Source organism: Lupinus angustifolius, chromosome LG03 (assembly GCF_001865875.1).
Source record: "Lupinus angustifolius cultivar Tanjil chromosome LG03, LupAngTanjil_v1.0, whole genome shotgun sequence".
In the NCBI taxonomy this organism is placed as follows: Eukaryota; Viridiplantae; Streptophyta; class Magnoliopsida; order Fabales; family Fabaceae; genus Lupinus; species Lupinus angustifolius.
In genome coordinates, this window is record NC_032011.1 from 14,849,678 (window position 1) to 14,920,385 (window position 70,708).

The 70,708-nt window shown below is 33.1% G+C and overlaps 4 protein-coding genes and 1 non-coding gene across 5 annotated transcripts; 4 read left to right on the forward strand and 1 right to left on the reverse strand.

Annotated features, from left to right (window-relative positions):
- LOC109343486 lies at nt 32,499-33,081 on the reverse strand. Its single transcript, XM_019581805.1, has one exon. The coding sequence runs from the start codon at nt 32,923-32,925 to the stop codon at nt 32,671-32,673; it is 255 nt and encodes an 84-aa protein (XP_019437350.1). The 5' UTR covers nt 32,926-33,081; the 3' UTR covers nt 32,499-32,670.
- LOC109342363 (thylakoid lumenal 17.4 kDa protein, chloroplastic-like) lies at nt 34,013-35,905 on the forward strand. Its single transcript, XM_019580360.1, is given in 5 exon segments — nt 34,013-34,033; nt 34,234-34,350; nt 34,353-34,379; nt 34,753-34,939; nt 35,667-35,905. Coding segments are annotated over 5 exon segments (591 nt in total).
- On the forward strand, nt 36,400-36,470 carry TRNAG-CCC. Its single transcript has one exon. It is a non-coding gene; the product is annotated as a tRNA-Gly (tRNA).
- LOC109343487 (acyl-CoA-binding domain-containing protein 1-like) lies at nt 37,256-41,656 on the forward strand. Its single transcript, XM_019581806.1, has 6 exons — nt 37,256-37,871; nt 38,877-38,982; nt 39,152-39,255; nt 40,347-40,438; nt 40,942-41,039; nt 41,182-41,656. Exons 1-6 carry the CDS (start codon nt 37,372-37,374, stop codon nt 41,359-41,361), a joined length of 1,080 nt encoding a protein of 359 aa, XP_019437351.1. The 5' UTR covers nt 37,256-37,371; the 3' UTR covers nt 41,362-41,656.
- On the forward strand, nt 58,598-59,509 carry LOC109342584. The gene is made up of 3 exons (XM_019580540.1): nt 58,598-58,706; nt 58,798-58,859; nt 59,261-59,509. The coding sequence occupies exons 1-3, from the start codon at nt 58,643-58,645 to the stop codon at nt 59,369-59,371; spliced, it is 237 nt and encodes a 78-aa protein (XP_019436085.1). The 5' UTR covers nt 58,598-58,642; the 3' UTR covers nt 59,372-59,509.

The following is a 70,708-nucleotide window of genomic DNA, read 5'->3' on the forward strand; positions in this document are numbered from 1 at the left end:
ACCCTTGCCAAATCTTTGTCTATAGAATTCTGCCCAAGAATGAGGAGAAGAGAGCATTTCCCAAGCAAGCTTGAGCATTGCAGCCTTGTTTAGGCTATTGATGGACCTAATTCCTAAACCTCCAGCTTTGGTTGGCAAACAAACCTGCTTCCAGGCCACGGTTGTTAACTTTCTTTGAGTTGTATCACCTGACCATATGAAATTTCTTATATTTGTATCCAAGTTTTTGATCATTTGAGAGGGCTAGCTGTAAACATGAAAGCTATAAATCAGCATACTCTGAATAACAGACTTAACTAACTCAACTCTTCCCATAATTGATAGAGAGAAGCCTTTCCATTTAGTCATTTTAGAAACAATTTTGTCAGCAATTGGTTGGAGATGGATTCGCTTAGGCCTTCCTTTAAAGAGTGGAACCCCTAAATAGTTGAAAGGGAGACTCCCTACAGATAAACCTAAGAGAGCAGACAGATTGCCAATCTTCATAGGGGAAGCACCCGAAGTGTAGAATTTGCACTTATCATGATTAATTTTTTGCCCTGAAGCTAGAGAGTAATCATTGAAGAGATGCTTTAAGATGATTATTTCCATCTTAATTCCTTTGTAGAAGATCGATATATCATCTGCATACAAGACATGACTTGGAGTTTTGAGACCTTTAGGCCTTGCCATTGTGCTAATCTTGCCACCCAACACCAGCTTAGATATTACCTTAAAGTTCATACGATAGGACGAAAAGATAATTTGTTTGAGGTGGGTAGTATGAGATCCGTAGTAGGTGAAAAGTAAAAGGGGGTAAATTAACTTTGTGTTGATTGTTTTTGAAATTTAAGTTTTCTTCATCCGCATGCAAAAAAGGAATAAATAAATCAATCAAATTCCGGGAGGCAATCTTCTTTGTCACATGCATATTTATTTTATAAATTATCCCAAACCCAAGTTATTAAGGTATGCAAATATAACTTAAGATCTGGTAAACGAGTAATTGAACAAACATTGAATAAGATAGTACCCGAAGGTTCACAAGCGGCTGAATATTTATTCCATACCCATGAAGTAAATCATCGCACCTATGGTCCAACCAATTGTAATTTTTTATTATTTTTAAAACTACTTATTAAAAATAAAAAATTGTTGTTCGATCGAAACATATAAATAGTTCCTAATCTTACTAACATTGAACTTGGTAAAAAGAAAGGGGGTTTAATAACTGAAAAATGATGCCCCGTTCATCTTCGGCGCAAGAGCGCTCGATCAGTGAGCTATTACGCACTCTTTTACTCAGGACATCTTCAGCAAGCCCAAACAACAGAGGGGATAATGGATCACCTTGCCTTACTCCTCTAGCACAGTTGAAGAATCCCACCATCTGACCATTGACACTGATGGATAATTTTTCAGATTCCAGAATGGTTATGATCCAACTCTTAAATTTGCCATTGAAGCCAAAGGCTTTAATTGTATCCAAAAGGAAATTCCAATCCAAGGTATCAAAAGCTTTCTTGATGTCCACTTCTATTGCAAGATTATTACTAAAGACCTTATGATCAAGCAAGTTAATTACTTCAGATGCCAAGCATATGCAGTCTAGAATCTGCCTGTCTTTAATGAAACCCCTTTGTTGAGGGGATATGATCCTAGGAGCTATTATAGACAATCTATTCGCAATGACCTTATGATAATCTTGAAATGGAAATTGGCTAAGGCTATTTATCTGAAGTTTTCAATTCTGTCAGCACCAACAAATTTAGGAATTAACACTAGATTGTTGGAGTTGAGATTAGGCAACAACCAGTTATTGTTGAAAAACTGCTGAACAGAGTTACATATCTCTTTATGAATTATATCCCAGAAATTCTGGTAAAAAACTCCACCAAAACCATCTGGGCTAGGAGCACCCTCCCCATTCATATTGAAAACAACATCCTTGATCTCATTTGTGGAAGGCATAGCAGTTAACATTTCATTTTCCTCATCTGTGACCATGCTAGGGATGGCAGAGCTTATCAAACTGTTAGGAGTAGCATTATTATTGGATCCAAAAAGATCAGAAAAGTAGCCAAGAACATGGTTGGCAATCTCCTGATTATCACTGAGAATATTATCACCATCGTTTAACATTGACATAGACTTTGTTACTTGTTTGACTTTTGTGATCTTGTGGAAGAAATTTGTGTTTTTATCACCCTGCACATGCCAGTTAAGCCTAGCCTTCTCCCTCCAGAGTTCCTCCTCTATCTTGAGAGTCTGCAATAGATGATTCTGAGTTATTTCTTCCTGCTGCAGAAGCTCGATGGTAGGACCAGAATTAGCAATACAATTTTGAACTGTTGTCACATCATCAAAGGCCATTTTAACATTTTGGTGAATGTTTCCAAACACCTGAATGTTCCAGTTTTTCAGCTCTTTCTTTAAGTTCTTGAGCTTTTGGGCCATCATAAACATAGGGCACCCGACCACTTCCACCTGCCAGGATTCAGCTATGATTCTCTTGCAATCAGGGTGATGCACCCACATTTTATGGAACCTAAACTGAGATCTCCTAGCATTGCAGACCTTAGTAGCACAAAGAAGAATAGAATGATGATCAAAGGACACCTTAGGCAAGGTGCAACAATGGACTTGATCCCAGACTTCAAGCCATTGAGCATTGTAGAGGCTTCTATCCAACCTTCTTTCAGTTAGATCATGCCCCCTTCTTTTGTTGGACCAAGTAAACTCAGCACCTCTAGTGACTAAATGCACTAGGTTAGCATCATCTGAGAAGTTCCTAAAGTCATTAGAGGCAGTTCTATTAGGCAATCTACCCCCTCTGCATTCATGAGCTCCCAAGACAGCATTAAAGTCTCCAAGGCAGCACCAAGGACCATCTTGGTTGAGCATAATACTTTGGATTTCAGACCAAAGATTTCTTCTTTGAATCATATTGCTATTGGCATACACAGCACAGACATTCACCACCTGATGATTATCAATTGTAATAGACATGGAAATCTGCTGAGCAGAGTTAAATATTAATGTAGGGTCTAGATTAATTCTACAAATACCCTATAGCTTAGGTCTCAAAGACCCTCTGCTGTTAGTGGCAAACATCTTTAGGGTTAGAACACTCCAAAAGTTAGGATCAAAGTCATCTGCTGATATCATAGGCTCAGAGATGAAAATTAGGTCAGGTTTATTGAGAGAACAAAATTTTTTTAGGACAAGTTTAGTGTTTAGATTTCCTAAACTTCTATAGTTCCAATAAAGAACTTTCATTGAGCATTGATTGAGGATTTACCCTTTCGGGTGTAGTGAACCTTCTCATTCTTATTCTTTTTATGATACTTAGAAAGGACTTCTGTAAACTTTCCGTTTTCTTGTGTTTCATCCTCATCTGGATCATCATCTGCCCATAATCTCCCAATCAGTCTCATATCATCTGCTGCTTTTAAATTCACCATTTCCTCCATAAATTGGACAGAGCCTTCATTTCCCTGAGTAGGTTGAACTAACTCCTCAGCCAGATTGTCCCCCTCGACTTGATTTCTATTAGCAGAAGCAATAGGGGATATGATAGATTCCTCTACTCTTGTTTCTATGATGTCCTCATCAGAAGAAACATTGATATCTTTCTCAGAAGAGTCAGTTATGACCCTTGTAGCATTAGCAATCACTTTTTCTATACCCTCAGGGATATTGGCGTCTCTATCTATTTCAAGATGAATGTAGATTTCATTATCTTTTCCAGTCTGTGTTGGCTTTGAGGTAGAAGGGATCTTGATCTTAGAAACCTCTTGTGCACCATCTTTTTTAGCCATTTTCCTACACTTGGACACCAGGTGACCTATAGAATGACATCCAGTGCATAGATCTGGTAGATTCTCGTATTCAATTGAAACAAAAAAAAACAAAAATTTCCCGTTCTACCAAGATTTGTTCCGGTAAAGTTGCTTTGAGATTGATATCCACCAACACCTTAGCAAAGTGCCCGAAGCTTTTATTATTTGCCGCTTCATCCAATGAAATAGGAACTCGTATTCCACATACGACTGAGAATAGGATCATTGGGCTCCAGTATTCTTGAGGTAGACCTACCAGCTTAACCCAACATTGAGCATGAGAAAGTTTTTGATTACTTGGGGGTTAAAATCAGGGGTCCAAAGGAATAACCGAATCAAACTCGGTTTCAGGTTCCACGAGCCAACAACACAAACACTTCTCATATCATCAATGGATGAGAATGAAAACTCATAGAAGCCTCTACCAAGGGATATCATGTTCCATTTTCCCAGTTTACTCCACAGAGCAAAGAGTTTGGCTTTAAGCTCTGTGAAATTCATTGGTGTATCCCCTTTTGAGAGGATTAGCCTGCCATGGAGATGGGTCTTGCAACGTTGCAATCCAGCTTGATATTCATCCTCGGGAATCTTGATTGCGATGGCGTCCCCCTTTATACAGGGTTGAGGCAGTTGTGAGATAGAGATATCACAAGAATTCTTTAGAGCTTGTACAAAAGATTTTTTTCTGTTGTGTATGTTTCACCTTTTCTGCAGTGAGAGATGGTTCTACCAAAAATCCTCAAGGAATTGCAGGCACAGAACTAGCCATGATTTTGTCGTTCCAAGGAAGTGGGAGAGGATCTCCAAGAGTGTGGGAGAAATCCTAGCAGAGCTCAAACATCATATCAAAAGTATGTTATTAAAAAGAAGCAAAGAAATTGTATCAAAAGAATATAAGGGGGTGATAACCCAATCAAACGAAAAATTAATAAAAAATAAGAATACAAACATCCTTAATACATAATCTAGGATATACCAAGTAAGATAGGACACAATTTAAAGAGCGTTTATAAAAATATTTATTGATTATCCACAAACATATAATTATTATATTGACAATGGATTTTTAACATATGTCCTTCTGAAACATGAGTAAAATCTTTAGCAAGTACATAATCTTAGTTTATTGTGTTTATCTTAGAGAGAAATGAAGATTGGAAGGAATATGTAAACGTACATATATCAATCCTGCATGTTTTCAGCAATATATTTAGTAACAAAGAAAAATACAACCTTTGTTTTGTGTTATTAAATTGACAATTAATAAAATGATTAAATAAGTATATAAGTATATTATGCTTTCATTTATGACTTATATGCATCCTCTCAATTCTTAAAATAACACGTATATAAATTACTTGGGTCTTGATCTTATAGATTTATTTATTATTTAATACATTCTTATAAGAAAAAAATAATATATGCATTGTTACTTGTTAGAGTAAAAAAAATTACATTATCATGACATCGTTATTCTATTAGTCATTATTAACTTTTAAATAAAATGTATATAGATAAGTTGCAGATGTTATACTGCCCTGTATAAGCCCAGAAAGATATGAAAAATCAGAAGTTGAATGTTAAAAGGCAAATGATAATACTAATGTTCAAGTATCATGACTAATAAATCTGAAGATAGACTTATTAGGAAGATGATCTACCTTTACAGGAACCCACTATGTAGAGATAATGTCACCTCAATTAAAACAAAACCTTTCTTAATTAATAATAATAGATCTAGCCAGTTTGACAGTTTTTGCATTACAATGATATATATGATGAAAAATAAATAAATATATAAACTTATACTGAGATTTGTTTAAAATATATTATTATAATTTTTTACATGGTCTTGAATTAAAATAGAGAAGAGAAATTAATGATTTACTCAAGTTGGCCCTTGTTATAATAACTTGCACCAACTGAATGCATAAAATGAGTAAGTATATTAAAGATAATTTGTGATAATATATAATATATTTTGGTTTTAGTAAAATGTTTTAAAAGATATAAGTATAATTGATTGAATTTGGGCCACAAATTCTATTATTTTACTCACATCTATTTATCTTTTGTCTTTAATTAATTGTTTGTAACGAGTGAAACTTCTATATAATACTGAAGAGATATGCATTTTTTCTTTTAGTTTTGAGGATAAAAATATAATCTCAATATAGATATTAATAAATATTTTTTTTAATATTTTAAGTATTTCTCTCTCCTAGACAGGAGTCTAACTCGTGTTAGGTATCAATGGCGGAATACACATAGAATGGAGGTTGAATATGTGTGGCGGAGCTCAAGTTCCACTTTTTAGGTTTTTACACACTTGCTGAAAAATGCTCAGTTAGTCGATTAAACACTATTCATAATCAATTAACCAGTAATAGAACTAGAATGATCAGAAGAACAACTTGCACAATTATTAACCAACACACAAACAGATATACAACAGATACTTTTATGCAAGATGAACAAGAACATAGCAAGGAACAAGCATGCAAAATATCAGCTCCAAACTCGCATTAAAACATCTTGAAATATAAACGAGAAAATGATAGAAAAGATTGCGCATGGATTTTATCTTGGTTCGTTTTGCTGTCCACTACAAAACTACATCCAGTTCTCCCCTCTCATCTGGGAGATTTTCCTTTTTTACTATAGAACACAATGTACGTTACATACACGCTTCCAAATACAAGACTCAAACGCTCCTTTCTTGGAACCCAAAGAACTTCGTCACCCTTTCTTAAAAGCGCCTCCAAGAAAACCTTTCTTACCGCGATTCGACCCCAGCCAAGGTATTGCTCTTTATCCCAAGACCTCCAATCTTTGTGTGAAGAACACCTTACCTGACCGCAAGTAGGATTTTCCCGATCCTTGAATAACAATGCTTTGAGTTATGAATGAGTACTTAATACTCGGATGTTACAATAAAGATCAAAGCCTAAAACCTAAGCAAGAACTCACAAGACATCCTAGTCTAATATGAATGTTCATGCACGAGGTTTCTGAAAATATGCAATCATAAAGAACTATCTCTTTTTCTTTTCAAGAAACACAAGAATATGCAATAAATCTTTTCAAAGAATCATGCAATATGAATATGAAATCTAAAGCCTTAGCATGATCTAATCTTTCTCCTAATTTAACACTCTCTTAATAGATTCTAACAATGATGATTTATATCTTTTCTCTGTGTTTTTCACTCTTAGTCGTTTATGCAATTAGCCAGTATTTATATAAAACAGATTTTGCCTCTAAAAACGGTTTTTCAGTTATGTAGTTGAAACAACAGAAAAACACTCACGTTAATCGATTAAGTCATGGGGTTAATCGATTAACCAGTGTATTTTTAATACATGATTAAATGGTAAACTACTTATATGATATATGCTCATCAATACATGATTTCCAAAATATAATACCTTTAATACACAAAATCAATGTATTCAAATGCATGAACCTAATTATCATATATTTCTAGATGATGTCTCATTTTAGTGGATTAATTACTTTATTAAGTCTTGTGAGACTCACACCTAGGTTTACCTAACCTAGACTCAGTATCTATGGCAAGCATCTTAGACTTCTAAAAAGATAATAAAGAATTATAACTTAAGTCTAATAAATTACCACTTGAGCCCTAGGCATCTTCAAGCTTTAACTAATTCATTGTCTTCATCAAAATATAGGCAAACGTTGCTAATACAATCCTTGACATTTTGCACTCTCAACTCGTAGTTAATAAAGTGCACGATAGTATTCTCTTCTCATAAAAAACTTTTTCTATATTCTTCGGTAGGGGCGGATGATTAAAAGGATATAGGTGGGGGCAGTTGCCCCTGGATTTTTTAAATTAATTCTTTTACATTTTTATCTTCGAGAATATATTTGTTGTCCCATAAAATATATCGCTTTGTATGTCTCTTGTTGTGTTTGACCATAAAAGTAATTAATTATTAAACTTTTAAATTATAAAAAGTCGCGCATAGAGAATCGCACTTTTTGGAATAGCATATGTTCTCCCTTCTACTACACTCAAATGATGTCTTTATGAATATACTCGTTGGAGCTAATATATTTCTTTAATTTGTAGACTGACAAATAAACGTAATGCAACTTGTGTGGTTATTCTAAAAATTGTACATAATGAATCAAGTTCTCTTACACATATTGATGGTGTTGCTTATAATGATATGACTTTATTTGAGTTCGTAATAATTTTATACTTGATAAAGAGATTATGTATTATTGATAATATATACCCCAATGATACTTATATTTCATTTAATATTAATAATATATGTATTTTTCTACAAAAATTCTATCATATGAAAATTTATAAATCATAAGTCGTTAGTCATATATTTTTTTATCAAGTTATTTGTCTCACATTGGCCATTGTTGTTCAACTACTATATAAATATTATTTCGACAATGAAGACAACCAAACAAAATTACATAATAACATGTAAAATGAATTTCTTGTATATACAACATAATAATTTATTTTAGAAAGGAAATACCAGAAAAACTTTACCTATAATTCACTCATAAATGTTTCTTTATGTTATTAAATTAATTTTAGTTATAAATGATAATTAAATATTATTTACCCCGAAAATTTAGATCAATATAGGCAAATGTTCTCCGGCCCATTCCATATGTAGTTTTGTACTAAGCTTGAGCTAGCAGGTTCTTTACTCAGCCTTTCTTGCCCTGGTAGCTGTTTACCCATGTCTTTTCCTAAAACCAATCTATCACTGATTATTAATTGCAACACCAATTATAACAAAGCTTTGTGATTTAGGATGACCCAACCCCACTTAAATTTTATACTATATAAGACAGAAAGAAAGCACCTAAAGATACAAAGAATACAGTCATGACAAGTTATTAATGTATGCAATTTTATGTCTCCAACTCAATGTAAAGGCAAACTAGAAAAATGAAATCACTTTAGAAAAATGGCACAGTTAATTGTTTTGAACAAGTATTTGTTATCTTAAATTATGTCCCAAAACATGTTCTCAACTAATAAAAATATGTTATGTCAATTAAAAATAATAAATATTTATTATTTTCTCTGTTTTTATTTCAAGGACATAGTTTAGGACATCATTTAAAATAATAGATCATTGTCCCATTGTTTCGGTATTTAAGGAACTCAATCATCTAATAGTTGCAATGAGTTTTGTTGATTGTTTTTTTTAAATATTTAGATCACGTCTTGGAAGACCACACTAAGAACTAACTTCTAAGGCTTTTTTTATTTTTAGTATACATCAAAAGTGTCATTTCCTTTTAAAGTGTAGATAATATCAAAACATGTATTTTTTATTTCAACAAATTATTTTCATGAAAATGAAGAATCTTATTTTTGTCAACATGCTTAAAGACTGTATCTATCTACTAAGATAGGGTAAAGTTTATAGATGAGAAGTGGAAAGGGCTAGAAAGGGATAGATGGGGCTAAAAAACAAATGCTTCTCATTGTTTAATGGGAAAATTATCTTACAGTTATTGTTTTTGTAATATTCATCGCCAACTTAGCTTAGCCCCTAAAATACTTTAGTAATATTTTATAGCTAGATGGAGTGATAGAGCAAAACCTAGTTGCCAGTTTGAAAAACAGTAAGAGGCACATTCAAACGCAAAATAGCTTAATTAATTACTTAAAAATTGCACAGCCTCTCATCCACCCACAAGAAGCTCACAATGGCTGAGAGGCTTTGATTCGTCTTAAGCCTTGATTTTTGGATACAAGTCAGCAAAATAACATCAAAGATAATGAAAAATGATATATTCTCTTACTAAGTCTTCAAACTTATAAAAAATGATATATGTCTCAAAGTTAAAGTAATATTTTATTTATTAATGATTAGTTTACAAATTTTTTTTGATAAAGGAAAATTGTATTAAAACGAGCACAAGGGGTACCCACCCAATACAAAAGAGATCAAACAGTCAACTTTGTAGAGCAAAGTTGTATACAAATTTTTAGATTCATACACCAATTTGCAAAAGATAAAGCATTAATAGAAACAAAAAAAGTGAACCAAATCCAAGTTCTAGTTTGAATTAGATCAAATAGATGCACATAACTTGGAGTCTTGTCCAAAAAATCACTTCATTTCTCATAAGCCACACAGATCAAACTACCGCAAACCAAAGTATTCTCCATAGTTTTACACATCTTTCACCATGAAGGGACTCATGAAGCTTGAAGGAGTCTAGAGTTAAAGAATGATTTATTACAGAGATTTGTAACCAAGAATAAAAACCTCCCCAAATACTTGAAACAAAGTCACAAGATATAAATAGATGATCAATAGATTTGATATGATTATGACAGAAAGTGCAAACCAAATCATCCTCCCTCACAATAACATTCCTTTTAAATAATTCATCCTTAGTTGATATTCTTCTTTTTATGAGTTTCCAAACAAAGCAACAAATATCTGAGGGCACACAGTTAATCTAACAATTTTCTAACTCTTTATCTATAGGTAAATGGTGATGGTACAATTGAGCTAAGTAGGAAGTTTTAACCACATAATTACCTGAGTTATCAAGTCCCCATCTCCATGTATCAAGAATATTCCTTTTACAAGAATGATGAATCAAATCATATAAATTATGAGCAATAGATTCCTCTCTTACAAGTAACAAATGTCATTACACTAAAATGATTTTATATTTTATGATTAAGACACAATTTTTCAACAGGACACAAATATGCATGAGAACTCTGCCATTTTTTAAAGATTAATTTCCATGTTTGGCATACAGCTTTAACCCATTGAAACTAAATTAAAGGGGCCACAAGTATAATACATAGCAACAACAGTGGACCATTAATTATATATATATATATATATATATATTGTAGATTACATAGTGAAATAAATGTGCTGAATGGGAAAGGACATTTTTTCCTAACTAATTTCTTCAAAGGAAAACTAAGAGTAGGCATCATTGGAGTGCACATCCACTGAGATGTTTAAATTAGTCACTCACAAGTTGCAAACGTCAATGAACTTGTGTACTGCACTATAGTATGGAAATGGGTTCCCTGTATAAAAAGTGGGGCATAGAACGTGCATGCTAGAAAGTTGGCCATAACATCATACACCCATGTACTATTGTACATCTAGAATGCCTAATAATAACTACAGTTAAAAGAAATATCTTTACTTTTATTTTAACTAATATTGTCAAATTGGTCTCTATCCATATTCATGTAACATCTGCCTAAATTAGAATGAACATGAATATGTTCATTTAAACATTCTACCGAGTGTTCATTTTAACCCTAAAAAATTTAGGCTATATATCAGTTCTTCATTTTTAACCCATCAAACTGAGTTGTCTTAAATATTCTTAAAATTACAATTCATTTCCAGTAACTAACTCTCCAATATTAGAAATAAGAGGAGAAAGATAATCTTCATCTTTTAAGAGGATATTATTAAATGGGTCCTTTAATATCCCTCAATGTGTGTGGGTCAAATGGCAATGTGTATATCCAGCTTAATGAAAGATGTCAAATTCTAGCTTTGGGCATCCAACTATATAGGTTAAATACAAGAATAATTTCGTCATTCATAATGTACTAAGTTCGAACAAATCTGCCTCCTATATAAATACATGTGATCCTACAAAAACTGGCTCCTTTCGTTACATGAATGTCATTCCATAAGAAAATTATATCTCACAAGTTAATTGAAAAGGTAACTATCCTTTCCTTCACGTATTGGCCGAAAAGAAAAAAGTTAGACAATTTCTGCTGAGATATGCTTTAGATTAGACACACATAATATCATTAGATGTATCAATATCAAAGGTCCCAATCACATCTCTACCATTGATTTAGAAAAACCTAAAGGGAAAGTTCATAAAGCTCCCATAAACTTTATATTTTTTGTAAATAGGTACTATGAACTATTTTTTCTTCCTAATTAAGCTTTAAATTTTATCAATTATTGAAATTGGTCCATATATAAATATGTTGTTAAATTACACATAAATAACAATAAAATTGCTACAATTATATTCACCATAGTAGCAATGCTCACATTTTTTTCCTCATGTCTTAGTTATACTTCCTCAAAACTCTCCCTCTTTAATTAGAACCAAATACCATGTATTTTTCTTTCTCTGCTGCTAGAAACATATATCTTTACTAAAATTGCTTTAAGTATTCTTTCTTTGGCCAAGGTGGTGTTGTCAAACAAATCTGTTTGTAATATGTATAGTATGTTCTTTTCATATAAAAAATTATCTATAAAAGTATATTATTGAATAGTCATATAGGTATTATAAAATTATAAAATAAATTATGTTAAAAAAGTACATACTGTATGTATTATAAGAAAATTTCAAATTGACATTTTGACGAGTCCTAAATATAAGTATTGAAACTTGGAAGAATACTCATTTAGAAATTAATTTGTATCTAATATAAATATAATTACAACAATTTATTTGTTATTTATAAATAACGTTAACAATATATTTATTCAAAGACCAATTTCACTAATTGATAAAGTTGAATGACTAATTAGAAAGAAAAAATAGTTCATAATACCTACTTGTAAAAGACATAAAGTTTATGAGGTTTATACACTTTTCCCAATTTTAAATCATTAACACATCTCTTTTGAGAATTTATTTGGGATCATCTATTTTAACCCATGTAATAATTTCCGGTGGGGAAGAGGGTTTAGGTTCAATTTTTTATATCTTTTTGAAGGAAAAAATGATTTACCTTTACTATGACATTGACATAACTAAATTCCTAATGAACTGATAGCGTGCTCGAGTTCTTTAATATGTGCAAGGTACTGATAGGTTTAGATACCTTGATTACATCTCATACTTTTTTCATGAAAGATGGAATTTGATAAGAACCCCACCACTGGAGTATGAAAAATGAATATCGGCACATTTATCCAAATGTTGAACATAATTTAGAATTGGGAAAATTTTACTCCTCAAACTTTAATTATTAATAAAATTAGTCTTTACATATATACAATTTTAAATTACTAATAATAAAATTAAAATATATTAACACATTAGATAATGTAAAATTGACTGCTGCGAATTTACATGACTTTAGTACATCAATTCTTGGTTACATTTGATTCTATAATTTACATTTTTACTTAAGAATTATGATTATCAACATTCAAGTCTAACTTATACTTTAGCCTGAAGAGTATTATAAGTTGAAGAGCTTTTACGATTACCTTGAGATTAAATATCGTAATATTCCAAAGAAGTGGTATACAATGATTTGAGCTTGTTATAGAATACAGCCTCACAATGAAATAATTGCTTGATAAGTGATTTAGAAAATTCCTTAGGCTTATGGATGACACAAGTGATCTTAGGAATGGGATTATTTATGCTTTACCATGTGGGAGGTGAATGAATTAAATAATCAATTATATTGATTGCAATCATATACCTGTCTATAGCTTTAATAAGAAATGATAATACTTTTAGTATGTAAATTCATAAGGCTGACTTAATTCTAATTTCATTATTAATAATTTAAAAATTTATGTATGTAAAGACAAACTTCACCAATAGTTAAATTTTAAAGAGTAATTAAGAATAAAAAATAGTTTTTGGTGTCTACTTGCAAAAGACATAAAATTTAAGGAGATTTTGTGAACTTTTCCCTCTAGAATTTGATGACAATAGGTTATCATTAAGGGTGGAAACATATCAGACAAAGTTTTGTCTTAAATAGACTAAACATATACATCATATAGGAGTGTGGGTCTCGGTTGTTAGATTGTTTAAAAAAATTTCAATACCTGCATTTACTCTATTTAAAAGTCTGATCTGACCTATTAACCTATTTGAAGACCTGCTATACTATATAATTTTCAAATATGTCATCATGTCTATATTTAAATAGACTAATAGGCCTACTTTTATCTAGAAATTTTTAACCCCAACAATTAAATTATATTTTTATATTAAAATTACATGTATAATAACATTACTTATATTAAAATTGTATAATATGAACATTATTATATAATATAATTAAATAAGCTGATATTTTGGCTTAAAAAACCTTTTAATTAACCTAAAGTCGGATTTGTTTAGGGAAAAAGTTTGGCATAGTCTAGCCTGTTATAAGTCAGACAATAGACCCATGATAGATAGTCTATCATATTTCCACCCCTAGTTATCATGAACACTAAAATTTTCACTTCATATCTTTTATGGCTTCATATTCCTTACGGGGCCTCCTTTTGGTTGGAAAAATATCAAAGGAGATGATTTAATGCCAACAACAAAAGTCTTAGTTCACTGGTCAAGGTCAGCTACATAGACCGATCAAAGTCATGATACTCTATTATAAATCATGTCATCTGCGAAAAACATTGATCTTTAAATCTTTCATAATTGTTCATATTCCTTAAATGTCCCTGATAGTAACCCAATTATGGAGGAGACCAAGAGGTCCAGGCAGAAGCCCAAATGGCTTAGTGACTATGTGGAAGAATTCTAATTTTAATTATTGTTTGCAGTGTTTTTATTTCCCTTGGACTAAATGTTGTTAAACCCATTTTTACTACTTGTCTAAACCTAAAAATAATTGTTGAAGCTATATAAGAACTGTAGTTGCTAATGAAAAGGCATGAACAATATTATTCAGTAGGATTTATCTTCTTAGAATCTAATATTTCTGTTATTATCATTATCAACACAAATTATTCCCCATCAATTGGTGCTTTCATTCTTGATTTATGCCTCCCAAAGCCACCACCAAGGACATTGATGAAAACCTCCAGCAACTTTTTGCAGAAAAACTTCAAGAAAACAAAGAGCAACAAGATGCAAGGCATGAAGCTATTGCTCATGCTCTTCGTGCCATTATGGAAATATTGGCAGGTATGAATGTTCCCCCTTCTTTACCCCCTCAGTCTCCAGATCCACCTCATATAGCTTCTTCTTCTCACATCACCAACCCTAACCCTAACCCCATTTCCACAATTCTCCCATCCCACATAATTCTCCCTCACATACCCCTCCACACATACCTTCCTCATACCCACCCTTTTTCCAAACACCAGTACCTCCATTTTTTAACCTCCATCAACCATTCCCTGGGCCCCCCATTGCCTACCCAACCTACACCACCTAGACCCCCAAACTTCAACTCATGCCATTTGATGGAACTGAACCACTCGATTGTTTGTTCCAGGTAGAGCAATTTTTCCTACTCTTCCAAGTACCACCTGACCAGCGGCTACATATTGTTTCCTTTTACATGAAAGGTGAGGCACTAAGCTGGTTTAAATGGACTTTCTACAACTCCACTGTCACTGATTGGGAGAGCTTCACACAGACCTTGGAAATTCGTTTTGGCCCATCAACATACCAAAATCATCAAGCGGAATTGTTCAAACTCTGCCAAACAGGGACAGTCGCTGAGTACTAGAAACAATTTGAGAAAATTTGCAATCGAATCTGGGGTTTATCCCCGGAAGTTATTCTTAATTGTTTTTTGTCAGGGTTGTTACCAGAAGTCAGGCGTGAATTAGCTATTTTACGTCCAACATCGATTGCAGATGCATTGGGTTTGGCAAAACTGGTTGAAGCTAAGATCAAAATTTCTAAACCTTCCTACCCACGACCTATTCGGTTTAATAACAATTCCCCACCAGCCCAGCGCATTAACTCAAGTCTCACAAACAGTTCCAACAACACATTCTCCACTATGCCGATCAAACGTCTCACCAATGCACAAATGTAGAATTGGAGAGCCCAAGGGTTATGCTATAACTGTGACGAAAAATACTTGGCTGAACATAAATGCCAAGGACGACAGTTTTTGGTGCTACAAGTGGAGGACGGTTCAACCACAATGGAAGATTTGTTAATCTCTCTAGAACCAGTTGACGAGGAATCTATTCCTCATACTGATGAGCTTATCCATTTTCAGTTATCGGAACAGGCTCTTGAAGGGCAACCATCCCCAAAAACCCTTCGATTCACAGGGTCTATTGTTGGGCATACTGTTACTGTGTTGGTTGACATAGGAAGTTCCCATAATGTCATGCAACCAAGGATTGCACATTACTTACAGCTCAACATCTCACCCACACCTCAATTTCCAATAATGGTTGGTAACGGTGCTCACATCTACTGTGCTGGTTTGTGCCCTGAAACTCCTATTCTATTGCAAAACAGGCTTTTTCATATACCATTTTACTTATTACCAATTAAAGGTGTTGATGTAGTATTGGGGATTGAATGGTTAAGGACATTAGGGCCAGTCATATCTAATTTTGTTATTCCTTCCATGACATTTACTGTGGGGGACACTACTCTTACCTTAAAAGGGGATTCTACTTCTACTATCTAACCTTCTACTTTCCATCAATTATCTAGACTCCTACACATGGATGCAATCACATCTTTTCACATCATTGAGTTTTTAACCCTAGACCAAAACACTATAGCCCCCTCAACCCCAACTACACCACCCCACCCAAAAATCCAAAAACTCATAACTCAGTTTGACAAAATTTTCCAACCACCGGATGAACTGCCCCCACAGCGAGCTCATGACCACAACATTCCTCTTATTCCCAACTCAACACCAATATCCGGTAAACCTTACAGATATCCCCATTCCCAGAAGGAGATAATGTCCAGCATGCTCAAGGAGATGCGGCAAGAGGGCATTGTTACTCCCAGCACAAGCCCCTTTTCCTCCCCAGTATTTTTAGTAAAAAAACAAAATGGCAGTTGGCATTTTTGTGTTGATTATCGTGCTCTGAATGCAACCACAGTGCGTGACCGCTTCCCTATCCCAACAATTGATGAGTTGTTGGATGAATTAGGAGGCGCAACGATCTATTCTAAGATCGACCTCAGATCTAGATATCATCAGATCAGGGTTCATCCGGAAGATACTTTTAAAACAGACTTCCGAACATTTGATGGCATTATGAGTTTTTAGTTATGTCATCTGGGCTAACTAACGCCCCTTCAACATTTCAGGCAGCAATGAACGATCTGCTACAGCCTTACGTACGTCGTTTTGTGCTTGTATTTTTTGACGACATTCTGATTTATAGTTTTGGGTTGGATGATCATTTATTACATCTACAAATTGTTTTAGACCTATTGAGTTCTAATCAGTTTTATGCCAAGTTATCTAAATGCAATTTTGGCGTGGCAACTGTTTCTTACTTAGGCCACATTATATCACAAAATGGTGTCCAACCAGATCCAGAAAAAATAGTGGCAGTGGTAAATTGGCCACCACTTCGATCTCTCACGGCACTCAGAGGTTTTTTTGGGTCTCATCGGTTTCTACAGAAAATTTGTAAAGTCCTACGCCAAACTTGCTGCTCCTCTCACTGATTTACTAAAACAGCAGAGTTTTACATGGAATACTGATGCCGATACGGCTTTTACAAATTTAAAGCATGCTATGACTACCACCCTGGTCTTGCGTCTTCCAGATTTTTCCCTCGTCTTTGACATAGAAACTGATGCATCAGCCACTGCCATCGGGGCTGTACTCTCTCAAGGTGGTCATCCACTAGCCTTCTTCAGTAAGAAGATGTCTTCTCGAATGCAGCATGCTTCAGTATATGTCCGAGAAATGTTTGTTGTTACCGAGTCTGTTAAAAAGTGGCGTCAGTATCTTATTGACAAAAGATTTAACATATATACTGACCAACAAAGTTTGAAATATTTAATGACCCAAAGTTTTCATACCCCAAAACAACAGAAATGAGCTACAAAACTAATTGGTTTTGAATATGATATCAAATACAGAACTGGTACCTCAAACAGGGTGGCCGATACTCTCTCTCGGTGTGAACACACTGAGGAACCTCTGTTCGCAGCTATCTCCACTCCATGTCCCAAGATTCTGGACAGCCTCCGGCAATATTACACTCGACCAGAAGGGGTGGAACTCATGCACAAACATGAAACAGATCAACAATGGCATTCTGAATTTCGGTTTTCACATGGTTTGCTCTTTGTCAACAATAAGATTTTTATACCTGACATTGATGGCTTGCGATACAAATTGATGCATGAATTTCATGAAACACCTATTGCCGATCATTCAGGATGGAAGCTGACACTATGCCGACTTACAGCCTCCTTCTATTGGGTTTGGGTTGCAATACAACAAATACATGTCGAAAAAGTATCAAGGCTTACTACAACCATTAAAAATTCCAGACAAAGTATGGGAGGATTTATCAATGGACTTTATCACACACTTACCTCCGTCTCATGGACATACTGTAATCTGCATGATTGTGGACAGGTTGACGAAATATGCTCATTACATTGCCTTGCCGACACGGTTCACTGCTACGGACTTGGCTCACCGCTTCCTCGGTGACATCTACAAGTTGCATGACATTCCAAAAACCATTGTCTCGAACAGAGACCCGGTCTTCCTTAGCACTTTTTGGAAAGAAATTTTTAAACTTTTGGGTACAAATTATGTTACAGCACTGCTTACCATCCACAGTCAGATGGTCAAACAGGGGTGGTGAACCGCACACTCCAAACATATTTGCGCTGCTTCACGGGTAACCACCAAAAAAAATGGTTTCAGCACCTCCCTATGGCCGAATATTGGTACAACACAAGCTCCCATTCGGCCATTTCCATGTCCCCTTTTGAGGCATTGTATGGTCGAACTCCTCCATCCATCATTGATTTTGCCACTGGTTCACCAACTACTCCAAACATGGGTGTGTTCCTGCGGGATAGAGCATCATTATTAAGCACATTGAAACAGAACCTTCGACATGCCCAACAAAGAATGAAGGCTCAAGCAGATAGTGGGAAACAAGATATTACCTTTAAGGAGGACGATTGGGTTCTTTTGAGGCTTCATCCTTAGGCAGCAATCAGTATTCCGGCGGTTGTCTCACAAGCTCAGCCGCCGCTTTTACGGTCCGTTTAAGGTGGTCAGCCGTGTTGGGCCCGTGGCTTATGAGTTGGACCTCTCACCCACAAACCAGATTAATCCAGTGTTCCATGTCTCCCTCCTTAAGAGATTTTTTGGGGACCCCACAAGCAACATGACCCCAATACCACAAACATTATTGTCCGATGTAGACAGCATCCACACTCACGGTCAAGAAAATGTTGAAGTGGGAGGGATGAATGAGTTTGGAGACCCAAGGAGAGAAGAAGAGATGGAGCCACATGACACCACAAATAGAGAAAACCGAACTCAAAGTATTCAGCAGAGAAAAGGGCTTTTTGCTACAAAGTACAAAAATGAGAATCCAATGTCACTTAAGTCTCCTAATATTCAAATGGTTCAATCTCCACCATTGGATTTCACTCATGGATCTCAACCTTTGGATGGACTACTCTCCCCACCCAATAAAATATCTCTGACACGTGAAAAAGGGAAATTATTACCCTTGGAACAAAGCCCACCGTTACACCTCCATAAACCATCCAAGTGCAATGAATCCACTCCAAAGCCTCTCAACTTTAATGCACACACTGCCCCAAATCTGCTCCATCCTGCTGCAACACAACACAGCTTCAGGCAGAACCGTTGGATCTGGACGTGAAAAAGGCGCCATCCCTCATCCAGCCGTCGATGCCTATTCAAGTGGGAGACAGCTGTTCTCCACCTAAGAGGTCCAGGCAACTCGGGTGTAGCCCCACTGAACCGGGTGGCCCATATGATGCTCACACTAATAACCTTGAGGACAAGGTTAATCTTCAAGATAAGGGCAATGATAGTAACCCAATTATGGAGGAGACCAAGAGGTCCAGGCAGAAGCCCAAATGGCTTAGTGACTATGTGGAAGAATTCTAATTTTAATTATTGCTTGCAGTGTTTTTATTTCCCTTGGGCTAAATGTTGTTAAGCCCATTTTTACTACTTGTCTAAACCTAAAAATAGCTGTTGAAACTATATAAGAACTGTGGCTGCTAATGAAAAGGCATGAAAAGTATTATTCAGTAGGATTTATCTTCTTAGAATCTAATATTTCTGTTATTATCATTATCAACACAAATTATTCCCTATCAGTCCCCCTTATGGTTTCCATGATATCAGAAGAAACTATAATCCAAATTCATTAATCTTATATGGAGCTTATTTAGTATCCAAATTAATGATTGTCTCAAATGTCAGATTGTGGCCACCAGTTTCAGGAGAGTTAAGTTGGTATCATGTGTGATAAACATGTTGACCTTCTATTAACTAAAAAAAATTGGAGCTGAGTGTTGAATTCTTTTTCTTTATTGGTTTGAGTACAAACTTAGGATTAGGCGGTGGAGCTGGGTTTAATCTCATTTTATCTTCTAACAACTTCTTTTACAGTATTACAGCGCTTTATCTCAAGTAAGCATTGTTGTATTTTTGTTAAAATTGCAAGATTCAATGTCAGGAGTTTAATTGAGACGTGTTAATATTTCATGGGAAACAGAAATAGTACTTTGTCAATATATAACAAAGACATTATGCCGAGTCATGAATAGATATTGCCAGTTTCTTATGCTATCCTTGCTAGTTTAATATTTTTTGTATTTTCAGAAAGTTAAATAACCAAGTTGGATTTGCCTTTGCTCGTTATAGACATGTTCTATATGAAGTATGAAACAATAACTGTGGAGCCGTCATGTTATGCATTATATATCATTATGTGGTATTGAATAGGCTTGGAGTTCAGTACCATGAAGAGGTTTTTATATTGATTACTTCATATAATTACTTTCAGAAGTTAGTTTGGGTTCTGAGCATGTATACTTGGAACAGCACTATAGAATGAATTATAACACTTTCTAGTTTTGTTACCCATATCTATTAAAAAGAAGTAGTAAATTGCTTTCTTTGTATCAAATCTGTCGAACCCTGATTTTTTGCTGCACGACCTTATGAGAGTTGTTATTAAATTTTTTCTAGTAAAAATGTAGAATTTTTTTTTGGCTTAATCGCATTGAGCCTTGGACTTTGATATCCAGGTTTGAGAATCGATTACAGACTATGGAAGATATTAGCATCCTAATTGCCCGTTTGAAATGTACCATTACTATAAAGCATGAATTATTAATTATATTGTTACCATATTTAAACCCAAAAAAATACTTTATTTTTATTATTGCGTCTGGCAAGGCATGATCTTAAGGAAATTCTAATTTTTTTTGCTTTTTTATTTTTAAAAATATTTTTAGGATGTGGAAATATAATTAATCCTATTAGTTATAAGGAAGTGAAATATAATCATTAGTTCGACACCTCATCATACTAAAATTGTTGATATATGACAAGAGCAAAGCTAATATTACAATTATCAATTACCAACCGAGTTATATATATTTGTTGTAATTATAGTCAAATGTTACAATGATAATTATTACTAATGTGACTAATAACATAAATAAAATTATTATAAATGAAATAAGAAGACATAAAGTCGGGAGAATGACATACTTATTATATCTATTCCAAGAGAAATTGAATAATGTAATCTGTATGGATTCTCGCTAGTCAAATCACTAGTTGTGTGGAGAGTTTAGGCACTGATCACCAGACTTAGATGCAACTTGCGATTCTTTTATCTTTTGTTATTTTTGGTGTTTTTCATGAAATGTTGTTTTTTCTAGTATGTGGTTGTTTCAAGTATTAGTATTTGTGTTTGGTTAAAGAATAATATAGCAATGATAAACTAATTACTCCCATAAAAACTGTGAATGCTAAAAAGAAAAAGATTTGTAGAGGCTTCGCACGAATCTTAATGAAAAGAAAAGAAATATTTTTTTGTATATTTTCCTGGCTTTTGTGGTTTTCTTGGATTGTTTTTTGGTCGAAGAGGATTGTTTGTGTGTGAAAGATGATGTTTAGGGGGAAAATGATCGATGAAGGTATATTTGATTGAGAGAATTGTTGAGGATTATTTGAAATAGATGATGGATGAAAGACTTTTTTGGATGAAATTTTTATGGTTTTGTGGGCAAGTGAAAGGTGGATGAGAAAATGATGAGTGAGAGATTTTGAGGTTGTTGTGAATGGTATGGATTTTTTGTGTATGAAAATTTTGGGATTGTGGATCTCTTGCATTTTTGTTAGATGGTTATGTGTGAAAGATAATGTCTAGAGAAAGAAGAAAATGATTGAAGAATGAAATTTTTGATTGAGAGGGTTGTTGAAGATTCTTGGAAATAGATAATGGATAAAAGACTTTTTTGGATGAGATTTTATGGCTCCATCATCTCATATGTCATATGCCTATTTAAAGCTGGATTTTAACACATGTTTGAAAATCAAATTAAATATCATATTAACTTCCAAGAGAAAGTTAAGGAGATTGTTTTTTTTTTTAATTTAAATTCAAAACTTTAATTTGTGTTATTATGATGTTCAAGATTTAAAATTCAAATTTAATAAAAATCATAAATTAAAAATTCAAATTCAAATTATTGTAGTTATGGGACACCTAAAAAAAGTCATTTTTGATAGAAAGTACTGAAAAATATTTATCTTGTTTTTATTTGTTATTTTTTTGAAAATGTCTTTTAGGCCACACAAAATTGGGTGTTCACAGTTGTCCTTCTTTACTTGTTGCTTATTGAGTTGCATACAAACTGATGTTTGAGTGTGATCATGATAAGTAACTAGTAAAAAATGAACGTTAATTTTGTCGAGGCACCAAATACTTTTTTGTTGATGAGATAAAGAGCGAGGTACAAAAACTTTATGTTCAAGGTCGTCAAACACGGGGTCCTCGATGATACAATTTGAGGTTAACTTTAAAAGTCAGGCACGGAGCCCAAAAAGATTGACTTCGAGATCGTCAATCACGGTCTCCTCGAAGGCAAAATTTGAGGTCGCCAAGCATGTGACGCTAAAATTTAAAAGTCAGGCGCGGAGCCTGAAAAGATTGAATTTGAGGTCATCAAGCATGAGGTCCTCGAAGGCACAATTTGAGATCGTCAAGAACGGGCCCCTCAAACTTAAAAGTCAGACACGAAACTTGGAAATATTGACTTCGAGGTCGTCAAGCACAGGGTCCTCGAAGGCACAATTTGAGGTCGTTAAGCACATGGGCCCTCAAATTTAAAAAGTCAGGCAAGAGCATGGATAGATTGACTTCAAGGTCGTCAAGCATGGGGTCCTCGAAGGCACAATTTGATATCGTCAAGCACGAGCCCCTCAAATTTTAAAAGTCAAGCACGAAGCCTAAGAAGATTGACTTCGAGGTTGTCAAGCACAGGGTCCTCAAAGGCACAATTTGAGGTCGTCAAGCATGGGGCCCTCAAATTTTAAAAGTCAGGCACGAAGCCTGGAAAGATTGACTTGAAGGTTGTTAAGCATGAAGTCCTCGAAGACATAATTTGAGATCGTCAAGCATGGGGCCCTCAAATTTTAAAAGGTCGGGCACGAAGCCTGGAAAGATTAACTTCGAGGTTGTTTAGCATAGGGTCCTCGAAGGCACAATTTGAGATCGTCAAGCACAGAGCGCTAAAATTTTAAAAGGTAAGGCACAAAGCCTGGAAAGATTAACTTGGAAGTCGTCAAGAACGGGGTCCTCGAAGGCATAATTTGAGGTCGTTAAACACGGGCCCCTCAAAATTTAAAAGGTCATGCATGGAGCCTGTAAAGATTGACTTCGAGGACGTCAAGCACGGGGTCCTCGAAGGCACAGTTTGAGGTCGTCAAGCACGGGGCCCTCAAATTTTTAAATGTCGGGCACGAAGCCTAGAAAGATTGACATTGAGGTCATCATGCATGTGGTCCTCAAAGGTATAATTTGAGGTTGTTAAGCATGTGGCCCTCAAATTTTAAAAGGTTAGGCACAAAACCTAGAAAGATTGACTTTGAGGTCGTCAAGCACGGGGTCCACGAAGATACAATTTGAGGTCGTCAAGCACGGGGCCCTCAAATTTTAAAAGGTTAGGCACAGATCCTAGAAAGATTGACTTTGAGGTCGTCAAGCACGTGGTCCTCAAAAGTATAATTTGAAATGGTTCAGATGAATAGTATAATGGTATGATTGTTTGAGACATGTGGTGCATGAAGTTAATGTTGATGTTTATACTGTAATAGTTAATGTATGAATTTGACTATGCATTGATTGACATGAGTATGTATAATGATGTTTATGATGTTTAACATAAGAAAATTAGGGGTATAGGAGTGTCCTTGTTTGATTGCTTGTGTATGCATGAATTTCATGTTGATGTTTCTTTGATTAAAGTGAGTATGTATTAACTTGAATATTGATATGATTTAATATATCTATGTTTGTCTTGTATATGCATTGTTTGTATGTCATGTATATGCTTTGTTTGTTGTTATTATGTCATGTATATACATTGTTTGATTAATGAGAATATGCATTGACTAGAATATTGATGTGATTTAATGTATGTATGTCATGTATATGCATTGTTTGATGCTATTATTTTTTATGTATATCATGTATATGCATCGTTTGATGCTATTATGCATTGTTTGATTAATGTGAATATGCATTGTTTGATGCTATTATAAGAGTATTTGATTTATGTCATACATGATATGAGAACTATATGCTTGTTTGAATGTAATGGAATAAGAGGTAAGACTCATGCACAAATGTTCTAATGTATCATTCATGATTTATTTATATATTTTTTGGATGGAACTCATAAACTTTTGCAGACTCGACTGAAGCGACCCTTAATGCCTGATGTTGATTGGTACAATAACTTTTCACCCATCAAAATTTGTCTTAGTTTAGCTGAAGATACCTTTCTCTTAAGGTGATCCATAAAATCACCTTACTATAATATCAAGGATAATGACTAAACTCAGCCATACTGCCCTAGTGTAACTTGGCTGAGGAATTATTTCCAAAGCGTTGATATTTTTGTAACAACAAAAATCGCCCAGGTACGCCTATTTTGACATCTTATCTTCATTCAGGTGGTTATTATTCATAAACTGCCATAATTTGGATGATCGATGATGTGTAGTAGTAAGATTTCACCTTAAGAGTGTTCATTTAATTTTCCCTAATTTTTGTCCTGGATATCTTAGGTAGGCATTTTCCAAGAATTCTCTAATCTTATTATGATCACAAGTCACCTTTGGAGGTTTTTGACTTAGAATCATTCTCCTTTTTTCTAGGTTTGAACCATTCTCCTTTTCCTAGATTGTCCATATGAATTTTCAATCTAGCACTCTTTTTTTCCTTTTTTGTTCTCTCTTTGTTTTGTTTTTTTTTGTGATCACCCTCGAATATGGTGATTTGACTTGATAGGGAGCAAAAGACTTATATGAATCGTTCTTGAAGATGATAACTTAAGATCCTTCATCTTCTTGGTTGAGAGATTTTGGCTTCTTGTGATGGAATAGACTTACAGAGCCATAGGAAGCCTCTTCAGCATTGCCTTGGTTTTGAGTTTCTTATAATTCTCCAATAGCAAATGAGATCATCCAAAAAACTGCCACAACTTTGGGCTTCTTATAATATTTCATCAGACAATAGGATCAACTCAAAAACTGCCCAAGTGTGAAATATTAGCAGTCATCCTTCCATTTTAATTGTGCTGGTGGACTTGGACTAGAAAACCTTAGACCATGAAACATCTCAAAATTTACTCCAGTTTGAGAGGCTCCCACTTTTCCTTTTCACACTCTGTACTCATAAATAACACATTAAAAAAATACTAAAACAATTATTATACAAACTTTGGCAAGTGTTTGGGTTGTGAGTGGTGATGTGGTAGTGATGATAAAGTTTAATTTAGGTTTGGCTTGTGTAGATGTGGTAGTAGCGATGATAGTATTTAACTTGGGTTTGGGCTTCAGTAGATGTCGTGGTGATGATGATATGATATGATTTGTATTTTAGGCTGTGAGTGGTAATGAGGTGAGGTTAATATCGACAAAATGATTTTTTAACCCTATGCATTAAAGATGAGATATTTTTATCAAAATTTATGAGTTTTGTGGAGTCAGCGATTTTTTGTTATGATTCACATAATAAGCAAATAAGTCTTGAACAATGTATTTTCAGGCTTGTATCGTGGTTTGGCTAAGTGTTTTCAATAAAATGATATAAGGCTAAAAAATATGTGTTTCCCATATCCATTTTTCACCTTTATTCGTTATTCTATTTTCAACAGTTTTCTAACATGACATTCAACAACTAAAGGAATTTTTCACGTTGTGGTAAGAATAGCCTAAGATGTAGGCAAAAATTTGCTATGAAATGTTCCTTTTGTGATAACTAATATTGCACTTTTTCTCTAACTTTTGCTTGAGATATTAATTGCGGATTCTCAACGGGCTTTTTTCTCTACATATTTTTTAACTTTTTTGCACTTAAGGTTAAGAACATTCCTTATATTCTTTTATTGCTTAGTCACATGAGTAATTTAAAGAATGCATTATCTTCTTTAATAATCGAATGTTAAGGAAAACGATTAAAAAGCTACCCTCCCCGGGTTATTGATATATTGAGGGTTATTCAAAAATCATCTCATTTCATGATGTCTAGGCTCGAATGGGGTGACTAGGGATATCTTTTTAGTATTTAGGAGTTACCAAAAAAAATGCCTTGTGTCATCGAACACATCTGCCTAAAAATGCCCATAATTTTGCGTTTTATATTTGCATCATCCTCCATTTTATTTTTATATCTCATATTAATGCATGAGTTAATTTTATTCGGGTTTTGTTTTGTGGTGTTTTTTCCGATTGATGTGATTAGGTTAATATGGTTGGTAGGGTGAGGTATGAGATGTTAAAATTTGCATGATCAATAGATTAATATATATATGTCTTAAAAGGATATGCATTTGAAAATAAACTTTTACTTATGAAAAATGAAACATGGGCGAGTTAGGAGGGTTTGACATTGTCTTGTGTCTTAAGTGAAGAAAAAGTTTTCAAATCGTTATCCAATTTAGCTGGGGTAGGAGATATTGCATTATCTCTTTATCTTCTTGAATTTATTGTTTGACTCAGATCACTTTCAGTCAAGTCCAACAATAGTATTCTTAAGTCCAACTCTTCAATTGATGAGTGCCCTTAGCAATGTGATCATGAAATACATGTAGAAAAATGATTTTTATTGATGTAGAATATGCATGAAGTGAACATTTTTCTTTATTTTTCTCTCATGTTATATGGATTAAAATGCAATCTAATGCGAGTAATGCTGACCTTGAGCCTATACTACTAAAAATATAGAGTAAATTACACCGACACCCCTTGAGTTTTAGGGAAATTACACAAACCACCCCTAATTTTTATACTTTCATTACACTGACCACCACTGTATAAGAAATAAGTGTAATATTTTAAACAAAAAATGTGATAAATGCAATTAAGTTAAACAAAACATGATATATTGTGGAGACACGTCCAAATAATATATGACTTAATATTTCTTTATTATTTTTGGTTCGTTAAACTATATTATAAGAGCGATTTGAACAATATTTCTTTAGAAGTGTTGATGCATTTTGTAACATAAAATAATAAAGATACATTGATTTGTATATTATTTAGACTTGTCTACACAATATATCATGTTTTGTTTAACTTAATTGCATTTATCACATTTTTTGTTTAAAAGATTACATTTATTTCTTATGCAGGGGTAGTTAGTGTAATGAAAGTATAAAAAGTATGGGAGGTTTGTGTAGGTATAGAAAAGTGAGGGGTGGTTTGTGTAATTTCACTAAAACTCAGGGGGTGTCAGTGTAATTTACTCAAAAATATACATGACGTGTATGATGATGCATTTGATTTATGTTGGGATGTATGAATGATGTGAGACTAATACTTTTAAAGCATACGATGCATGAGATGTTGCCATGGAATGCATGAGATATTCTTTTTTTTAGTGCTTGAGACTCTTAGATAAAGAAATTTTTTATGTATATGATTTTAAATGCATGAAGGCTATAATATATGTGAAAATGTATGATGATTTTTTTAGGATATGAGAATTTATGATGATAAGATAATGGATTAGAATGCATGATATGATAATGATTAAAATGTAATGTTTGAATGATTTATTTTTATTTTTGATGAATTTATGAATAAACGAATAAGTGGGTGTATGTATGAATGATATGTTTATTTTTTTAAAGTGTATGAATGAATGCATAATTCACTGAATGAAAGAATTTTTCTTTTTGAATGCATGAATGAATGCATAAGTCAATCAATGAGAATCTTTGTTTTTGAATGCAGTGAATGAATGTAGAAGTCAATCAATGAAATTTTTTATTCTTGAATGCACTAATGAATGAGTGAATGCATAAGTGAATCAATAAAGATTTTTAATTGTGAATGTAATGAATAAATGCATGAATTAATTAATGAAGATTTTTATTTTTGAATACAATGAATGAATGCATAAGTCAATCAATGCAGATTTTTATTCTTGAATACACAAATGAATGATTGAATGTTTGAATAATATATATGTTTTCGGTGTCCTAGATAGGGTATACTTAATGGGTTTTGTGGGTTATCTAAGACCATAACCCTATGAGGAGGATATAAGACCTTTATATGATACATCTTATAGGTTTTGTTTATAAGGTGCCCAGATTGCGTCCAATCATAAAGAGAGAAAACTCAAATACCTTAGGGATTACAAGTAGGAACCGTAGTCCACACCGGTAAGGCCCATGATATTTGGTAACAACCTGAGTGGTTCATCATGCCAATGTACGTGAAGCTTAAAGTCCTCACTGGCAAGATAGATGTCCCTTCTAATCTAATGCTCGAATATAGGGCATATACTTATGTCAATATGATAATGTGTTGTAAATGATAATAATAAAATTAAAATAAAATAAACTAAAAATAAAAATAAAAATAATGCATTTAGTGTTTATGGGTTTGACTCTCTTAAAACAAGTCACTAGTAGAGTCGTCAATTGTCGCGCCCCGATTTTTTGCTGCACGACCTTATGAGAGTCGCCACTATATTTTTTCCAGTAAAAAATGTAGAAAAATCTTTTGGTTCAATCGCATTGAGACTTCGACTTTGATATCCATGTTCGGGAGTCGATTACAAACTAGAGAACATATTAGCATAATAGTTGTCCATTTGAACGATACCCTTACTATAATGCATGACTTATTAATTATGTTTTTACCAAAGAAAATATTTTATTTTTATTATTGCATCTGGCAAGACATGATCTTGGTCCTACGTATCCCATTTTTTGGAATCAAGACTACGTAGTTCATTGTGTAGGAAAAAAATTTGTTGGTTAGGTTGATTTTATTTCTTAAAAGAGGTAACGTTTAAAACTTTTTTTAAAATATAAGCGAAGCATAGCCCTTACATCCAATACTGTATCTCATATTAAAACTTGGTAAAAAAATTCTTTTTTTTTTTTTGCTTTTTTTAAAAAAAAAATTAGGATGTAGAAATATAATTAATCATATTAATGATAAGGAAGTGAAATGTAGCCCTTACGTCTGACACCGCATTATACCTTAAAATTGTTGAAATATGACAAGAGCAAAGCTAATATTACAATGATTTATATGTATTTGTTGTAATTATAGTCAAATGTTACAATGTTAATTATTACTAATGTGACTAATAACAGAAATAAAATTATTATAAATGAAATATGAAGAAATAAAGTCAGGAGAATGACATACTTATTATGCCTATTCCTAGAGAAATGAAATGATGTAATCTGTATGGATTCTTGCCAGTCAAATCACTAGTTGTGTGGAGAGTTTAGGCACGGATCACTAGACCTGAGATGCAACCCATGATTCTTTTATTTTTTGTTATTTTTGGTGTTTTCATGAAATGTTTTTTTTCCCTAGTATGTGGTTGTTTCTAGTATTAGTATTTGTGTTTGGTTAAGGAATAATATAGCAATGATAAACTAATTACTCCCATAAAAACTGTGAATGCTAAAAGAAAAAGATTTGTAGAGGTTTCACACGAATCTCAATGAACAGAAAAGAAAGGTTTCTTTTTGTATTTATTCTTGGCTTCTGTGGTTTTCTTGGATTGTTTTTTGGTTGAAGATGATTGTTTGTGTGTGAAAGATGATGTTTAGGGGAAATGATTGATGAAGGTATTTTTGATTGAGAGAATTGTTGATGATTATTGGAAATAGATGATGGATGAAAGACTTTTTTGGATGAATTTTTTATGGTTTTGTCGGCGAGTGAAAGGTGGATGAGAAAATGATGAGTGAGAGATTTTGAGGTTGTTGTGAATGATATTGATTTGTTGTGTATGAGACTTTTGGGATTGTGGATCTCTTGCGTTTTTGTTGAATGATTATGTGTGAAAGATAATGTCTAGAGAAGAAAGAAAATGATTAAAGAATGAAATTTTTGATTGAGAAAGTTGTTGATGATTCTCGAAAATAGATGATGGATGAAAGACTTTTTTGATAAGATTTTATGGCTCCATCAACTCATATGTCATATGCATATTTAAAACTGAATTTTAACACATGTTTGAAAATCAAATAAAAAACTATATTAAGTTCCAAGAGAAAGTCAAGGAGATTGCTTTTCTTTGCTTTTAATTTAAATTCAAAACTTTAATTTGTGTTATTATGGTTGTTCAAGATTTAAAATTTGAATTTAATAAAAATCATAAATTAAAATTAAAATTATTTTTGTTTTGGGACACCTAAACAAAGTCATTTTGATAGAAAGTACCAAAAATATTTATCTTATTTTTATTTGTTATTTTTTTAAATATCTTTTAAGCCGGACAAAATTGTGTATTCACACAATCATATTATTATTTCAAAGAATACTAGAGTGCATGTTGTTATACAATCCACTCATGGAAATCAAGATTTCTCAAACAAACAAAAAAACTAACATAAGATGAATTTCTTAACAAATGAATGCAAAGTTTATATGAGAACTAGATTAAACAATTTTGGTGTGCAGTCTTAACCGAAATTATGATATATATACAATTCTGGTGTGCAGTCTTAACCGAAATTAAATAAAATAATAAAATATATGATATATAATCTTAAAATAATAATAAAAAACTATGATATATATATTTAATTAAAAACTAAATTTATAAATTTGCGGTAGCCAATGAGCGAGTATCGTAAAACTCATTCTCACCTATAAACTATTATTATGAATATCCGTTATGGGTATTTCCACGGGTACTCATGAGTCAGGTTTTTTTGCCTTCCCTTTATATAATACTATTATCATCATCATCTGGTATTGAACATGCTTGGAGTTAAAGGAAATTCCCAGATTGATCACTTGTAGACTTACCACACTTACCTGACGTCAAGATTGAATGAATTTTAACATTATGTGCATAGTTGCATGTAAAAAATGCAGTCACAAACATAAATGGGGATACTCCTAAGGATTTATTTTACATTTTCACATACACTTGATAAAACTCATAACCTCATGCTTAAAAGGCTCAATAATACCCAAAAAAATACAATAATACCCAAAAAAACAAGTTTTAATAAGGAGATGATCTCTGTCCCAAGAAAATCCTGTCCTCATGTACTAAGCCAATAAAATCTCATAAAATAACGTACAAATATTAATTTATGTTATTATAAATTTTATAAATCAAATAAAATTTTCTGATTAGAATGGGACACCAAATAATACACCTAATAGGACAGGTGATCCCCATCCTTTTAATACAACAATACCCAAAAAAACAACCCAACATGTGGTGGGTTTCCTAAAACGTGAATTCACTAAACAGTCCTAAATATATCTATTCCATTAGACGAAGTCATCAAAGAATATTAACCAATCAACTTTGTATTCACCATTCTTCCTTCTATATTCTTCTATCACTTTGGTACCACTAAAGTGGGGTCACATCTGTTATCATAAATTGTGTTACTGTATGTACCATTATTTATTATTCGTTAAAAAATAATTAATTATTAATTTTTTAATTTAAAAACATTTTTCCAACCAGACTTGTGGTATCCAGTATCACAATTTATGGGATAGCATATGTGCTACCCTAAATTTTCCAATTCTTTCCTAATTACTGATGAGTTCAATGAACTGCTTAGCTAAGAATGAGGGAACGTGCAATTATGAAAGTGATGTTAATTCTCAAAACAGGATGGCTAGAAGAAGAATCTAATGGAGTAATAAAACCAGATACGGTTTCAGAATTATTTTTTCAGACATTAATGCCTGCTCCATTTTAAATTTTCATCTACATTTTCTTCAGTCCACCTATTAAAAACCTTACAGAGCTGAATCTTGGAGGAGAAAAAAAGGTACATGGAAGCCTTTTGGCATTCTGAAGCCTTCATTTTCATTTTCTTTTTTCCTCTCCAAGATATAACTGACAAAGAGACCTAATAGAAAACTAAAAAATAATAATTCTAACTCTGCTAACAAAACCCTCCGAACGAAAATGATATAGTAGAATTTTTCATTTCAAAATATCATCACCCCGGATCCAAAGATATAAAACAAGTAACTAAAAATATTAAGGCAATTCACCTTTATCTAAGTTTTTAAATTGCAGAAGACTGCATCCTCCAGAATACAAAAAAATGATGTTAATTGCTGTCATAGTTACGTTTATGTTGTTGTAAGACCCTAACCCTTAATAAACTAACATAAAAAAATTGAAACCGAAAAATAACATAACAAAATTGAAATTAAACAACATACTCATGTATATATAGTAATTAACAAATTGTCATTCAAATTTATATTCCATCATGTTTTCGAACACATAACCCGCAAGGGAACAAACAAAAAAATAAAATAAAATCCACAGGACAATCCAACCGAATTTCATTCAGAAATGAGAGAACAGAATAACATATCTTAGACCGGGAGGTTCGCTACATCGTTTGAATTGTTGATCGGAGGAGGAGGAAGAGAGGGATCGGAGACAGGGAGATGATCGGAGAAAGCGACGGAGGAAGAGCTAGCGGAGAAGATGAGAGGAGCGTCGTCGTTGTCGTCGGAGGTAGAGAGGTTGATGCAAGAACACCTTTCCAGGGAGGCGAAGAAGGCTGTCGCCAAATTCGTTCCGATCCAGCTTGCCATGCCGTTCCAACACGCGCCGTCGCTCTCCATTTCTGTTCTCACGCGCTACGAATTGCGAAAATGGAATCGATTAGGGTTGTTGTGGATGGTTATGGTCAGAGACAAATTCAATCGTAACAACAATGGTTAATATAAAAACAGAGACGCTTAAATGAAAGTTTGAGTTTTTCTCTCTCTGTCTGATGGTAAATGTTGAGATTTAAATAAGGAAAGAGATAAGAAGATAGGTCTAAAATAATAATTTTATATAAAAAATTAATTGTGAATTTATAACTTTCAATTAGTAAGATTTAACTTGTTGATATATCATTATATGATAATAAAGCTAACATCATCCTTTAACCAACTAATACATTAAATCGTCAAAATGTCAATTCCTATAAGCTAAATTTACTAAAGAGATATTCTAGTTATATAAAAAAACATAATGCTTCAAATAATACTAAGTATTTACTCATTAAAAATCATATTTATTTATGATTAATGCATCAACAATGTATTATTCTAATTGTGTAAAGTTTGATTATAAATGTTCAATTCTGAATGAACGACACTTGTTAAGAGGCTTAATAATATATATAAAAAATAATTATTTAAATAATACTAAATATTTACTCCATAAAATTATATTTATTTAGAATTAATGTACCAACAATACATTGGTCTAGTTATATAAAGATTTATTACAAATGTCTGATTCTATTGAGCAACATTTGTTGGAAAATATTGCACATCCCTAAAGTAATCAGTTCTTACCTATATGAATTGTGTAATTTGTTTTTATATTATTGGTGTTTTCTTATCTACTAGGTATGTAAATGTAGAATTTTTTTAATTGGATAATTTTAATGAATGCCATATCTATGGATTGCCAACGTAATTTTTTTACATAATCATTATATCATCTACTATTCATTTAGAGTACTTTTTTGAAGAGTGAATTATTAATATGAATGATAGATGATACACTAACAATATATATTCATACATTAGTAGTGCAAATTTAATATTACATACTAATATTTTGATAAAAAAAAAGGATATGGGTACAGCCATTCATTGTATCATCCACTATTGATATTTAATAATCTTTTATTCTTAAATAAAAGAAATATAAATGAATGTTAGAGATGTACTGGTTGGAACTTATCTTGGGGTCATTGTCCTTTCTTAGAAGCAACAACACATTGATAACATTTCCAACAAAATTCAAAAGTATCATTCGACATGAAGGGATCATTCAAAAGTATCATTCGACAAAATTCAAAAGTATCATTCAAAAGTATCATTGTAATGAATTTATTTGGATTGATAGATAATTTTCTATCCATCCATTAGGATCCAAATCCAAACTCATCCAAACCCATCCAATTGTCACCCCTACTTAACTTCAATCAAATCAAGGGCTTAGCCTGTGGTATTCTTGCAGCTTATGTTGTGAATTCTGTAGCATTCCCTGAATCCCTGTTACTGCTGCTCCTCAGGTAACATGAGTATGGAGTATTGACTTTTCTGTTGTTACACCTGATAGTGTGATTCTTTCTTTGGTTACTATAGGATATGTAGCTTGTTGTTTTGAGGAACATATGATATAATGGTTAACACATAGTTGGCAGCAACAAGTTCATTCACATTAGATCAATTAGGTTTTGACATGTAAGAAGACACCTAATGTAAACCACTACTGGTTTTTCTTTGGTTTTGTTCACAGTATATGTTCAATTTCTATGATGCATCATGCTATTAAAAAAATTTCTTATATAAGTTTAAATTTGTGGATGATAAATGTGTTTTAGGCTTCTCTTCAAAAGAAGCAGTTGATGAGAGGATTCAATATCGCATCTGTTTTCCTTGCAGAGGCTTCCCCCATTGTCAACTGATCCCGACTGCTGCGAGCGTGCATTCGTAGGCAACACAATTGGTCAGGCAAATGGTGTATATGATAAATCATTAGCTCTCCGGCTTTGTGATTTCATAAATGAGAAGTCCAACCTGTATGATGCTGACAAGTCCCAAGTTGTAATGTCAAAGGCTTATGCTGTTGGTGCCAGCTTTAAAAGGTAACATTTCTTTTACTTGTGCAAAATCAACCAATGGTTAGCATGCCAATTTGTCAGCCTGCATCGATGAAGGTTTGTTTGTTGTGAGACCTCTACTAAGCTTGAAGGGTAAAAAGATGCTCACATATTGCCACCAAATAATGACCTCGGAAATTATTCATCTTTCACAAAACCTGACTGTCTCTGCTTAATTAAGAGATGTATTACTAATAATCTTGAAGCTATCTCATGCCCTATTAGATATACACAATAATTTGTGTGACTTTACTTAACAACTTAAGTTTTTGGGAGAGCCTCAATGACCAAGTAGTCTCGAGTTCTATTTGTTGCTTCCATCCTTCTAGTAAAAAATTGATTTTCAGCACAAGATAGGTGATTCCGGGTATTATTCATGGCTCCGGCCCAAAGGGTTATTTTGTGAGGAGGGCATGTTAGATATATAAAATCATTTGTGTCTTAAACTAGCATAATGACTTACTGTGGAAATATGGTTTGGACCTAGAATCTCATGCAAACTAATCCAATCCCTCAGCAACAGTGGCTTATGCACATTCATTTTTTGAAAGTATTCTGCCACAAGCTAAACAGTTATGGGTAGCTTGTGGGACATTTTATACAATACAGTGCCAAAACCAAAAGTATAAGACTATATATATATCAACGTGTAAGTTATTATTTCATAGTATTTCCCATATGGACAAGAGACCCAAGGATTTTGTTTTGCAGGTGTGGACTTATCAAATGCAGTGTTGGACCGCGTTAACTTTGCGAAAACTGATCTTGAAGGAGCTGTATTCAGGAACACAGTATTGTCAGGATCAACCTTTGAGGATGCTAACTTGGAAGGTGCAGATTTTGAGGACACTATCATAGGATACATTGATCTTCAGAAGCTATGCACAAATAAGACTATAAGTGGTTTAACCAGAGATGAACTAGGATGTAGATGATGAATGAGCAAAGTCTTGTACTCAAAAAAGTTTCAATAATCATTTTTTTCTTATAAGCTGCTATGCCATTACAGATGACTGCTAAATCCAAAAGCAAATTGTATTGTTTGCTTTTCCTATATAAATGTTGTTGTAGTCTCCTGTTTGATTTTACTAAGAATTTTATTTAGTACTACCAATAGTATTCTTTCACCTTTTTTGATAAAGAACTAATATCTTTTAGGGTTTGTGATTGCCCCTTCTAACAAAGTTGCTCAGAGGAATCGAATCTTCGACATTGGGATCTAATGAGGCCTTACACTACTAAATCAATGCATTGTTGGTAAATTGTAAACATCGAATCTATCTCTTATTTCAATTTAATGTAATGTCGAGTTGATTCTTTTCAACATTGTTGAAATTTCAGTTTAAATTGTTAAAATTCACATCAGTAGTTGAAATTTTGGAATCATATAGGGAATGAATATTATAATATTCGTCTTCTATAACGTAAAGCGCATCTGGTGTAGTGGTATCATAGTACCCTCCCACGGTACTGACCAGGGTTCGATTCCCTGGATGCGCATTTTATTATTTTCTTGCGTTTTGTTTTTCACATTATTTGGGCCTACGCTACTACTTGTTTTTTTATTTATAAATTGTTGTCTTGTGAAATGCTACATGTTATATGATACAAAATGTTAATTAAATGATTAACTAACTTGAGAGTACTGTTAAATGTATGAAACTAAAAAGGTATGTATTTAAAAGGGTATATTCTAGTAAGAGGATCACATAGTCATAAATGATTGAGTGAATACTAGAAGGAAAAAATATCAAAGTATATGATAAATAAGATTACCTTAAAGTAAAACAATTTTTTTATGGTGCATCTTAAATATTTTTTTTACATAATACAAATTAATGATATATTGATTGTGTATAAATTTTTACACCAACCATACATTAATATTGTAGTATTTAATTATTGGGTTTGCAATTTTAATATTATGAAGATGAAAAAATAAAGTATTAGAAAAGATGATCTGTATTTTACATTAATAAGCAATAATTTGAGACAAAGTATGAAACAAATTTTAGAAAAATATTCCTATGTATATTAATTTGTTGATTGTATTGTAGGTGCATTATTGGTGTAAAAAATTATATATAATATTATTCATAATAAAAAATGAGCAGATATACGGTCGGTGTATCAATTTGAAGGTGCATATATTTTTTCTTAGTATAGTTTGTTTGTTTTTTGGGCTTTGGCCCCACCCCACTCTTACCATAATTTCCAACACGGGCATTTTTAAGCACATTCAATTATTCAGAAGTTCATTAAATTCATTCGTTAAAAACATTTGATTCGTCGGTAGTTATAATAACAAACTCTTCATTTTCTTCAACCCCCAAATCCTCGTAAAACCTAAACCAATTTTCCTTCATTCACATTTCTAGGGTTTCAATTTTCAACACTAAAAATGGTAGAGTGGCAACCTCTTCTTCAATCAATCTTCATAGGTCTCATCATCTCTTACCTCATCGCTAAGCTCATTTCCCTCGTCGTTTCATTCAATCACGAAAACGCCACCGTTTCATCCACCACAACCACCGATATCAAACCCAATCTACCCGATGCCGTCAAACGCGACGACGCCGTTTCAGAAATCAACCACCCTTTCGAGGCCGAATCGGTAATCGCCGAGCAAGGTAGTGTACGAAATGACAGCGATGCTGATCGTGATCAGTATGATGATGATGATGATGATGATGATGATTGGGAAGGGGTGGAAAGTACTGAGCTTGATGAAGTTTTCAGCGCCGCGACGGCTTTTGTAGCTGCCTCCGCCGCTGATCGGTTGTCACAGAAGGTTTCGAATGATATGCAGCTTCAGCTTTATGGTTTGTATAAGATTGCCACTGAAGGTCCTTGTAGTACGCCACAGCCTTCGCCTCTAAAAATGACGGCTCGAGCTAAATGGTATCCATTCTTTTCATTGATGTTTGAACTTATGTAGTGCTAAAATTGTTAATTGCATAGTTACCTGGTACATGGTAGAGTAAGTGTTTCAGTGCACGGTACAGTTACATGTTTCACTTGGATACACAGTTAGTTACTTTTTAAGGTTAGTTTTATGAGACCTTCTATATAACAAAGTTTAAGCAGTTCGTCACTTACACTTCAATTTTATAAGAAGTCGAGTATGTTTACACGGTATGCTGGATTTGGTATGCGCAGGGTAAATGAAAGAAGTCTGGTTAATTGTGTCACTGTAGGGGGAAAAGGAGGAGCTTTAGCAGTTGGCAATGTGTTTTTAGGAAAGGGAAATAATGTATGTAATTGGAATCTTTGATAATGTTCTTGTTTATGTGGGGATTGGCTGATTGTTGAGTGTAATGGGGGTGGGATGGATTGGATTTATTTGCATTTTGCACGAATGAAGTCGAGAATGATCCTAGACGGATTACAAAATAGAAATTTGTATCAGTGTGCGTTCAATACTTTGAAAATCCAAACTTTGCACTTTCCAATATGTGGTCCTTTCTTCTTCTTTTGTGTGTCTTTTTTCCTTACTTTGACGCATCAGAACATTGAAATATTGGTTTTGCTTTGTAGTGTCATTACAAGACGTGTTAAGTGATCGAAACTAGATAAAGGATCTTGCTAACCAATACTCCTTAGGATAGTGGTCAAGGAATGAAAGATAGAATGTCTTTAATGGAAAGAAATTTATTCAATATATTGTGAAGTCTAAAGTACCGCTTTCCAAAATAGGCTTTCCATTTTTCTGAAGAGCACTAGTTAGCATTTGCCCTAGATAAAAGCTTTACTTTTAATAATTTGAATTCCAAAATCGTGGAATGTTTAATTTAGGAGTTTGATAAATCCTCAGGAATATCTTATCTGCTATTACAGGCTATTGTATCAAGTCATTTTACCTATAACAGTGATATTGTTTTGTATAATAATCTCACTTTTTGACAGGCAAGCTTGGCAGAAACTGGGTGCTATGCCTCCTGAAGATGCGATGCAGAAGTACATTGATATTGTGTCAGAGTTATATCCTTCTTGGCTTGATGGTTCATCTTTGGTGAGCTAATAAGTTGTTTCTTGTGCTCTGGATGGATCAATCATACTTCTTTCACCAGAAGGAAGAAAATTGTATTTAAATTTTAGAATGGGAGTTGTATGTTCAGTTACGTTCTTTGTATGTTTATTTTTGTTTTGTCTCTACCTAACTCCATTTGTGTCTGCAACAGAAGAGCAAAAGTGGTGATGGTGGTGGCTCTAGTTCAGAAGCTAAGGGACCAATGGGACCAGTATTCAGTACTTTTGTTTATGAAGAGGACTATGGAAGTGACTTGTAAGATTTCTAAAGCTTCAAATTGTATGATTTTTAGTGGCAGTATTGTAGATGTCTAGGTGGCAATTGGTAAGCATCACTAATTTGTTATGTACGAGGTATTATTAAACGTAATTGCATTAATCTTTCCATGATACATCTTTCAAGTAATGAGACTATTCCACGCTCGGGATACTAAGGCTTTCACTCCTATTCTTTATTGTGTTTAAGTTGACATGACCTGTTCTTTAGGCTTTGATTTGTTCCTTGGCAGCTCCCACTTCTTATCTTGGGTCTTTTAATGTTATACCTTGGTGTCTATAATTTTCTGGAAAAAAACCAGGCTCCATTCTACTAATATTGATGTCAGTATGTACTCCTGTGGCAGCTGGTTCATAGGTTGCTTCTTTATTTTTTGTATTCTTTTCGACCAAAATATGTTAGCTGGTTCATAGGTCCTGTTTTTGATTGGCAATTGTTAGTTGTTAGTATGTTAGTATTTTTGTTGTGGGTGAGACTCCACCCTCAACCTCCTTCACCCTCACCATCAAACCACCTTATAACTTCTTCTTTTTTGTTGATGGTAAGTCTCGAACCCACAACCTCCTACACTCCATTCCTTACGTCCTCCCTCTTCATCATCAGACCACCTTATGACTCCCCTAAATATGTCCTGTTATATGCTAGGATACACTCAAAGTGATGAACGGCCTTGTCAATTTAAACTTTGACAAATTAAGTTGGTTATTTAAAAGAACTGGAAGAAAACATTGCTTTATTGGTTGGTAGTGTTGGAAATTGTCATCTTAGGTCGACTGCATTAAATGGTTATTTAAACCCTCCTACTTGTCAGGCCTCTTTCTTGTGTTAACATTAATCAGTAATCACCAATCCTCCCATATTTTACTGTGGTTCTTCCCTTAAGCTATTGACATTTAGGAGGATTTTAAGGCTGGTCCCAAGGTTGTTTCAGTTATAATTTAGCAAACTTCCTGATTTTTTACCAAGGACATCTTACGAATAACAGTTTACAGTATATCTTAATATCAGGGTGGTTCATCAAAAAGATATTAGTTTTGTAGATATTGATGTTTCCTTATCTTCCTCCATAGGAAAATGGACGCAATTCATGGATTTGCTAGGGAAGGAGATATGGCTAATCTGCTGAAGTGTATTGAAAATGGTGTTTCAGTGAATTTGAAGGGTGAGTTATTTGCAGCATTTTGTTTTTACAAGCTTATACATTATTCTCAAGTGTGTTGCAAGTTCTCATTATTTTTGTTGTCTGATTTTTAAATGGACTAAGCTCCTCACAAACAGCTTGTCCTCAGCATTAAGAATAAGTAGCACATATTTACCAAAAAAAGAATAAGCAGTGCAATCACTGATTAACACTGTACCTATATTTTAGCAGCATTGCTGGACAAGTCTCACATGAGGAAATGTATTATTGATTCCTAGAATTGTTTAAAAATTAACTTCACTTTTATGTTTTTTCTAAAAAAATGTCCAATTAATTTCTTGAAGGCCCATTTAACGATTCAAAGTTGATAATAAACGCGAAAGTGAATACTGGTTTATTTAGGGAAGTGAAGGCCCATCTATCTTGTGTCTTGTGTATGCTACTGTCTATGAAATTAATATTTGTTTTTTTACTACTTTTATTTATTTTTTGTTTCTCGACATGCATTTCTGTAATGGTTGCAGACAGTGAGGGCCGGACCCCATTACATTGGGCTGTAGATCGTGGCCACCTTGATGTCACAGAGCTGCTTGTTGGCAGGGATGCTGATGTAAATGCCAAGGTATTCAATTATATATGTTTAAGCATAACCCTTCAAGAACTTTAGCTTAGGCTTTTGAAGATGGTTTTATGCACCTTTTTGATTATTAACACTGTCAAATTTGGTATGCTTTGTTGATCTTTTTATGTTTTCTTTTTGGAAGGATAATGATGGGCAAACTCCATTGCATTATGCTGTTACTTGTGAGAGAGAAGCAATAGCTGAGTATTTAGTGAAGCATAATGCAGATACACAGTCGAAGGATAACGATGGCTGCTCCCCACGCGACGGCTCTGAATCGAAGTGGCCGTGTCTGCAGCAGCATGTGGGAAAAGTAAACTGATTGATTCTTTCCTTTATTGCTGCTTTTGGCTAATATAACCTTACCAAATCCCTTCACGATGTACGTGTCTATATAGCTCAATTTTTTTTATCCAACTCTTGGTATATAAACACCCTTTTCACTGTAGTGCGTGGCTGTGCACTGTTTTGGCAATGGTTAATCAAGTATGTTCTCTTTAATATTTCTTTTGCTTAACTCTTAATTTTGGGCCCTTATTTCTTTATATTTGTTGTTGGACATGAATATATACAGGAAAACTAGAATTAGTAACAAGGAAAGGGAATCATTAATGATATTTCCTCCTGGTATGAAACTTTTTGGTCGCCGAGTAAAGATTAAGTTTTATGTTAGGCTGCTTTCATAAGCACTTTTCAAACTACTAAATTGTACCTCTAACCGTACGGTTTCTTATAAGATTTTATGAAAATTAAAGACCATGCTATTGAAAGGAGTCGTCGTTGATGTATGAAAATTGGCCCCGTAACAAGCACTGCTTAAAATTAGTCACAATTTTGTCGGGAATGTGTAATACATTAGAAAGCAGTGAAATATAAAAATATATGTGTGTTGTGTTTTTTTAGTTTTAAGAAATATTTTTGTAAAAGGTGGTTAAATAGAACATATATTTTAATTTTAATGGTTGAATGAAATAATTTATCTTATATATTATGATGAAGAAATACTTTATTTTCATAAAATATTAAGCTTTGATGCATAATGTTGTTTGTTTTGTAACTTAATTTATGAGTTTAAATCTTGGAAATAGTGTATATATTTGAAGGATAAAGTTACATATATCTATATCTATAAGTGAGAGTGTGTATAAAAACAAGGCAGCCAAATCTCATTTGTTGCTTTTTTCATGATATGGTTTAGATTCCGTAAGTCCTAAATAGTTCAACAAGGAATTTATCAAGTGATGAATGAAATAATAATGGCAGGGTAACAAGTATATTGTCCCTGAAACCCCTGAAAAGACATATTTAGTCCTTTTAAGTATAAAGTGGCCATAATAAAGTTAGTTCAAAGAATAAACTGACTAGTTAGGTTCTCCGATATTATATATAATTTTTTGAGTTTTAATGGAGAAGGGACTGAACGTGGGTAACTTTCTTACTTTTAAATTAGTTCAGAGAAAGTGCTAGGGAGCTTTTTCCGGATCTGACTGCCACTTAAATGTGTGTATGTACACAGTAAACACATATATCATAGTGTTTTTTTATTTCTTTCATTTTTGGGGTAAGAAACTGATTTCTTCGAGGTTTATGGTTGTTCTTCTTAATAAATAAGTGTCGTTCTAAAAAATCGAACCATTGACTCTTCAGTCATTTTGAAGATCTAGCATGGTCTTATATTATTAGACCAATACATTTCCTATAATACCATTTTTATCTATTTTAATTTGTTTATTAATATTTCTGTCAATGCATATCCATGTGAATTAATTAAGTGGAGAGCCAAATCATGAGATTGAGAGGTAGCACTCCCAAATACTTATTCATAAAGCACACTCCTTATCACTTAACTAAAAGTTTCTAAAATATAAAATAAAAAAGTGATTGATTAGTGGATAGTATAAATCGACAATTTAGAATGCTAATAGTACTATCCCAAATTAGTCTCTCAAAACTTTGGAGCTAACATTTTGGTTCCAAAGAATTAATAAATGATGAATTGTCCTTCAAAATGAAAGAGACATTGGTTTCCAAACATTAAAAAAGTTCTCTATTGGGGGATTTGCCTCCTTCAAAGATTAATTTGTTATTTATCAATTTTCAGTAACTAAGTGATATCCGTCAAAAAAATTGAGGAATCAATTTTTGCTTTCACTCTTATTATTAAAATATGGAGTTAACTACTATATAATATATCATTCATCGAAGCTAACTGTTAGACAGTGTTTGGCATATAATAAATAAAAGAAAGAAAACAATAATAAATAATGTTCAATTTCTAAGGCGTGTAATAATATTAGGTTTTGGGTTCAATTTGATCCTACCAATCTATTTTGTAGATTGGATGCAACATGTATACAAACAAATCCCCAATAAGATACAATAGAGAAACCTGTTTTGGCTTGCACACTCTACCACAACAAGTGTATTGACAATGATATAGTTTATAGACTAATAGTCTCCTTAAGTCTATGCACAAAGTGAAGGAAAAAATGTGATTTGGACTTGAATAATGGTAGAGAGATTATGAGTTTTGTTGGTTACAAGGATATTTAGATTGATAGAAAATTATCATATCTAAAATTTAGTTAGTTTTATTTTATTTGAGTTTATCTATAGTTTATCTTTATTTAGTTAGTTATTATTTGAATTTATCTTCCTAGTATTTGTAACAACTTGTGCTTATATAATAAATGAGTGGGGATCCACTTACTCCAAAAGTAACTTTTTTAAACTTACTCATCGTCCTAGTCATCAATTTTATAGATATCTAATGATTTAGATCTACTCACTAATTCAAATCATTTGATTTCCCTAAAATTGATGACTAGAATGTGAAGTAAATTTAAAAAACTTACTCTTAGAGTAAGTAGATCCCTCCCTGTAATAAATTATTTGGAACTAACTCATATTGAGTTTGACCAATCTTTACTCTTCCTATAACTCAAGGGGTATCAGGGCAGTTTCATCATCTGTTACCTGTTTGGTCATCTGCAGTCAAGATACCAAAAATTCAGAACTCCAACTACCCATCTCCCTTTATTGTGTAACTTTGTGTTAGTTTTCATTTATTTTTTTCCCTCTATTATTTGTAATAACTTTTTTAATAAATTGTTTGAGACTATTCCTATTAAGTTTTACTAATTTTTACCATTTTTAAACCTCAATAGTGTCTCCACCACATGAAGATGGTTCTTTTTATATACCAACTCATATCATTGGTGAATTTTTTTTTTTTGGAAAAGGTTTATCACCAACCAAAAATTGATTAAACATCAATAACGAAGATAAACTGACTGACATAATATAACTTTGGCCTAGTGGCCAAGAGGTGTTCCTTGCATAAACATGCCTCATGTTCGAAACCAAACATTATGATGTTTATCATGCACCATTATTTATCTTTAATCGAACTCAAATGTACATACATTTCTCAAAAAGATTAAATAGTTTGGAATATATTGAGGATATCACAGTAAGCATCCAAAATGCACAGCATCTCCACTTTAAGCATCTTTGTAGTGACCCAAATGGGATAATCTCTGCTTGGCTCTTCATTTCTAGTTTTCAGAAAACAGTGTCATACTCATCATATGTATTCTCCTTTGTCATTGTGTAGATAAGAATTGGTCAACATATGCAATAGTAGACTTAAATATTGCACCCTTTTCTGTTTACTCCAACATAGAACTACGCATTTGTCGGTGGAGTAGTCTTTGAAGGGTAGAAGATGAAGATTAGAAAAAGAAGAGATTGTTGGAACACCACCAAGGAATCTCTAACCATCGGGGAGTTCCATTGTAATTGAGATATAAGAAGAGTGTAAATTTACAAGTGAAACATTATGTCTTGAACCAAGACTACGATGGAAAGCCTCCAACCAACGGGGAGTTCCATTGTTATCAGATATGAGAAAATTGTAGAATCACAAGTGAGACACCATATCTTGAACCAAAACCTAAGACATTAGTTTCATGAGTTTTTGTACTTATAAACTCTTTTACTCATCCCACATATCCAATATTGAACTTCACACTTGAAAAGACTCATTATATATATATATATATATATATATATATATATATATATATATATATATATAACAATTTGCCTACGTCCAAAGTTGAACAACAACAATGATTATTTCATTATGATAAAAGAGAACTACAAGTGTTTCACTCACTTCCCAAAACCCAAGCTCAATTTCACTCTCACTCAAGTATTTCTCACACACTTAGAACAAGAGAACAATAAGAGAAAATATGCACTAAGCTAAGTATTTGGTGTGTCTTACAATGACATGAAACACTGCTATTTATAGCCAAAGCTCTTGAAGATTATGTGGCCAAAAGAAAAGAGCATTAATATTGGTTTCACCTTAGTCACTTCTTTTTACTTGGCTAGAAATTCTCCATTTCTTCAAGGTGATCTTCAGCCACTTCTTTATTGCTTGGCTCAAGAAAGTCTTTTCATCATCTTTTTCTTTTAGCCAATATTCAATAAATCTTTACATTGACTAAAAGACTATCATAGTTATTCTCCTGCTACTCTTCTTCATGCTCACTAGAGATTCTGAACATTAATCAAGTCCAGACAATGTCTGAACTTGGTAGTTGGAACTGACTTCGTCATCATGTCCGCTGGATTATCTGCAGTGGGTATTTTCTCCACTCTAACAACTCATCTCTCCACTATGTCTCTGATAAATTGCATCCGAATATCAATATGCTTAGTTCTTTCAGGATACATTGGATTCTTTGTCAGATGTATAACACTTTGATTATCACAATAGATGGTTGTTTCTTCGAGTTGTATACCCAACTCTTCAATTAGACCTTTCTCCCAAATGACTTCCTTTATAACTTCTGTTACTGCGATGTACTCTGCCTCAGTTGTAGACAAAGTAACAATTGATTGTAGTGTTTCTTTCTAACTAATAGTACAACCACATATTGTAAAGGCATATCCGGTGAGTGATCTTCGCTTATCTAGATCTCCAACATAATTTGAGTCAACATATCTAGTGATCTTGTTTCCAACATTTTTGACTTTACCATACAAAAACCCTATATTTGTGGTACCTTTAAGATAACACATAATCCACTTCACAGCCTTCCAGTGAACTTTACCAAGATTTGCCATATATATGCTTACCACACTTACTGCATGAGCAATATCTGGTCTAGTGCACACCATAGCATACATGATACTACCAACCACACTAGCATAAGGTACACTTGACATCTTCTTTTTTTCATTCTCAGTTTGTTGACACAAGACCATTGAAAGTTTCAAATGAGTAGCCAATGGAGCAGTGACTGGTTTAGCATTTTGCATGCCAAAACGTTCTAACACTTTCTCAATGTACTTCTTTTGTGATAGAAAGAGTGTCCCCTCTTTTCTATCCCTCTGAATCTCCATTCCCATAATTTTCTTTCCAGCTCCTAAGTCCTTCATTTCAAACTCTGAGCTCAATTGAGCTTTCAAGTATCTAATTTCTGACATGTTCTTACATGTGATCAGCATGTCATCAACATATAAAAGCAAATCTATTAATGACTTATTTCCAAACTTCTTGTAGTAGATGCAACTATCATGTTCACTTATGGAATATCCATTTTCAAGCATGAAGGTGTCAAATTGTCGATACTATGGTCTGGAAGATTGCTTTAGGCCATATAAAGATTTCTTCAGCAAGCAAGCATGATCTTTCATCTCTTGAACTTCAAATCCTTCAGATTGTTTCATGTAGATTTGTTCCTCTAACTCACCATACAAGAATTCCGTTTTGACATCTAGTTGCTCAAGTTCTAAATCAAATTGAGCTACAATTGCAAGTAGGATGCGAATAGAGCTATGTTTTACCACATGAGAGAAAACTTCATTGAAATCAATGCCTTCTCTTTGTGTAAAACCTTTGGTCACTAATCGCACCTTGAATCTTACATCTTCAACCCCATGGATTCCTTCCTTCTTCTTAAAGACCCATTTGCATCCAACAATCTTTTGAGCCTTCGACCGCTTCACAAGAACCCAAGTATGATTCTTACAAAGAGACTCAATTTCCTCTGTCATTGCAGAAATCCATTTGGAAGCTTCTTTGTTGTTGATAGCTTCTTCATATGACTGTGATTCACAATTACTGATATCATCAGCAACATTTAGAGCGTATGATACCAGATCATCATAGTCATACTTTTCTGGAGGTTTTATATGTCTTCTTTGCCTATCCCTAGTCAACTGATAATGTTGTAATTGAAAGATATCAGTATCAGTACATACATCATGGACTTCTTCTTCTTGATCAAGTGTTTTTTCTTTTGTTGGCCTCCACCTCAAACTCCACCTTCTCCAAGATATTAGGATCTTCATTTTCACTTGATGACTCTGTATGAAGCTTTAGCATTTTAGCTTCATTAAAAGTAACATCTCTACTAATAATGCACTTTCTTTTCTCTGGCCACCATAACTTATATCCTTTCACACCATCAGGATATCCAAGAAAAATGCATTTCAATACTTTTACATCAAGTTTTCCTTCTTTGTTATGAGCATATGCAAGACAACCAAATATTCTCAAATTTTCATAATTTTCTAGAATACCCGACCATATCTCTTCTGGAGTTTTAAAAACAATGAGTCGTTGATGGACATCTATTGATCAAGTAACAAGCTGTACTGATAGCTTCCGCCCAAAATTCTTTTGGCAATCAAGCATTTGACAACATACATCTTGTCCTTTCAATTAAGGTTCTGTTCATTCATTCTGCAAGTCTATTTTGTTGTTGAGTGTGCCTCATAGTATAATGTCTCACAATACCGTGATCCTTGCAAAAATTTCCGAATTTTGTACTATAGAATTCTAGACCATTGTCAGTTCTCAGTCTCTTGATCTTTCTCCCGATTTGCTTTTTGATCAAGGTTTTCCACTGTATGAACTTGACAAATGATTTACTTTTGTGTTTCAAAATGAATATCCATACCTTCCTTGAATAGTCATCAATGAATGTTAACATGTATCTACTACTACCATGAGAAGGTACTTGGGAAGGACCCCACGAGTTAGAATGTACATAACCCAATGTGCCTCTCATTCGATGAACTACAACATTGAATTTTATCTCACATTGCTTTCCGAAAACACAATGTTCACAAAAGTCTACCTTCCTGACTTGTTGACCACATAATAATCCTTGTTTGGCAACTCAGCTAGACCTCTTTCACTAACATGGCCTATTCTTAGATGCCATAGTTTGGTGACATCAGAATCAGATGTTGAGGAGACAACAACAACACCCGTGATTGTGTTTCCTTGTAACATGTAGAGACTATTCTCTTTCTTTCCTTTCATTACAACCATAGCACCTTTAGATATTCTTATAGCTCCACCTTCCCCTTTGTAGCTATAACCTTTTGAATCTAGTGTTCCCAAGGAATTCAGATTTTTCTTCAATTCTGGAACATGCCTTACATCTGTCGACGTCCTTATGATTCCGCCAAATATCTTGATTATAATTGTGCCGATGCTGATGACCTTGCATGGAGCATTATTTCCCAAAAGGACCTTGCCCCCATCTAAGAGTTAGTAAGTGGAAAACCAATCCTTAAAGGGACACATATGACATGAGCATCCATAATCAAGTATCCATTCATCTTTTTAGTCGTGCTCTGAGACTATTAGTGCATCTGCTCTATCATAGCCATTTGCTACAACTGCATCTCCATATTCATAAATCTTTTCCTTGCCTTTGCACTATGGGCAATTCGTTCTTATATGCCCCTCCTTGTGACAATGAAAGCATTTATACTATCTAGGTTTTGCTTTAGACTTGGACCTAGATTTCCCTCTTTCACCAAATTGATTTCGCCTCTATATTCTTCCTCTAGCAAAAAGACTATCACATGAGCCTTCAGATCTCGAATCTGATACTCTTTTATTCATTTCTTTCGAGTGCAACGCCACCTTTACTTCATCCAAGGTTTGATCTTCTCGACCATACATCATGGTGTCAATGAAGTGCTCATAAGAAATTGGAAGGGAACATAGTAGAAGAATTGTTTGGTCTTCATCTTCAATTTTAACATCAATATTCATTAGATCAAGAATAATTTTGTTAAATTCATCTAGATGATCTTTTATGGGCTTTCCTTCCTGCATTTGAAGAATATATATTCTTTTCTTCAAATATAACCTGTTGGTGAGTGACTTCATCATGTACGGGCTCTCCAGCTTCAACCATAATGAAGCAGTTGTAGTTTCATCTGACACTTCTTGTAGAACTTCATCTCCCAAGCACAACAAAATTGCACTCTGTGCTTTTTCTAAGTTTACATCCTTCTCGTCCTCGGTCAGACTCTCTAGTAACTTGTTTCTACCTTTCAAGGCTTTACCCAAGCTTTGATGAACTAGTAGACCTTTCATCTTCAATCGCTAGAGGTTGAAATCATTTTCTCCATTAAATTTCTCCAAATCAAATTTAGCACTCGCCTTGATAATCGTATACCGAAACAATATCGTAGTCCATGAATATACACCAGGAAAGTTTTGAGGAAAGAGAGGTGGGTCTTAACAGACACACTTAAATATCAGGTATTTCCTAAGACAAAACTTTCCTAGACATGCACTTTAACACTATTATATCTTTCTAGTAACAAGAACAATTATTTTCTGATGTGTAAGATCAGGCAATGTTGCGAACACAAAGCATACTAAGAATTTTCTTTTAGATCGTACGACTTAGCATGCAAGAGCTCTACGAGCTCTGATACCAGTTTGTTGGAGTGGAAGACCCATGGAGAAAATGTAATAGAGAAAATGACACCAATAATTTAATGTGGTTCGGCAATTTGCCTATGTCCACAACTGAAGAGCAACAAGAATTATTCCACTGTGATAAAAGAGAACTACAAGTGTTTTACTCACTTCCCAAAACTTAAGTACACTCAATTTCACTCTCACTCAAGTATTTCTCACACAATTAGAACAAGAGAACAAGAAGAGAGAATATGCACTAAACTAAGTATTTGTTGTGTCTTACAATGACATGGAACACTCCTATTTATAGTCAAAACTCTTGAAGATTATGTGGCCAAAAGAAAAGAGCATTAATATTGGTTTCATCAAAGTCAATTCTTTTTACTTGGCTAGAAATTCTTCCTTTCTTCAAAGTGGTCTTTAGCCACTTCTTTTTTGCTTGACTCAATAAAGTTTTTTCATCATCTTTTTCTTTTAGTCAATATTCAATAATATATATATTATATATGAATAAGAAAGTTACTCATAATGATTATAAGGCATGAGTAACACTTTCTTTTGAACTTAATTTGTCAACAACTATTTTAATTTTTTAGTGCAATTCCTATTAGTGGTGGATTTCCTATAAGACACAATAAGCCTGAATATAATATGTATAACTCAAGACAAGACAATGATAGAGTTTACAAAATGATATCTTGCTTCTATCTTTAATGCACTTAATCAGAAAGGCAAATAAATAATTCCATGAACATTGAATGTCCTTAAAGATTATCTTTTACTCTTCTTTTCTGTTGTTGTAGATATTGTGATGTTTCATAAAAACTACTTTTTAAAAAAAAAAAGACATATCATTTAAAATATAAAAAAAGTGGGTTTATAAACCAACACAATTGTTAATCAATATAAAATTTCCACAATTCAACACACATATCCTTACACCAATAAAAAATAATTACTTCTTAGATTATTCAGATAAGTGTTAGATTTTTAAAAACTTTAATGATTCATAAGAACCCCTTAATTTCGGATTTTAACATCATGACATTCACATATGATAAGAGAATAGAATAAGGAATACATGGTTCCATTTTGTGTTTCCCTTTATGCACTTTCTGGTTGTCTTTGTTCTCATCTCTCTGCCTTCCCTTTATGCGTTCTTTGATGATTAGAAACTCAGTTTTCTTACTTCCCTATATGACACTATACTTTCCAACAGAAAAGCTGATATCCGTCTGAGTGCATGTCTGAGCATACATTAAACTCCCAACCATTGATGCATAAGGAATAGATTCCATTTCCTTACATTCCAAATCATTCCTTGGACATTGCTTTTCACTGAATTTGTCCCATTTCTGGATTAGAACTATCCATGCGGAGCACTTTTCCATTATGAATCTCTCTAATACCTTATTGATATATCCTTTCTGAGACAATCTCAATAATCCTTGTGATCTATCACGAAATATTTCTATTCTTATCACATAGGATTCTTCACCTATATCCTTCATTTCAAAATTATTAGAGAGAAACTTCTTTACATCATGTAACAATCCTTTATCATTTGAAATAAGTAGGATGTCATCAACAAATAGGACTAACATTATAAACTTGCTTCCACTAACTTTCATGTAGATACACTAGTCAACAATGTTTTCCACAAACCCATATGACATAATTGTATCATTGAACTTTATATACCATTATCTGGAAGCTTATTTCAGTCTATATATTGACTTATTTAATTTATACACTAGAATTTCCTTTCGTGTGGTCGCAAACCCTTCGAGTTAGTTCATATAAACTTACTTGTTTAAGTCACCATCCATAAAAGCGGTCTCTACGTCCATTTGGTGAAACTCTAAATCATAATAAGCCACCAAAGCCATTACAATTCTTAAAGATTCCTTCTTAGATACTAGAGAGAAAGTTTCTTTATAACCAGTGTCCTCTTTTGAGTGAAATCTTTAGCGACAAGTCTAGTTTTATATCTTTCAATGTTGACTTTATAATATTTGGTCTTAAAGACCCATTTACAACCAACTCGTTTTGAACACTCGGGCAACTCAACTAGATCCCAAACTTTATTATCGTCCATTGATTTCAGCTCTTCTTCAATAGCATTGAGCCACTTTTCAGAATTGTCACTTTCCATGGCTTGTATGAACGAGACTAGATCTTTATCAATGCTCAAGTCATGTTTATGATCAAGTGAACATACAATATAATAATCAGAAATAACTAGTCTTCTTTGCCTTTCAGACCTTCTTAATGTTATTTCTTGCGGTTCTTCCATCACTTGATCATTAATGACTTCATTAATCAGCTCATTAAATATTTGTTCATCCTGTGGGTTTTGGATATTATCTTGTTGTCTCTGTGTGTTATTTGACAGTAATATAACTAGAGGAACAACAACCTCATGAGACATCTTCAGTGAAGAAGATTTATCAAAAGTCTTCATAATATCCACCTTTCGAGATTTATCACTTCCACTGGTTTGACCATTCTCAATGAACCTAGCATTTCCAAATTCAACTATTCTCGTACTATGGTTAGGACAATGTAATTTGTACCCTTTTGATTTTTCCAGATAGCCGATAACGAAACCACAAATGATTCTTGCATCAAGCTTCTTTTCATGTGGGTTGTACACTTTCACTTCTGCTAGATAACCCAAAATATGGAGATGTCTCAAACTGGGTTTCCTATCGGTCCATAACTCAGGGAGTTTTAGGAACTGTCTTACTAGGAACCCTATTTAGTAGATATGCAGCGGTCCTTAATACATACATCCACAATGATAAAGGTACATCAAAATGACTTAACATTGACCTAATCATTTCCATTAGTGCTCGATTCCGCCTTTCAGCCACACCATTTTGTTGCAATGTGTAAGGCATAGTGTATTGAGCACACATGCCTCGATTTTGAGAAATTTTACAAATGGTCCTAGACATTGTTCATTCTCATTACACTTTTCATAATATTCACCACCTCTATCAGACCTTACAACCTTAACCTTCTTTTCAAGTTTCCTTTCAACCTCGTCAATGAATACATTTAGGACATCTAATGATTGAGATTTTTCATGCAACAAATATAGGCAACAATAACATGAGTAATCGTCTATAAAAGTGATGAAATACTTTTCACCACTCCAAGATGGAACATCAAAAGGACCACAAATATCTTTATGTATCAATTCAAGAAGTTTGTTACTTCTTGTGGTTGAGTTTTTTGATATGTGTTTAGTTTGTTTTCCTTTAATACAATCTAAACAAACGTGCCAATCGCCAAAATCCAAAAGAGGTTAAATCTCTTTTTTTTTGTTAACGTCATTATCCTTTCTTTGGATATATGGCCTAATCTTTCATGCCACAAGTAAACATAATTCTTATCAAAATCTTTAAGCTTGCTACCAACATCATGTTCAACATTAAATAAAGATTCCTTAAATTTAAAATCAAGATTGAAGCAATATAAACCATTTATTAATGTACCAGAACCGAAATAGTACGAATGTTTACATAATTTAAAACCACAATGCTCAATCTTAAAATTAAAACATATACAATCTAGCATAGCAACAAAAACCAAGTTTCTAGAACATTTAGGAACATAAAGACATTTCTCTAGATCTAAATAGTTTCCACTATCTATGATCAATCTGTATGTCCCAATTCCATGAACTCATGCCTTCATTTTGTTCCCCATGTAAAAAAACTTCTCAATTTCCTGGGTTCGGATTGAAAAGAATCCCTGCACAATATGTGACACATGAGTTGTTGCACCAAAGTCTAACCATCAATTATTATTAGGAATCTCAATTAGAAATGATTCATCTATAACGGAAACAAAATGTTTACCTTTCTTTTGTAACTATTTCTTCATTTTAGGACAATCCTTCTTATAGTGTCCATTCTTCTTACAAAAGAGGCACTTCATTTCTTTATGGATTTTCCCTTCTTTAATGTGGATCTTTTCCTTCCCATTTCCTTTGTTCCTATTGCTTGACCTGAATCTGTTAGTGTTACCTAGCTCCTGAATGGACAAGTGAATGAAGTCATTCTTAATTTTCTTTAACCTCCACTCCTCCTGAACGAGCATGACCTTTACTTCCTGAAAATTTCATTTCTCCTTTCTCCTTTATGGTGTTTTAGTTCACTTGGAATTGGCCAAACTCAACAGGAAAGGAGTTAATGATGAACTGTACCAAGAATGTTTCTGTCACTTCTATCCATATGCCTTTCATTTTCGCAGCTAGAATTGCAACTTCTTGGTCGTTAGTTCTGTCATGAGATTTCCCACCACAAACTTATTAGTATTGTCTGATTGGGAGTACTCCTTGATCATTCTCATAAATTCCCTTGCATTATCCGTCTTAGGCATAGACGGCTTGACATTGTCACAGATTGTCATTTTCATCAAGCTAAGACTCAACCTATTTGACTGCCCAAGCCTCATATAGAGTCTTGTCCGTCTCTGAGTTGGTCTCAGTTATGGTTGGTACATTATCCATACTAATGACCAAGTCCAGCTCCATAATACCTAGTGAGAACTGGATCTGTTCGGACCAATCAACATAGTTCAATTTGTTGAACTTGACACATTCGTTACCTAAAGTGAATGCATTGAATGAAGCTGAAATAAGACACGCTTACACTTTAATGCTTTGAATAAACCTTTATCGATTCAAACAAAATTTTATTCATGCACTTAATTTATCTTTGGATAAAATTTAAATGCATTAAATCTTTATTGATGATGCCTAATATTTTTCCTTAATGAGTATTTAATCATACTCTTTAAACATGCATGTTATCTTTGGATAAACGAGCACAAACAAGTATGCTTAAAACTTTAATGTCATTAAATACATGCAGTGATCCACCTTTGGGTGATCAAAATATGCATTATAATTAATGAACAAACCCAATTGATTATCATTATGACATCATAATCTTAATTACATACAATGATTCACCTTTGAGTGATCAAAATATGCATCATAATTAATAAATAAACACAATTAAAAATCCATCTTTATTTAGTGCAATACGACCAAAATTCAACACAAATATAGTATGGAATGTGATATTTTCATCCTTAAAAATTGGTCCCAGTTATAAACATGACACTCTTGCTTTGGAACACAAAATTCACTAATAAAAGAATGTGTTATAACTTTTATGTGATGAAGACACTAGTTTCAGTTAGTCATACAATTAAAACTTGATTCTCCACAATGTTGTTATGAAAATTATTCTCTATTTTTTTCTCATACAAGAGTGTTTTGTACTGTGTAAACATATATGTTAATGTACACATATATCATTTTCATAAATACAAGGAATGTCATAATGTCCTTAACCTGATGCTCTGATATCAATTGTTAAATTTTTAAAAACTTTTATGAGCCTTTAATGGTTTATAAGAATCCCTTAATTTAGGACCTTAACATTATGATATTCACATATGATAAAAGAATAGAATAAATAATATATGGTTCCATTTTGCGTTTTCCTTTATGCAATTTCTAGTTGCCTTTGTTCTCACCTCTCTGTCTTCCCTTTATGCGTTCCTTGATTATTAGGAACTCAATTTCCTTACTTCTCTATATAGCATTACACTTTCTTTACTCAGCTACTAGTGTTTCTATAATTCTCACTTTGTGTTTCTACTCATGAGATAGCAAAGAATAACATGAATAAAATATTTTTCCAATGTATGAGTGACTCTATTTATAGAAGAGTTTATGAGGACTTATTGGAGAAAATAATTCTTCCACTTTCACGGAAACTACCCATGAAGTGAGAGGGGATGGAGTTAACAACACCCCACTAGTTTGATCCATCAATTACCAACCATCATCACATTAAGTACTTTCATTTAAACTAGTAACTTTCAAGAATATGGACAACTAATTAGAATTAATCTAATAATAAGTAGCTAATTAATTTAGGAGTTCATTGGATAAAAGATATACCTCTTATTTTTTTAGAAATCTTATACTCAAGCCCCTTCAAAAATTTATAAACCAAATTATAAAGACAATCCTTAGTGTATGTCCAATATTGTTTATCTAATTGTTTTTGGGTTTTGCTTATTCGAACAATATTTAGTTGATTAGTATAAGTACTCCTGGAGAATACACAATATAAGGGAAAAGGATAGACATGGGATATGTTAGTAAAGATATAGAGAAATGAAGGATATGAGATATCCCATGAGAAAAATATGAGAAGTCTATTTTCTATATTAACCATAGCAAAAGTCTTTTTCAATATTTTAATAATATTAAAATCGATTTTTCATTAGGCTTTAGCTTGTTTGCTTTCTTTTGTTTACCGAAAGAAGACCTGGTTCTGACAAAATTGAGAAAATATAGCTTTAGGGTTTGGTTGAATCTTTTACTATACACTGATTTTTCTTATCAAAATTGATTTTAAAATAACATCCAAATTTCCAAACATAAATCACTTTACTTTAAACTCACTCAAAAACACACATTAATATCCTAGAGTTGATATTCAAATAAAATTATTGTTTCAAGTACAAACACCAACTGAACTTTCTTGTTTGGAGATTATGTGCAGTACTTGTTAGGATGGTACATTTATAAGTGAGACTCTGTTAACTAGAATGTTTCTTGAGGCTAACTAGCCTGAGTTAGGATTCTCTATGGTATTCAGACAAATACATAAAAAAACAAAAGAAAAAAAATAGAATAATATTATTTAGGTATAATGAGATGACATATGTATCCTTTATCTTTTAGATATAATGAGATGATATTTTTGTCTTGATATTTTTGTCTTCCACTTATAATAAGATAACATTTTATCAAGATAACACTTTTACCCTTATATACAAAAATAATAATTTGTATGTGAAGAGGATTCGTTTCCCTTGTGTTTCTCTTCAACCTACATATCATTACTAAAAACAGATACATTTTAATTAGTCCACTATGAAGTATGACCATGATCATTACCAACATATATTATGGTCTTCTAGAGGATGATTAATATAACATGTAGGATTAAACAAGTAATATAAAATGTTGTTTCCTTGTCATTTTGCTAGTGCACCCACTAAGGGTATTCCACATTTAACTCTCTTTTTGCTCTCCATTTGAATTTTTATGTAGACCACTCTCCATGTCTGTCTCCATTCATTGACTAAGAAAGTGACGAAAGCTGAAATGTGAGGATTAGAAGCACCATTTACTAAAGTGATGATAGGTACCACGGAAATAATTGACCTCTTTTTAGAAGGTTTTGGCAGCTTCCACTACCTAATTCATATGAATGTGGGTTCTCCTATTAAAGCTAAGGAATTATTAATGCATCCTTTGAAATTATTCATTTCATCTAAAAGTTATGAGAAAATGATATTTGTACTAACATTGTAATTTTTTTGTATTGTCGCTGTATCATTAACTATTCATATTTAATTATTATTGATTCAAGTGAGATCCGGGGTCTTAGTTTCATGCTAAAGTTGCTCCAATTTCTTTGATTTTTGTCAATTAGTGTAATGATCCCAAAACATGTATTATTTTAGCTTCTAAAAAGATCCTATCTTAATCTTCTTTGTATTAACACCCCTTATGCTGATTTTAATATAATTTGCTTATTAAAAAATATATATTAATTTTTAAGTATAAGTAATACAAATGAATATTCATAGGAAACACACAAGTTATAAATGCTACTCAACATGTAACTATCTTTCCTTTGTTTGGAACAACTGATGCCATGTTTCAATCTGACCCTGATTCTTTCTGAGCCTTATAAGGGAGGGTAACATTATGTGTTACATTATGTTTTATAGTTACATTACATTCTTAGTTTTATAGTTACATTATGTGTCAATTTTAGCATCTTCTGGTTTGGGAAACATCTCTTATTTTTATCTCATGTATTCATTGATATTTATGAGGATATATATATGTTACCTTCTTTCATTTTGTTTTTTTTAATTCTTAAGTCATGGTAAACAATGAAAATAACATTTTTTTTTTGTTTTCACTATATCTTGTACAAATCATTAAAAAAATAAAAACAAGGTGACACTTGTGATTATTAATAAAAATATAAAACAAAAATGGGAAATGTTTTTTTGTAAACCAAACACAAACACACTCTTATTTTCCCAATCCCAATAGTAGTAAGCATCTTGTTTCAATTTGATTTAGACCTCACTTAGCTTGGATTTTGCCAAGGCAGGATACTAGTCCAATACCAACACACTATAATTTGAAAATGAGATTGGACTATCTATAATTTGATAATAAAAACTATGTAGATGTAAAATGTCATGTGTTTGTTTACCATTATTCTAAATCTGTGAAAGATTGTCCCTAGAATATGAACCATATACCAACATGGGGTTAAAAATCGACAAGCACATACCATAAATTATATGCCTATTGGTGCAACTTACTTATCATGAAAATAGAAAAATAAAATAAAGTAGCTAGGTTGACTTAAGAAAAGGTGGAAAAGCTATAAGTAGCTAGCTGATTTTCAGCCATGCAAGGAATTGTTAGGAATGCCCACATGCAAAAGTGCTTATTTCTCTTTTTCTTGATGCAATTATAGAAGTCATATACAATAGTGTAGTTGACTTAGGTGTTGTTTGTGTTAAAGCCTAAAAGTTATTGCATTTCATCATCACTGTGTTGCTATTGGGTGGGGTACACCATTACAAATAGTACTTTGTTGCCTAATTTAAAAGGGGATGCTCCTTCTTGTTCTTTCATGCCAAGCCACGTAAAGGTTCATGTTCTTAGTTCCAATATAGCCACAAAAGGAACCAAAACATACATATTTGCATACTTGCCATGGCTTCCAAGATTAAGATTTTCCTTCTTGTTCTTCTCTTGGTCCTCATTCCTTTATCTTCAGGTGTGCAAGTTCTTTATATTAATGAATACAATTATGTGTCCCTAATTTGTAAGTAAAATGTAAGGGAATATTTGTTTCCTTTTACTTTTAGGCTTGGCTGAAGGCTGCATGGAAGACATGGATCCTAGTTCAACTCATCACTTACTTTACAAGGTACCTTACTATCTTTCTCTCTTGTTTTAATATGGTATAAGAATGGACAACATCAACCAAGTTTTTGACTATTCGGCATAGTCGATAATATAGGCCAAACTATGTCATAATTTTATTGTAAATCATATATATAAACAAATTATATAATTCCAATTCTTCTTAGTAGTTTTGCCTATAGTTTGTCTTGGTCACCTTCTATGTCCATGAATGAGCCGGTTGTGTTAAATATGGATGGGTTTAAATTGAGACTAAAATAGATGCTTAGTTTCACTAATATTGCTGATAGTTTCCTCAACAATTTGTAAATAAAATTGTGAAGAGTTTGCTAACTCAAAATATTTGATGTCTAGATATTGCTCTTTTGACTAACTAGTACTTTTCATTTTGATCATTGGATGAAGGATGGTATGAAGATGAACTCAAGGAAGCTGTTGAACCATGAATTTGTATTGGATTATGATGAAGCAGGACCAAATCCAAAACATACCAAGAAACCTGGCAAGGGCCCTTGAATAATAATACCTTTTTACCTAATCATATAATAATATCATATAAAACAATAAACCTATGTACTCTCTCTATTCTCCACAGAATGTTTTGTTCATGTTTGAGGAGACATGATATAGTTATAGACGGTTTTCTTCACAGGAGTGTGTGTTATGATTTATGAGGCAATAAAGTATGATATTTTATTATGCAATATGCACTCTAGAGATTAATTTAGAATACAATCTTATAAAAAAAATTATACTATCATTATCACTTCACAATTATATAAGAATTAATAATTATTAAGACAGAATAATGGATGGTGTATTGGCGATATAATTGTTAAGGCCATAACATGTGTAAATTCACTTATAAAGAGATACAAATTTTCACTTAGTTCAGTTCTGAAAAATATAAAATTTGTTGTTGTCCCTAAATGTGATGCACAATTATATATGGAAGCTTCAAGATACTTTCAGCAAGAATGTATAACTGAGGTTACAAAAAAAGATTACAATTGAACTTCTAGTCATGAAGCTAGGAAATAGAATGAAGAAATTAAATGTCAAAGATGTCGACCGAAATAAACAATTAAACATTAAAGTTTCATATTTTAGGTATAGTATATCCAAATATAAACTTCCTATAATGCGACAATGAAGCATTCGTTGCCAATAGTCCAATACTCCAATACCTTGATTATGTGCAAAATAATAATACATTTAAAATAGTTGACGCATTATATGTACAGAATTAGATATTTCTTAAATACAGTTCTTAAGACTCAATTAGTCAATTGTAAGAGACGAGGTATGAACCTCTATATTTAAATTCTGAGAAATGTGTTTTCTCCTTTCTTAAAAAAGAAATATTTGTCTAGACATATTTTTGAATTTATTTATCAGATAGGCATTATAATAAAGAATAAATAATAGTCTTTTATCATGTCTACAATATTTAAAATTGCTTTTTTATATCCAAATTTCATTAAGAATGAGCATCAAAATCAACATTTCTATCATCACAAGACTTGAACAAAGAAGCTAACCATTCATACGATCCACCAACCCGCCTACTCCCAAATATTTTGCACTTTGAATGAAAAAATGATTGCATGATTCAGAATTTTGCAAACACAAGACACTAGATAACTCCCAAGCACGGTGATCTATGTCATTCTATCCCGGACCAATAATAATGAAGTAAAAATAATAATAATAATTTTTTTAATTAAAATGAAATATTTTTATTAAAATAAGATAACATATGAGACAAGATCTATGTGATAACTTCAATCATATATGTTCCTTATTAGGATCCTTGTTAAAAGCAAGAGTCACTTAATACCGGACAAGGATCATATGTCCTATAATTTTCATGTCTTTATATCCCGAATTAATCAAACTTCACAAAATAATATTAAAATATTAATATATGTTTTCATAATTTTTCTTTTTAAATGATGAAACTTTTTCATTGACTTGAGACACCAGATAAGACATAAATGAACACATATGATCTCATCCCTTAATATCAAACTAAGGAGCCTTAAATAGTTAAACTTCCACGTAGATGTCACCACATTACTGTTAACCATGGTGCATCAACGTTTGTATTTGCTCATATGTTGACTTCAAGGTGAAAGCACATGCAGCGCCAATATTCGACACTCAGAAATCCCCTCTTGAACCATCAAGAAAAACATCACTCAGCAGATTATACAATGTATGAGCCTAGGGAACAGTTCTTTAAAACTCTGCATGCCCCACAACACATTCTCCCATAAAAATGTCTTATCATTTGAGCACAACTTTGTTAGATAATGGCACTCCCATAAAACCTCGTACATTGTTGAATCCAACTCTCACATTATATTTACACTAAAATTATTAATTTTTTTTTGTACTACCAAGAGTATTAATATGTTACGGGTAAGTAATTAATCTTTTTTGAGAAGCTCTATCAACAAGTATCATTTACAGGCTCTGAAGCACGGATTCGTCGGACACCCTCGTGTGTTGGTGTCTCACACGTATCCGACACATATACGCTCGAATTCGTGAAGGATACATATCCGCAGAGTATCCAAAAATTAAAAAATAAAATAAATAAATATCAAGACACGTATCAGATTTGTTTTCAATAAAATAAGATAAAATATATTCGTTTTCAATAAACACCAACTTATTTAAAAGCCACAAAAACTCATACCAACATATTGTCACACCGCATTGACTCGCTGATAGTCAATCCATCATACCGAATCTCAGATCCACAATATTACCGTCAAGGAGGAGATGAAATTAATACTATTTCTGTTTCTAGGGCTAGACAATAAGCAATTTTATGAATTATTCTACTATATTTTCTAGTTTTGTTACTTGAAATTTTGGAAGACAATGATTTTCAATTTCCATTATATTTTTTACTTTAGATATTTTGATTTACACATATAATTTTATCATATTTTATGTGTTTTTTATTATTTTATGAATCGAACCCTAGGCCTTTTGCTCATTATGAGGATCTGATGGGACCATACACCACTAGACCAACTCATTATTGATATCTTATTAGGATTATGATATCAAAAAAATGTTTACTTTAAATAGAGAAAAATATTTATGAGAGTGAAAGATTGGTGGGTTTATTTTAAAATAAAGTCAAAGATAATAAAGTAAAAAAAAGAGTAGGATTTGATAAAAGGTGCTAGGTTTCAAGTTTCACTTGGAATTATCATTGACATTCATGATTCAAAGCACAAATTATTTTCCTTTCAATGAAAGTTGTTAAAATGGTAGGAGCCATGCATGAATGAGAAAGAAAAGATGAACAAGAAAGAAGGAATAAAAAGAAAAAGAATAGAGAATCAAAGTCTCCATTGAAATATAACATTTCTCATTATTATCATTGAATTGAATGAATAAGAAGTGAGTCAATATGACTTATTTATACAAGAGAAGAAAAGAAAGCTTGTAAAGCAAGTAACTAACACAAACATAACTAGTTAATTCCTAACTTCCTAACCAACTATCATATTCCAAAAATATCCTCTAATATATCTTTAATATCCCCTCAAGATGGTGAGTGAAAATTTTCACTCTCCAGCTTGGAATTGATTTGAAGCTTAATTTGAAGTAATAACAACGCTTAACCACCCATGACAGAAGCTATATCATCAAACGCTTAACTATCTATAGCAGAAGCTATATCTTTGCTTAACCACTATGGATAGAAGCTACCCATTCAATGCTTAACCATTCATGACAGAAGTTATATCTGAGCTTAATCATCATGGACATAAGCGAACCAACCATTGATGATGAAAGAGAGAGAGAACGAACCAAAATCTTGATCCTAATGAAATGCTTCAATGATGAATAAGAAAGAGGGGTAAATGATGAAGAATAAGAAAATGATGTAATCTTGTATAGGATAAATTGGTCATGGTTCTCCATTCTTGAAGAGCTTGAGGATATCAAGAAGCTAGTTTATGTACTTGAAAATAATTCTAATTTGACTTGAAATGTGACTTTATATAAGTGCACTTGGTAGAGTTGAGAATGCATGTCATGATGAGATTCTTGCATGGTTATGTCGTGAATATTTCTCCTTTTTTTTCTTGAGATGAAGAACATCCACCTAATTGTGCATGGAACCATCAACACCTTTCTTTATGTATGGAACCATCAACACTTTGAACCTCTTCCAATGAAAATGATGAAATCAGAATCAACCGCAACATCAAGACCAAGCATTAAAAATAGAAGAAATGGCAAGAATTCCGCGCTGGACAAATTCTGCACTAAGAAGAGATGAAGTTGTAGAATGAAACATTGAATTCTAGGATTTGTTTGGATGAAATTTGGAGGAATATGATGGAGAAGAATCTACTTTTCTCTCTTGCAGTTTCTTGCATGTTAAAGACTTTGACATATCTTCAATAGCTTCTTGTGTGTTTAAAAAAAGAACAATCAAAGAAGATGGAAGACATAAGCGGAAGCACATAATTATCGCTCTAATACAATGTTAAAATGGTAGGAACCATGCATGAATGAGAAAGAAAAGATGAACAAGAAAGAAGGAAGAAAAAAATAAAGAATAGAGAATCAAAGTCTCAATTGAAATGTAACATTTCTCATTATTAACATTGAATTGAATGAATAAGAAGTGAGTCAATATGACTTATTTATACAAGAGAAGAAAAGAAGAAAAGAAGAAAAGAAAGCTTGTAAAACATGTAACTAACACAAACCTAACTAGTTAATTTCTAACTTCCTAACCAACTATCATCCTCCAAAAATATCCGATAATATATCTTATTAGGATTATGATATAAAAAAAATGTTTATTTTAAATAGAGAAAAATATTTATTAAAGTGAAAGATTGTTGGGTTTATTTTAAAATAAAGTCAAAGATAATAAAGTAAAAAAAAAGTAGGATTTAATAAAAGGTGCTTGGTTTCAAGTTTCACTTGGAATTATCATTGGCATTCATGATTCAAAGCCAAAATTATTCTCCTTTCCATGAAAGTCAATCACTTCAATAACTATATATATATATATATATATATATTGATAGGTTAAGAATGAGAATATGAATTTCATTCATTGAATGATCGGATTTGAGTATTGAATTAAATGAGTGAATAATAGTTTACAATGAAAGTAAACTATTTATAAAGACTAACAAACTAAAACTAACTCTAACTAAAAATATATTTAACATTTTACCACAAGCTCGAATGTTACATGCATTCCAAACTTGAAATGATTGTGTTGAATACGATGATATACAATGATATACTCTAATATCTTCTCTAACTCACGAATGAATCCTTATCTCATATTCTTGAAATCTGAATATGAAGTAATAAAAACGCTTAACCACCATTGACAGAAGCAATTTCATCTAACGTTAACCATCTATTTGACAGAAGTTTAACTATCCAATGTTTAACCATCTACTTGACAGAAAAAAACCAACTATAATGGATGAAAGAATGAAAAAATAGATCTAAATCTTAATCCTAATATGTTAATATTGTAAAATACACACAATAATAATATTGTGTTTAATGAGATGAGTAAAGAAAATAGACTAGGAAGAAATTTGTTACAAATCACCCAATAACAAGAGCTATATCTCTCTCAAAACCACAGTAGTTAGGATTGGTAGATCTTACAAGTTTTCAAGAGCTAGTGAGTCGTGTGCTCACTCTGAATGCGATCTCACCACCACCAGTGAGATCACCGAGGAAGATCACAGCATCGTAAAATTGCCGACTCACTGTGATTTTCTGTTTTTATGGCAAAAACCCTAAATTACAAAATCTTCATCATTTAAACTTGTATAGAAGGAGAAAATCATGGCCCAAAATTATTTGACTCGCCCAAAATTCTTCTAAAGTCATTTTCTCTCTCTCTTTTATGTTGTAATGTGTAATGTGAGAAAAATGATATTCACTCTGTTGTCTTTGTTATGTTCTCTCTCTTCTTTTTTATGTAATTTTTTTGTGTTATGCTTTTGTTGAATTTTGCTTTATACATGCAATTGTCAACACTCATATTAACTTTTGTTCCACTTTCCACATACATACTATTACAATATACATGTAAGTTACATAAAAATGAAGTTTTCACCTAAAATATTGTGTAGCTACATGGTATTTCCACATACATATTATATTAAATGTATATATATATATATACATATAATATGTATGTAATATAATAATAGGTTCTCATACTTGTTGGTATTTTTTTGCTATTGAACACTTTAGTTGATTATGTTGATATGTTAGTTTTAGAATTATGTGGGACTTTATACTTTTGTATGCATATATTTTAATGTTGGAAGTGTAAGTTTATCAAGTGCTACTTGTTAATTTTGTTATTTATAGCAATGGAGAAAGTTTATGATTTTATTATCTTGTGTATATGTATGTCTAAAAATATTAATATTTGGTAGGTTCCTACGATCCGTGTTACGATCACACGTTTTATGTTTTTATCTACCCTTCCAATCTTACGTCAGATCTCGATCTTATCAACTATGCTCAAAACTGCATGCAAAAGCTGTATAGATGGTGGAGTAGAATATGGAGCAAGCACTCTCTTCCAAAAAATTTGCACCCTTCAAACCAGGATAGCGAAATAATATGTAATATGAAAACAATGAAATTGGAAGATTTTCTAATGCAAACTTGACTTTGTCCTTTATCAAGAGCAGAATTGCAACCCTAACAAGAACATTTTGTATTAGGAGACCTTCTTTAGGAACACCATCTGCAAATGTAGAGGAGTCAGTTATATCTTCAACAATACGAGACAAGAAAATGATCCCATAATATTTGATTTCTTCATAAGTTTTGTGTTTCATGCGCGAGGTAAACTCCTTCCAATCAAAATTACCAACCCCAAACCTCATCAATATTTGCACAAATTCAGCCCTCTAATTAATGATGCAATCTTGTGTGGAAAGGAATATTCATCCAAGTCTTATAAACTCTAACCTGGAACCAGCTATGCAGGATCATCACGAGGATGATTCATGTAAATTTTGGAACGGGCTCATTGTGGGTCTTTAAGACCAAGTAAAACTAATCAAATTCAAGAAAACTTAGATACCTTTTGAAAATATGAATCTACAATTGTGTAGAACAAAAGGAGGTAAACACACCAAAAAAAACCACACAGCTAAAAGAGCATCTCCAATCTAGAACAAAGTGACCAAAAAAGGATCAGTTTTGATTGTAATTTCTTCAAAACTTCTGATTTTTTCTTGAAATTACATATTTCCTCTAGTTGCTATTTCCCCATAAATAAGGTCATTCTGAAAAAAATAACGAAATTAAATGAAAATAGTATTTACTCGTAACCTTGATTTTGTATTAAACTTGCAAATAAATCGATACAATTATTCTCATATTGGTCTTGTTATAAGTAACAATGTTGAATCTATATTTGTTAACAGTTATGTTATTGTGTATGTTGTGAGATGTTTATGTCTGATTTCTTTAGTGGAAATAATATTTTCAGGAAGTGATTATCTCTAGTTTCTTTGTGGGAACGGTGCTTCAGGTGAAACATGATTTTTTTTTCAAATAGAAGATTCTTTTATTAAGAATGCAAAACTGAATTACATAAGGCAAAAGAAAGGTTGGGCTTTCAAACATCCACAACCTATTATGAACATCAGAAGCAAGTTTTGTTAAATAATCAGCTGCACCAATGAACTATCTGCACACAATCAGCCAAGGAGAGACAATCTTGAACTGAAGCATCTATGATTTTATTATCTTGTGTATATGTATGTCTAAAAATATTAATATTTGGTAGGTTCCTACGATCCGTGTTACGATCACACGTTTTATGTTTTTATCTACCCTTCCAATCTTACGTCAGATCTCGATCTTATCAACTATGCTCAAAACTGCATGCAAAAGCTGTATAGATGGTGGAGTAGAATATGGAGCAAGCACTCTCTTCCAAAAAATTTGCACCCTTCAAACCAGGATAGCGAAATAATATGTAATATGAAAACAATGAAATTGGAAGATTTTCTAATGCAAACTTGACTTTGTCCTTTATCAAGAGCAGAATTGCAACCCTAACAAGAACATTTTGTATTAGGAGACCTTCTTTAGGAACACCATCTGCAAATGTAGAGGAGTCAGTTATATCTTCAACAATACGAGACAAGAAAATGATCCCATAATATTTGATTTCTTCATAAGTTTTGTGTTTCATGCGCGAGGTAAACTCCTTCCAATCAAAATTACCAACCCCAAACCTCATCAATATTTGCACAAATTCAGCCCTCTAATTAATGATGCAATCTTGTGTGGAAAGGAATATTCATCCAAGTCTTATAAACTCTAACCTGGAACCAGCTATGCAGGATCATCACGAGGATGATTCATGTAAATTTTGGAACGGGCTCATTGTGGGTCTTTAAGACCAAGTAAAACTAATCAAATTCAAGAAAACTTAGATACCTTTTGAAAATATGAATCTACAATTGTGTAGAACAAAAGGAGGTAAACACACCAAAAAAAACCACACAGCTAAAAGAGCATCTCCAATCTAGAACAAAGTGACCAAAAAAGGATCAGTTTTGATTGTAATTTCTTCAAAACTTCTGATTTTTTCTTGAAATTACATATTTCCTCTAGTTGCTATTTCCCCATAAATAAGGTCATTCTGAAAAAAATAACGAAATTAAATGAAAATAGTATTTACTCGTAACCTTGATTTTGTATTAAACTTGCAAATAAATCGATACAATTATTCTCATATTGGTCTTGTTATAAGTAACAATGTTGAATCTATATTTGTTAACAGTTATGTTATTGTGTATGTTGTGAGATGTTTATGTCTGATTTCTTTAGTGGAAATAATATTTTCAGGAAGTGATTATCTCTAGTTTCTTTGTGGGAACGGTGCTTCAGGTGAAACATGATTTTTTTTTCAAATAGAAGATTCTTTTATTAAGAATGCAAAACTGAATTACATAAGGCAAAAGAAAGGTTGGGCTTTCAAACATCCACAACCTATTATGAACATCAGAAGCAAGTTTTGTTAAATAATCAGCTGCACCAATGAACTATCTGCACACAATCAGCCAAGGAGAGACAATCTTGAACTGAAGCATCAAAGTTAGGAACAAAGATCAATTGTCCCAAAATATATCTCAAACCATGTCTTAAACTATGTCTCGCACCAATGAGTTATAAAGTCAGAATGTCATTTACTCCCCTTCTTCCAAGCTAGTAAGGTTTAAACAATAAGAGGAGATATGAACATGCATGACTCTAATTTCCTATGTGGTTCCACTTCCATTGTATCATAAACTGCATCAGATCATGACTTCAATATTCATATAAGGGAGTTGACAAAATAAGTGATCTAATTTTGACAATATGTAAGAAGACTTATAAAACTGATAATTGAAATGGTTTCATGAGTGGATACCCAAACGGTTGGCTCATGAGGGATAATAAGAACTATATATGTTAACACATCATGAATGTATATAGTCTCCAGCACCCCAAATCACAAACAGTTTTCTCTTCTCCTCGTCGAGAGACAAAAATGAAAGGTCCTATGTGGAATTCAGAATGATTTATTTGAGGAAAATCATCATACCACCAACACTCTAAAAAATACTGCAAATGATAAAAAAAGGCTTTGAATGTAAGGCTCCTACTTTTCCCACGATAGCAAAAAAATCTTTGGCATGTGGCCTTTTCCTAGTTTTTTTTTCTATGTATATTATGTCAATATTAATTACTACCACTTTCTGGTTCTTATTTATAGTGATAATTATATGTCTCGTGATCAAAATCATATAAAAACATGAATTCAGATATGTGTTTGTATTCTTATTGCTGGGAACAAGCGAACAATCAAATAGTAAAGAGTATAGAGACAAGAGAATAACACAAGAGATTTGGTAACGAGGTTCGGCCAATTGTGCCTACTTTCCCGGGAGCGTTGAACGGCTACCACTATATATTATTAGAGAATAAAGATTAGTGTTTTTTTCCTATTCTTCTCCATGTTGCATTAGGTTTACATTACTTCATTATATATAGCCCTCTACCTCAACCCATTTACATCAGCCCAAGCCCATAACTTGTATTGTTGTTATCTAGAGATATGAGTCATTGCATCTCCACCTTGGCGAATATCATCAATCTCTATCTTCCGCCATTGGGTTGGGGGCGCTCCATAGTCCAACATCAGTGAACGTTCATGAAGCTCAAACAATGCCTGAACTTGTCCACAGTAACTAGTTTGGTTAACATATCAGCTGCATTTTTTGAAGTGTGATCCTTCTGCAATAGTATCTAGCCACAAGCTACCAACTCTCTGATCTTGTGAAATCTCACATCAATATGTTTGGTCATAGCATGATACACCTGGTTCTTTGCCAATAAGATAACACTCTGACTGTCACAATGCAGCGGAACTCCACCTTGCTCAATGCCTAACTCACTTACCAGCCCCATAAAACACAAGGCTTCCTTAGAAGCTTCACCAGCTACCATGTATTCTGCTTCAGTTGTGGACACAACAACAACAAACTGAACTGATGATCTCCACATAATTGGTCCACTTGCAAGGATGAAGACAAACCCTATTGTGGACCTTCTATCATCCAAGTCTCCTACATAGTCCGAATCAACATAACCAATAACTGAAGGCTTACTCTATTGGCTGCCAAACATGATACCAAGATCTGTAGTCCCCTTCAAATATTTGAAAATCCATTTGACTGCTTCCCAATGTTGCTTCCTTGGTTTCGACATGTACTTGCATACTTGACTAACTGCTTGTGCCAAGTCTGGTATAGTACAAACCATAGCTTACATCAAGCAACCCGCTACACTGGCATATGGAACTTTTGACATGTATTTCTTCTCTTCATCTGTCTTTGGACACTAATCTAGGGAAAGCTTGAAGTGATTTGCCAATGGAGTGCTCACTACTTTAGCATTGCTCATATCAAATCTCTCTAAGATCTTTTCAACATAGCTTTGCTGGGAGAGCCATAGTTTTCTAGCTCCCCTATCCCTGTGAATCTCCATCCCAAGAATCTTCCTAGCAGCCCCTAAATCTTTCATGTCAAACTCCTTACCTAGCATGACTTTCAGCTCATTGATATCACTCAAATGATTAGCAGCAATCAACATATCATCAACATAAAGTAACAGAAAAATAAACGAACCATCGTCAAGGCTTCTCACATAAACACATCAATCATACTCACAACGCTTATAACCAAGCTTCAACATATAAGTGTCAAACCGCTTGTACCACTGTCTGGGAGACTGCTTCAACCCATATAGAGACTTCTTCAACTTGCAAACCAAGTGACTCTGTCCAGCTGCACTGAACCCCTCTGGTTGTGTCATGTAAATTTTCTCCTCTAATTCACCATGGAGAAAGGCAGTCTTCACATCCATCTGTTCTAAGTGCATATCCCGGCTGGCTACCAAGGCAAGCACTGCCCTGATAGAAGTGTGTCTATCCAATGGGGAGAAAATCTCATTGTAGTTGATCCCCTTCTGCTGTGAATACCCTTTTGCTACAAGACGAGCCTTGAATTTTTCCCCTTCTTTTTCTGATACTGCCGCTTTCCTCTTGTACACCCACTTGCACCCAACTGCACGCTTGTCTGGGGGCAATGGAACAAGCACACAAGTTTAGTTCTTCTGTAAAGACTATATCTCCTCTATTATGGCACCCATCCATTGTTCTTTCTCCTGGCTGTTTATAACCTCTTGAAAGCTACATGGATCTCCTGAACTGATATGGAGAGCAACTGAAGCCATATCTTCAAAGTCATATCT

What these genes read in the sequence shown, in the direction of transcription:
- LOC109343487 (XM_019581806.1), top strand. Translation starts at nt 37,372, where the DNA reads ATGGTAGAGTGGCAACCTCTTCTTCAATCAATCTTCATAGGTCTCATC. An exon ending in ATGACGGCTCGAGCTAAATG is followed by an intron (nt 37,872 to 38,876) that starts GTATCCATTCTT and finishes ACTTTTTGACAG; the next exon opens with GCAAGCTTGGCAGAAACTGG. An exon ending in ATGCTGATGTAAATGCCAAG is followed by an intron (nt 41,040 to 41,181) that starts GTATTCAATTAT and finishes TCTTTTTGGAAG; the next exon opens with GATAATGATGGGCAAACTCC.
- LOC109343486 (XM_019581805.1), bottom strand. Translation starts at nt 32,925, where the DNA reads ATGGAGAGCGACGGCGCGTGTTGGAACGGCATGGCAAGCTGGATCGGA.
- LOC109342584 (XM_019580540.1), top strand. Translation starts at nt 58,643, where the DNA reads ATGGCTTCCAAGATTAAGATTTTCCTTCTTGTTCTTCTCTTGGTCCTC. An exon ending in CCTCATTCCTTTATCTTCAG is followed by an intron (nt 58,707 to 58,797) that starts GTGTGCAAGTTC and finishes TTTTACTTTTAG; the next exon opens with GCTTGGCTGAAGGCTGCATG. An exon ending in CTCATCACTTACTTTACAAG is followed by an intron (nt 58,860 to 59,260) that starts GTACCTTACTAT and finishes CATTGGATGAAG; the next exon opens with GATGGTATGAAGATGAACTC.